Below are 72089 nucleotides of genomic sequence, written 5' to 3' on the forward strand. Positions count from 1 at the left end.
AGTAATCGACCCTACTCGCCGAGTACGTTTCGAATCAGCATTTTCTCAAAACACGAAAGTCATCCGAAATTGTGTCTACTTTTCAGAACATTTTGAATCTCGTGAATCGGAGTTATGGTTCATAAGATATGGCCAAAACACTGACGAGGGGTCAAGCTGTCCAGCAACGTCCTTCTTTCTTCAAAATCCAAGATCCAAGCGTCCAATCGCCAATTCCGATTCCTTTTCCACCCGAGCATGTCATTGTTGCTGAAAAATGAAATTATAAACTAATTAAGCACCTTTTGTTCATTAAATGAGATAAAATCAACATAAAGTATTAAGATAATGCATGAATTTTATAACTAAATATGCCCATGTCAGGTATGCAGGTTAGAGTACCAGTAGGTTGGTGATCGTATAGTGGAGTGCCTTAAGGGTTGTATGTAGTCACGTATGATATCATGAGAACTCTTGATCTAAGATTTCTTGCATGTTATTTGTTTGGTTGTGGTTCTAGAATGGGATCACCTATTCGAATGTCTTTCTCACCCCTGCTTACATATAGCTATGCATTCCTTAGAGACATGTTGATAATGACGTAATGTATTATATAAGTCCTGGTATGCATGTAACACCCTGTTTATTAAATAAATAAACTAATGAATGTATAGTAGCCCTAATATATATATATATATATATATATATATATATATATATATATATAGCAAGGTGTTGGTCTCGAGGAGCTAATTATTACAATTTTAGAAGTTGGGGGTTAAAGTGTAAGTTTCAGATTAGATTCGTAAATATTTATGAAGGCAGGGACTAATTGGCGAATTATTAAGACTCAAATTGAAGAGATTTTGGAAGCTTAGGGGTTGAATGGTAACATATGGACTTCAATTGAGAACAATTTATAGAAGTGGGGTTGTTTGGTAAAAGTCGGACTTAATTTGCAAAGGATTTCAGGGGGCAGGGTTTAAATGGTAAATTATAGACTTCTTTTGGAAATATTTTATAGAGGAGGGACTGGAAGCGTCATTATGGAAAAGATGTTTTAAGGGATGGGGTATTTAATCGATACCATCTTAAGTCCATAACCTAACCCTAAAACTATGAGCAGCCGTTACCTCCCCTTTATGTCTCCCTCTTCCATTCACCGCACCGCCCTTACACCACTCTTCACCATCGACGCTGCCACAACTGTTGGGATCGGAAAAATCACCGCCACCTTGCCATTCCGATCAACTAGCGGTCGCATCTTCTCTCTACGTTGCCACCCTCCTTCTCCTCTAAGCCGCTGCTTCCAGCTTTCTCGTCGCTGCCGTTCGTGGCTCCAGCTGCCGCCATCGATGCCAAGCCGGAAAAATCACTGGGATATGTTGTGTTGCCATTCCTACCGTGGCTGCTTTACTGGAAATCAAGAAGAAACACTGCCACCACCGTGAGATGGTGGTTGATAGTGCAACAACCGCCAACCACCACGTTAGGTGGTTGTGTTCATATATGTATGTGTGTTTTGGCATGGACTGTTTATGTAGGGTCTAGTGTATGAAATTCTTGGTAAAAATTGCCACCATCATCACCACCTGCCACCACCAACCACCACTAGGGTGGTTGTGTGTGTGTGTGCCTTATAGGGATTTTGCTTTGTATGTTGTAATTTGTAACAAAATAATCATGGAATACTCAAAACCACCACTGTGAGGTGGTGGCAACCGTCTCTTGCCGCCGCCAACAGGCGTGTTAGGTGGCGGTGTGCTTTTGCTTGCGTATAGTTGATTTTCGGATGCTAGGACAAAATGGACTAGAAACCCTAACCACCACCATGAGGTGGTGGCCGCTGCCGAGCCACCGTTGACCACCACTTCCCGAGGTGGTAATGGATGGTGCCCAACTAGCGAAACCCTAATGGGCCTATTAAAACCCTAATGGGCCTTATAAAACCCTAATGAGCCCAATGAATCCCAAAGTGATCTAAAAGCTTAACCATGTGACTAATTGGCTAGTATTTGGGTTGGAAACCCTAATTAAGGTTTGGAAAACCCTAATGTCATGAAACCCTAATTTTAGGGATTGATCGGGACCCGTACTGGAATTACTTGCTAAACTTAAAATAATTAATTAGTAACCATTTGCAATTAATCTAAGACAATATTGGACTTAATGGATTAAGTCCTTAATGGGTTAAGTGAGAAACACTTAACCCTAATTGTCATTTTATGTGAAAAACCTTATTTCAATTGGGCCTTGAGTTGGGCCTTTCTATTAGGCTTTGGTGATTAGGATATTGATGGGCCATCCAAGAACAATCATATGGATTAAAATAATTTAATGGGCTTTAGGGTAAGGCCCATGTGAGGTTTTGGGCCAAATTTGGAAAATTAGGCCATAGTTTGGGCCTTTATGATTATGAGATATTGGACCATTAGAAATGCCAAATGTTTGGACTGGACTAAATGATTGGGCCTTAGAATCAGACCATGTGAGGGGTTGGGCCCAATTTGGAAAATTAGGCCATATGTTAGGCTTTGATTCCTAGTTTGACTTTTGGGCCTTTGGATTTGGCCTTGGACTTGAATCAAGCCAAGGTGGGGTAATGTAGCATGTTACTCTAAGAACTTACGGTCATATGTTGGGACCCAATTATTAATTGGGTGATGTTTTCATATTGACAGTTCGGGAATCTATCATCCAACAGTTGGGGTTGTCTTTGTGGGACTTCAGTAGTGTGAGGTGAGTTACCTTCCACTAGAAGTGGGTCTAAGGCCACAATGTCAGCCCACTAGTAGGAGTTGTTTGTTAGATGATTGTTTTTGTGATAATTATCTAGTATGCCATTATATGTTATGTTTGTGTACTAGGATGCTCTGTGATACATGTTATTAGTAGTAGGGGTGAAATAGTCCCCGGATACCGGTTGAAAGATACCGAAGGGGTCTTCATAACCCATGCATGCCTAGTAGTATGTTATGTTACGTTATTATGTGGTAGTGGTAGGGGTGAATTAGTCCTCGGTTACTGGTTTAAAGATACCAAAGGGGAGGTCAACTCCCGGATACCGGTTGATAGATACCGAAGGGATAGGTCGGGCACCAAGATATGCCTGACAATATATTTATGTATGTTATACTATGTTATTATGAGGTAGTGGTAGGGGTGAAATAGTCCCCGTTATCCTGTTGAAAGAGACAGAAGGGGAGACCACCACCCAGATATGCTAGGCAGTTATCCGGTTGAAATAGACCGAAGGGGAGGCCGACACCCAAATATGCTTGGCTATGTATGTTAGTGTATGGTATGTGATATGATGGGGGAAATCACCAAGCTTTGTGCTTATGGTTTTCAGTTTTGGTTTTAGGTACTTCGTTTTCAAAGGAAAAGAGTCGACTCGATTGCAGCGCATCACACTATATTTCTGCACATGAGATCTTAGGGATTACACTTTGATATTGTTTTATGATAACATGTTTTGATTATTTCTAATTTGGTTTTCGACATGAGATGTTATTATGGATGTCTTATTACTTATGGTTTTATAATAATTTATTCAAAAATGAAATTTTCATCCTTGAATTTTGGGATGTTACAATGCACTAGTGAGTTGTTAGACAGGTAGACTAGTGTAAATAGTGACATGTGTTTATATGTTTAGTTGATTGCTTGTTTATTACATATATCTACATATTGAGTGGTAGGTTGAGACGATCCTACTTTGTGGTGTAGGTCATGATACTTGGGCGGGCCAATAATAGTGTAAATAGTGACATATGTTTTCAATTTAGGTCTAAAAGCTAATTAGATTGGCTAAGTTAAAAATCATATATTAACTTTTATGACTGAAAAGTCAAACTACCAATGTCAAAGATTTTGGATTATATTATCTCTTAAAAAATAACTAAAATTTTAATTTAATTATTCTATATTAACTAAATATGAGTTTTTAAATCTATTGTTTTTGTTTAAATTAATTTTAAAAGTTATTCATATTACAAAGAATTTAAGTTAAGAATTTAAAAAACTTATGTTAAATTACGGATGTAACAATATAAATGCCGGTTATTATTATTAAGCAGCAGATTTAATTGATCAAACTCATTAAATTTTGGCAATGTGCAAATGCCATAAAAATGCAAGAAGATATCGAAAGAAAAAACTATTTATAGAGTCATTAACAACATACTAGCCCTTTTCAAAAATTTGATGATATATTCAAAGTAATGATAAAATAGGAAATTAATGTAATTTATATAATCTTTTATCAAATATATTATTACGAATGATTAAAGATAAGATATTACATATAAACAACAAATATGCTTAAATATACAAACATGTTTTTTTTTTTTTTTTTTTTTTTTTTTTTTTTTTTTATATAAATAGTTTTTACCAAACACCTTAGAAAATAACTTAACTATCAATTAATAAACTAAGTCAAACATATTTTTCATTTTATCATATTTTTTGACAACTCAATCCGAAGACCCTAACTTTGAACAAGTACAACAGCAACTGAACTATTTTCGATCTTCATACGACGGAAAAGGGCAAGAGTAGTGTGGATACGCCGCGCAATTAAGTACGCCCGTGCTCCAAAATAGACAACATACTAATAACAGCTTAGAGCGTCTTGTCGGGGAAGAGTTAAGAGGAAATTGATTTGGTTTGAAAGCAAGGGCTAGGGCTTTTGATAGTAGTCGGATGTCGAACAACTACAACCATACTAAACCCTGCTTTTCTTGAATCTTGATGTCAGCGAGAATCACGAGGTGAGCGGCAAAAAGTTCGCATTTTTTTTCTTCCCCTTCTTCTCCAGTCTCTCCTTCACACATAACTGTAAATGTATGTATGCATGGTTGAAAAATTAAACATTTCTGTTGTTAATCGTTAGAGTTGATCGGTTTTACCAGAAATCGACACTGATTCTCAGTTGTTTTTGGTGAAATTGTGTCAAGTTTTTTACCCAATTCAAGAAATTTCGGTTACATTCTTGAAAATTTCTGTTCTTGCTACGTAACTTTGTGAATCGCAAGGTACCCTTTACGAGTACATGTCTGATCACGCTAACCCTCTTTATGGGATTTCTGGAAACTCAATTCTTGCTATTTTTAATCCAGGTTGGGTCAGAATTTGGGACTTGTCACGTGTTGATATCGGAAAGGAAAACTTATCATTCAACTGTAGTGTCTCAAATGGAACCTATAGCTATCAGTTCAACAGACAGCGAGTCTAGTGATTGGGATCTAGATCTGTATAAAGCAATTAATGCATCACAGTTAGAGGATTCAGCTTCTTCATTTCCTAATTCCAGGGGTGATCGTTTTCTTTCACTGCCATCTTCATCCGGGATAAATAATACAGGTAAAGAAAATACATCATCTTGATTAGTACTTAGGAGACCTATATATATATATATATATATATATATATATATATATATATATATATATATATATATATATATATAGTTATTTAACTTATTAAGTCTTTATCTATATATTCTAGGTCTGCAAGGAACAATTCAACCTGAAAGAAAACCTTCTCAGAATGGACACTCATCTCATTCTAATCATGATATGGAGGATGACCAGCTTCAGATTCTATCCAGTTTTGGGGGTAATAATTGATATATCTCCTTAACATCATCTTGATTTCTGAATCGACTTCCATTTTTAGCACAAGATTTGATAAACAGTTATTTGTAACAGATTCCAAAAGAATACTTCCACCATCCTTTCCACAATCTTCATCAAGTTCCAGGCAAATTGTTCCTCCAAGAGGTGTAGGCAGCAGTCAAACTCGTGAAACATATGGAAAGACTTATCCACATCAATGGCCAAATCATGTAAAGGCTCACATGGAAGAAACTTTCAATAGGGCTAGTAATGATGTGATGAAGGACAACCATGTGAGTAGGGTTCTACCTTCATACATGAATCCTATCTCTGTTCCAACTTCACAATATGGAGCTCAATCTGATCTTTATCGCCCTGGTGTGGTTGATGAACAAGCAGCTGTTGATGAAAGGCTTATTTATCAAGTAGCATTACAGGTATGAGCTTCTCATTTTATAAACAAGTCATCATCTTTCTAGTGATACACTATTTTACTGATATATTGCTTAAAACTGAAAAAGATATGTTTTCTTTTATTTTTTATTTCAGGATCTTAATCAAAAGTTGCCTGAAGCAGATTTACCCGAAGGTCTTATGTCTGTATCTCTTTTAAGGCACCAGGTTTTCTACTCACTCGATCACAAAAAAAAGTTCTTTACTTTATTATATTTAGTTATTTATGCCTCTATATATGTTTTAATTATGTGTTTCTAGAAAATTGCATTGGCATGGATGATTCAAAAGGAAAAGAGTGTGGCGTGTTCTGGTGGAATTTTAGCTGATGATCAGGTCTTACACTCTTACTATTTGCTTCCTGCTTTGTAGTTGTTGTTGTTGTTGATTGATTAAAAATTTAGAATCACACATTGACATACTTCTTTTTTTTAAAATCTTTTTCCATAGGGTCTTGGTAAGACCATTTCGATGATTGCACTCATACAGAATCAGAAATTTTTATCAAAACCAAAATCAGATGAATCTTTAAAAGCTGAAGCTTTGAATTTAGATGATGATGATGGAAAAGATACAGTAGTTGTAGATGAAGAGAATCATGAAGTAAAGTTAATAACCGAAGCCAGCACCTCAACACAAAATTTTCACAACCGAAAACCTGCAGCAGGATCACTGGTTGTGTGTCCTGCAAGTGTTCTAAGACAGTGGGCCCGTGAACTCGATGAAAAAGTTCCAGATGAAGCTAAGCTTGATGTTCTAATCTACCATGGTGGAAATAGAACCAAAGATCCTGTTGAATTAGCAAAGTATGATGTGGTTCTTACTACATATGCCATTGTAGCAAAGGAAGTCCCAACTAAAGTGTTTGATGAAGAAGATGATGATGATCAAAGAACTGGGGACAGATTTGGAATATCTTCATCTTTTGCTAATAGGAAAAGAAAAGGGGTTAATGGTGGTAAGAAAAAGAAGGGTAGAAAAGGAATTGATGGTTCTATTATTGATTGTAGTGGAACTCTTGCTAAAGTGAATTGGTTTAGAGTGATATTGGATGAAGCTCAAACCATAAAGAATGCTAGAACACAAATGTCTAAATCTTGTTGTGGACTTAGGGCTAAAAAACGATGGTGTTTATCAGGGACACCTATACAGAACTCCATTGATGAAGTTTTTAGTTATTTTAGGTTTCTGAAATGTGATCCGTATGCAAATTATAAATCTTTTTGCAATCAGATTAAGATCCCAATATCCAGAAGCTCTGAAACAGGTTATAGGAAACTTCGAGCTGTTTTCAAGGCTATAATGCTTCGTCGAACAAAAGGTAAAGTTTTTTTGAATTTTTTTATTACCATTATTCTTATTTATAAGTGTCTGAATACATTAAGTCCATTTTTTTTTGGCTTAACTCAGGCACTTTGATCGATGGTCAACCTATTATCAACTTACCTCCAAAAACCATAAACTTGAAAGCAGTTGACTTTTCAACTGAAGAACGAGCTTTCTATCAAAAACTTGAAACAGAATCACGTTCAAGATTCAAGGTACTTTTTGCTTTTTCTCTTAACTTCTAAAAAGTTTGACCTAAACAAATCCATTTCAAATATTTTTTTTTTTCAGGCATATGCAGCTGCAGGAACTGTAAGTCAAAATTACGCAAATATCCTTCTGATGCTTCTACGCCTTCGACAAGCATGTGATCACCCTTTACTTGTGAAAGGATTCAGCTCAGAATCTGTTAGCAGAGTCTCCACAAGAATGGCAAAAAATCTCCCAAAAGACATGCAATCCAATTTGTTAAACCTTCTAGAAACCCTAACCATATGTCACTTATGTAAAGTAAGTTAAAGTTAACTACCCTTATCATTATCATTCTTCCAAAAGCAGAATACCATTTTCCCATTGTTGACATTTTTACCCTACAGGATCCACCTGAGGATGCTGTGGTTACCCTATGTGGACACGTGTTTTGTTATCAATGTGTGTCAGAATACTTAACAGGAGATGACAACACGTGTCCAGCTCCCAAATGCAAAAGCCAAATTGGTGCAGATGTTGTTTTCAACAAAGCTACTTTAAGGAATTCAGTCTTTGGTGGTGATGATGATGATGATTATCATGGTGCGAGTTCTTCAAGAATCGATGCGAAATCGATTGTTTTACAACAAGATTATAGTTCTTCAAAAATCAGAGCTGTTTTGGAGATCATTCAGTCGTTTACAGGAGCATGTTCGAGTTCTAGTTCTAGTTCTAATGTTGGTGAAGGACCAGTTAAAGCTATTATTTTTTCCCAATGGACACGAATGTTGGACCTTGTTGAAATGTCACTTAATCAGTATTGTATAGTGCACAGAAGACTTGATGGATCAATGTCTTTGGCTTCTAGAGATAGGGCTGTTAAAGAATTCAACACTGATCCTGAGGTTCACTTTTTCACATCCTACTTCATACTTTTATAGTTTATACTTAAAGAGTAAATTACAGTTATGGTCCCTAAGTATAATAGCTGATTTTTGCAATTTCAGTCTTTATTTGAGGTTTTTGGTGCACATTCTAAGTAAACTGACTATTTTTAGTCCTTGAGTGTAGCTGATTTTGACAAATTTGGTCCCAAAAACGTTAAGTAAGAACCAAAATTGCAAAAATCACCTTTTCTCGGGGCCTAAAATGTTATAAAAACCTCAAATAAGGACCAAATCTGCCAAGAAAAAACTTTTTTGGACCAAAGTTGCAAAATTCAGCTATACTCAAGGACCAAAAACCTCAAATAAGGAACAAAATTGCAAGAGAACTTGTTTGGACCAAATTTAGAAAAATCATCAGGGACCAAAAATGTTACATAAACCTCACATAAGGAGTAAAGTTGGAAGAGAACTTTTTGGACCAAAATTGCAAAAATCATCTATACCGAGGGACCAAAAGTATAATCTAGTGTTATGTTTATGTAAATTGAGAAATGTTGCATGCAGGTGATTATTATGTTGATGTCACTGAAAGCAGGGAATCTTGGTTTAAACATGGTGGCAGCATCACATGTTATTCTTTTGGATCTTTGGTGGAATCCAACTACTGAAGATCAAGCCATTGACCGAGCTCATAGGATCGGTCAAACCCGTCCTGTGACAGTTTCAAGACTCACCATTAAAGATACGGTTGAGGACAGAATTCTTGCTCTCCAGGTTCGTTTCAACGGAATCAACCATTCCATTCCTTTTCCATGATTCCGTTCCATCGACTCTGTCTGTGTGTGTGTGTGAGAGTTGAATTGAATTGATGAAAATTTGGTGAATGTAGGAGGAGAAGAGGAAAATGGTGGCTTCGGCTTTTGGTGAGGATCAAAGTGGAAGGTCGGGCCCTCATTTGACTGCAGAAGATCTGAGATATTTGTTCATGGGGGCGAATCAACCTGTTTAGATTTAAGTTAAGTGGTGGAAAGCTATATGTAAATAGTAGTAGTAGTAATTGGTATTGATGTAGAGAAGGAAAAGGTTATATGTTTCTATACCTAACTTTGAATGTGCTTTTATTCGGTTAACTTTATGTTTCGGATTTATTGAGGAGTCACACTGGGCGGTTAATTCGGTCCGATTTTGGTTACAAAAATATAAAGTTATATAGTTGTAAAACGTAAATATATAATTGAAATACATAAACATATCATCCAGATTGTTTCTAACCTAATATAACTTTTGTAAAACCTAAATATATCATTGAAACAACATGGGGAAACTCCAATAAATGTAAATCTTGCATAATTTGTGTTTCCTTCTTGAATGTTGGTAATAAAGTTTTAGCCAGTTTCTTCGATATTGATATCAGTATATGACAACACTTTAGCTAATTTTTTTTTCCTTCTGTCATCCAAAATCTCGTGTTCCATCTCGGTTAACCCTTCTTCAAGGTCACCTTCTTTTAATATCGTGTCACTAAAACAAAGACAACTTATAGTAGCTAAGAATTTATACTGACTAACTTATGTTCTTTCACAAACAACCAACGATTAATATAGATGATTAAACGTTCATATGTCGTGAAAATAATAAATCCAATTGTATTATTATTGTTACCAAGTTTCGTCAAGGAGTAAAAGGCGTAAATAATAAATCCAGTTATATTATTATTGTTATCAAGTTTTGTCAAGAAATCAGATCGATCATTCGCGCGAGAGAGAGAGAGAGAGAGAGAGTGTGGGCTTTGTCCATCCCTTGATCCACTAAAGCCTTTGCAGGTCTATAAACTCACTAAATGTTTCTTCCTCAATCGATATTGGATAATGAAAACTAGCCAACTTGTTTATTCCATTAAATTTCCAACAATTAAAATATCAAAGCTTATGAATTATTTGAGAGTTATATTAAAATATCATTGTTGCTAAGACAAAAACAACATTCCAAAGTTCCTCCCAAAAAACGATTAAATTCTTGAAAGTTTTGATTGAGAAACTTTTGTAGCCATGACGTGCCGATACTCGTTAAATTCTCTTGAAAGTAGACAACATATAATAAAACTCTACATATCCAATACAATCTTTTAGTGAAACATTAATCAATCGTCCAGGAAAGATACATAGTAATTGAAAATGACATTACTGTAACTGTACATAACAACCTATATAAACATAACAACTTCCATTTGATAAAACACCAAGTAAACATTAACCATATCTATATGATTGATTCCATTTCGTATACGGCCCAAGTCCAATGAGAAAAAGAGTTAATGGGTCGTTTGATAGTTGCGGACTGAGAAAATGCTGATTGAGAAATGTCTGAGTAATAAATTCTAACCGAGTAACAAGCTATGTTGTTTGATTGTACATCTGATTGAATATGCGATGCAAAATGACCATTTTACCTTATGCTCTTTATAATAATAACAACAACAACAACAACAACAACAACAATAACAACAACAACAACAACAACAATAATAATAATAATAATAATGTATACAAAAGCTTCCAACACAATAGACATTAAATATACTATTTTAGAGATTAAAACACAAAAAACTCTCTAGCTTGCTAATATACACCATCGTTTGTATAGGGGAAACATGAGTTAGTTCTCGTAACCTCCCATTTCACTTTCTTGAGCTACAAATTTTTATCCAAGGGCAAGGGTATTAGTGGAAAGCCTTGCTTCCTTTCTCAATCAACCATTTTCCAACTCTTTTCTCGTCAAACATTTCTTACCAAAAACGTCTGACTTGACTCAGTCAGACCCATATCAAACGGTGCCTAAGCGTTGTTGTACTTTCGGTTCTAGTCAACCAACTCATTTTTTCTATGTTTACATGTTATCTAAAGTTGAACAAGTTAGCATTTTTTAATTTTACACTTTTGGGCTATATTTAAATTTTTTTACAAATTTATTTGAAAAATTAAATTTTATTAAAAATTCATCCCAAATTTAATTTAATTCACATAATTGGTTTTTCCAAAAATTTTTAATAAGTTTTACAACTTTTTTCTAAGTTATTTATTGGTTTTTTAAATACAACGTCTTAATTTGGGTTACAGTATTTTAAACTTTTTCTGCACTTTCATATGATTTCATACAACTTCTTCTAAATCAAGTATCTTATAAAGATTTTAAACTTTTTAAATCTTTTTATGTTTACATTAAACTTCTTTTTATTACTTTCATGTAACCCTTTCCTTTTTTTGCAACATTTTTTTAAAAAGATTTATAAAATTTTTATACTATTTAAAAAAAATTGTAAAAGCAAATTTAAAAATATAATACAAGCTTAAAATGTTGTATTAAAATGTAATTTCTTATAAACTTTTAATTAAAACGTAAAAAAAGTTGTATTTTTCAAAAATATTTAAAAATATTTTCGTTTAAATGCAGGTGTATTAAATTTGTACGAAAATGTAAAAAAAATTAAAAACTTATAACCCAAGTTTAAGATATTATATAAAAAAAATGAAATAAGTAGGAATATATGGATTAATTATAAATGTCTTAAAAAAGGAAAAAAAAAAAGAAAGTAAAAAGTAAAAACTAAGTGTACAATAATACAGAATTGTGATATGTGATTTTTTATTGTAATTGTATTTACTAATTATTTGTATTGATAATATGATTTAAATGGTACTTTTTAATTAATTAGCAAAGATTGGGCCTACCATTCACCTTGATGCAGTCAATTCTCACATCACTCCGTCTTTTGGGCCTACATAGTTGAATCCCTATTGTAAATCCATCTCCTAGGCTCCTAGCAACTTGCTAGGGGTGGCTTTTTCTCGTTCGCCGGTTCAAAAAAAAAAAAAAAAAAATTGAAAATCGTTGTTATTAATTTAATCTTTAATTAAATCAGACAAAAACTTATCAAATATTAAAAGCAACCCTTAACCATACGCTAGAAAAAGTTGAACCGCAACTATTCGAAGTTTACTGAATTATGAACAGCATTCAATTAATAAATTCCACCAAGCAGTCTATATTAGTCTACTTCCGTAGATGCCAAAACAATGGTCAACATTTTATTTAAATGGGCATTATTCAATTTGCATTGGCAAAAAAAAAAATCAAAAAATAAGCAATGAACTAGGGTTTGAACCGTCCCCACCAAATGCAGTTCGACACCATATCTATCATGGAGACGATTAAACCATATAAAATGAAGCACAAAAATATCAAAATAAAATTTGGATACAAAAATTATGTACGAATGAGGCAGAAGAAAATAAGACTTGAAAGTGTATATTAAAAAACCTAATAAAAAAATATTATTAAAAAATTATGTAATGGATCAAAATGTAACTTTAAAATATAGTAAGAGATCAAATCATAATGTATAAAATATAAATTATTTAACTTTAAAATTATGAGAGATAAAAACTATTAAATAAACATTAATTAAAGGGAAAAAAATTAAAATATTAAAATCTTCTATCACCAGAATCTAAATGGTTATTTTTAAAAAAAACTGTTGTTTTATATTTTACCACATGTTTGACAATATATAACATGATTTGTTTTTAATAAATTTTGATTTGGAAATAGAAAAAACAAATGAAGAGTGAAACCACCTCAAAAACCATATTTTGTATTTAATATACATAAGTATTCCATCACTCCTTGCATTGCACGTTTGCGGTGGAGAACTCATTTACAAAGTAAATCATAAAAACATAAATAAGGTTTTGAACCAAACAATTATGTATGGAGAAGTCACACGAAATATAGTTTGAAAGTGAATTTTGAATATATTAATTAATGTTTAAATATAGTAGTAATATTAATAAAAATAAAAACTATAAAAATAATTATGTATATGACCAAAAACATAACTTAAAAATATAAATAGGAGAAAATCAAATCTTAAAAATACCAATAACTTAAGTTTAAAATTATGAAGTTGATTTAATCAAAATTATTTTAGGGTAGAAAATGTAAATATGAGAATTTTTTATTATCATAATCAAATTTGTTATTTTTAAGGAAAATGTTTATTTAGAACTTATATTATATTCTATAAACTTGTATATTGATATGTGTTTTTTATCCGAGAAAATTACTAATCTAACCAAATTCATTAATGATTTTAGATAAAAAGTACGAATAGTAATTCTCTTTTTATCTGTCATTGGTTTAAAAACATATGAACAGCCTACGAAAAGTGAGAAGCATAGTAAAACTACCTCACAAACCACATTATATGCAAATTAAAATATATTAATTATGATGTGGTCTATTCTTAATTTTTTCTTATGCAATATTCATTTCAGCTTTTCATATTGTTGTTTTCTGTGTTGCTTTTTGTTATTAATAAAAGAGAGAATTACTAATCTAGTAATTTTCCTTAATTATCTATGTAAAAATAGTCAAAAATAAACAATTGTCCAAAAACAACCCATAAAACCGTAGATAATTAGAATGATCTACTATTTCGCCAAATGGTCTACAATTTTGGGTTAACTATAAAAAATAAAAATAAAAATGAAAATCTAAAACCGTATGTTATTTTATAACTTACGGTTTTCTCTTCACGATCTACGGTTTCCAAAACCGTAGTCTACGGTTTCAGTAATATTTTTTTTGTTTTTCGAAAAAAAATCAAAGAATCATAATATATATAATTTTATACAGGTTACAACCATTTAAAAAAACGAAAAAGTAAAATAAAATCCGTAGGTTTTATATGAAACCTACAGTGTAAAAATCCACAATGCACAAACTGTGCATTGTGGACTTGTATACCGTAAGTTTCTTATGAAGTCTACTGTTTACTACTTTTTTTTTCGGTTTTTTCTAAATGTTATCCCTATGTACAAAAACTATTCCTAATCAAGAGTACAGTAAAATTTCGGTAAAAAATAGACGTATCTCTTTTTCTTTGGGTGCTCCATCGAGAAAAAACAGTAAAGACCCAAAGGAAAAGTAGTAAAAATGACCTAATCTGAAAATCAATACATTATATATTATGAGCTAATAGGCCCCAAAAGAATAGACGAGTCGGAAAACAGTAGCTCATTGCTTTAGAACCGTAGACTTCACCCCATTGACCGTAGTCAACGCTAGCCAGGCTTTTTGGCTAAAGTCGTTTTTTGGCTATTTTTGGATAAGTAGTTAGTAAAAATGGCTAAATTAGTAATTCTCTCTTAATAAAATGAATTTGATTAAAAAGAAAAAAAAATAATAAAAAAAAAGTAGATAATAAAATTTGGTACGTATAAATGTATAATAAATATTTGATTAAGGGATTTCCCTAACGTTTTCGTTACAATGACGTTACAAAAACCACTATCAACACACGGCACTCCAATTTCACACCTACCATGTACCCTTCCTCACGCCGTCTAATACACCGTTACGCGTTTTCAACACACTACTAAATAAATCGTTAATTCCGTTAGTCAACACATTTACAACGTCGGAGAATTTCGCCGCAGCGTTTCCCATCTCTTTAACGTCATTCTCCAATCGACCACGGTGTTTCTCGTCGCCGTCGGAGACGACTTCGTCGAGGACATCGCATACAGCTACCACTTGCTTTGCCGTATCTTCAAGCTCCAACAACCACCCTTTTTTCTCTGCTCCAATGGAGAATTGCTTTGGCTTTATCAGTTCGTAGATTTGCGTCTGCACGCCGTTGACCAATTCCGCCCATAGGAACTCCGCCGGAACTCTGACTTCAACCGCATCGGACTCTCCGTACAGAACGGAAACCAAAACGCCGGCTACAAAGAGGGTTAAGACTCCAAGTCCGTGTAACGTTCGCCGGATCAGATCTTTTGCGCTACTTGTCTTCCCAAGCGGCAAGCTGTTAATGGCGAAAGTCAGTTCTTCTATCAAGGTCTTCGCGCGTTGGCCTTTCTCCTTTGAAATTTCTTGTGTGTGGCTAACGGATCTGAACAGAGCATCCTTCGCCTTTTTCAGTTTTTCAGGGGACGGTATCTGACCCGAGGAGTTTATCATCCTAAGACCGAGATTCATCAGAAGTCGTCGCTCAGTTAATTGCTGAATCGCTGACGAAATCAAATTACACAGATCCAGTACCTTTAGACTGTAATCCATATACAAAGCTTGATAATAATCCGATTCAGATCTCAAATTCGAAATCTGATCTTGCGCTTCGAAATGAACAATCGACAGAAATGAAACGGCCTTCGACATCCAAGATAAGCTGATAATGGATGAATCAGAGGCCGGGGTTAGTGTTTTCAGATGGAGAATTACCTTTTCATCGAAGGATCGAGCAGCTAGTTGGTAGTTTTTTTGGTTAGGCGAGGATTTCTTGGTGAATGATTTAAAATGGGAAGTTAAATGAGTTTTCTCGACGAGAAACATGGCTGACAGATAGGAAACGATCGGATAGAGTCGCCGGAGACGAGAAGTTTTATTCGCCGGGATTTAGCAGTCTGTTTTTGATTTTCGGGTTTATAATGTGAATTCAAGTTCGATTTCAATATATATAATTCAGAAGGGACGTGTGAATAAATATACGGCAAAGAATCTTCTAGGAAAACCCTGAATTGCCCTCCCACTGACCGTTTGATATATATATTAGAAATCGTAGGGACCACCGGGTATACGTACATTTGACGTTTTTTTTTTGAGTAAATTACACGAATGGTCCCTATGGTTTAGGGTAATTTGCACGTTTGGTTCCTAACTTATTTTTTTAACTCGGAAGGTTCCTACTGTTTGTTTTTATTACGTGTTTGGTCCCTGTCTTACATAAAAAGTCTATTTTTCCCTTTATTTTTTAATTTATTTAAATAAACATACCCCTAATCTCACCCTTCTCACCTTACCTTACGTACCGCATTATTTTTTCCTATTTAAATAATAGTCTTTTTAGGTATGATAGGGACCAAGCGCGTAACAAAAACAAACAATAGGGACCAGACACGTAATAAAAACAATCAGTAGGGACCTTCCGAGTTAAAAAAATAAGTTAGGGACCAAACGCGCAAATTACCCCAAACCATAGGGACCATTCATGTAATTTACTCTTTTTTTTTGGAAAGTGTCAAATTAAAAATAAAAATAAAAATAAAAGAAAAAAATTAATAATTAAGGATATTTAATTTTTCTTTCAAAACTATTTTAATTTTTATAACGAGAAACCCTAGCCTTCACCTTTAAGAAAAAATTAATTATATTTTAAGTTTGGATTCATTAAATACACTATATTTCTGTACTATTGTAACTATAAAGTTTCAATCTAGTTCTTTAGACCATGTCATTTGGGGTTTTCGATACTTTTGATCCATTTTATAGATGATCTTGGAGTTGAGAGAACTCTAATATCTTTTGATTAGTTTGGAATGTTTCTTGGACCTCATGGATTAGGAAAGTTGTGATCTTTTGCCTTTCTTTTTTGCCATGCAAGTTATCTTGGTCCATTAGACCATTTTGGTGTATTAACGTTTAGATCTTTGAAGCTTGAGACTTGGTGAATCTGATGGTTGGAGATTTGGACTTAGTGGATTAAATTAAGAAAGATGTATTTTTTGGATCCCTTTAAGATTTAAAGTCTACATCTTGATTGTTTGGACATTCCTAATGGATAAAGTTAGAAACTTTATCCCTTAAGACCTTGGAAATGATCAAATTTGGGCTTTGGAGCTCCTATAATCGGAAGAAAATGGATTAAGTTCGTTTAAGTTGTTCAGACGAGTCCTTACAGCCTGGCCTTAGGCTGCCACGACGTGGCGACTAGGGAATCATCGATTGCTTTGGCATTTGGTGCCCAAGACGTGGAGGGCTGCTGTTGGCAATTTTGACCTTAGCCTTGACCGTTGACTTTTTGACTAGTTTGACCTTTGGTCAAACTTGGGTAGAATTGAGTATGGACAAATGATTGATTGCGGTTTGGCTTTAGGAAGCTTGGGTTGTTTGTTCTGTTGCTGAGATAGTTGTTAAGCTTCTAATGAGTAGTTCAGGTGGGTTCTTCCTTACTGTACTCGGGGGTTGAAGACACCAATGTCGGCCCTCTCGACTTTGTATGTATCTTGGTATATAGAATGTGGTATGTTGTAGTGATTGGATATTTGGATAGTCGGTAGATATGTATAATTACCTGTTTTGCTGGTTATTATTGTTATTAGATTATGTGCATATGTCGACATATTGTAATGAATTGGGTTGAGGTGGTCCTACTTTGTACTGAAGGCCAAGATACTCGGGGCGGTCCGGATAAACTGTAGGCCTTGCGAGGAGGTCCAGTCAGGTCATAGGTTCGCAGAGCGGTCCAAATAGACTGTAGGCATTGCGAAGCAATCCAACTAGGTTGTAGGCTCGCAAAGCGGTCCATACATATTGTAGGCTTTGCGAGGTGGTCCAAGAAGGCTGAAGGCTCGTATATGTATGTTGTTATCTGTTTGGTTATATGTGGTATATTGGGGGGAACTCACTAAGCTTCGACTTATAGTTTGATTTCATGGTTTCAGGTACATCATATGATCAGGGCAAGGCAAAGACGTGATTGTGCACATCATCCTTGGATATTTTATTGATAGATGATTTTGTGATACTCTGATTTATGAATATGGTTTTTGGAAACAATGTAATGCATGACTTTTGGGTTATTAAATTGTTTTGAAAATGAAATTTTTTATCATGATTTTTGGGATGTTATAATAAGATAGTACCCAAATTTGTATTATGTTCCTCGGAGTACAAATGATGAATCTGGGACAGTACCATCATACACCTTGTTGAATATTAGTGAATTATAGAGAATATTAATGTCATAAAGAGAACCAAAACTACTGAAAAAGGCATGTAATAACCAGGGGTGGAGGGAATAGGGGGACTAGCATGTGTGTTGCCCCCCCCCCCCCCCCCCCCCCAAACATCTTATATTTGTTCAAGTAATATTAGTCATAAAACCTTTAAGCTCATAGTAAAAACTGGTCACCAAAGAGGCTAAAATCTACACATCCCACTAAAGCCCAATATCTTTACTCTTTTATTTGACGATTGTAATTTACACACACAATAACACAAAAAAATGTGAATAAATCAACACGGAAAGTTAGAAACGATAATTACAATCCTCAACATTCATGATTCTTTTTCAAGAAAAGGTAACTTTAAATTCTTATTAGTTATGGTTAATATATAATTTTTCTTTACTTTCTGGTTAATATCATAATTAGTTTCTTAATATCTTATAGTCATTATGGTAATCATTATCAAAAGATAAACCGGATCCAGATCCATCTTCTATTTATGTATTTTATTCACATGTTTATTATGTTTAATCTTTTAGATAATTATAGATTTAGTCTTCATTAATTGTTGTAACTGATCCATGTTAATCGGATCTCCTTGTATATATGTACCGATCTAATTCACTGTGAAATATAAGTTTTCTCTATTCAATTATATGGTATTAGAGCAGGTCTCTTCTTTTCCTCTAAACATATTTCCCAATGGCTGATCTCATGACTACTGAAACAAACTCCTCCTCATCTGTTGTCAACTCTCTTCCCCTCTCCATAAATTCTCTAACCCTAGTTCAATTTCCTTCCTCACTGAAATTGAACTTTACCAATTACATGAGCTGGAAGACATAGATTGAAGCCCTACTTTACGGATTGGATCTTTACAAGTTCATTGATGACACTCATCTTCCCCCACAACCTACAGTGACCCCTGAATGTGTCTCTACTCCTCATACTGATTATCCAGCATGGTTTCGACAAGATCGTCTCCTTTTTGGAGCCATTGTTGGCACTCTTGCCCCTACCATTGTTCCACTGATCACTAGTGCAAATACTTCTCTTGAAGCCTAGAAAATCTTATCAAACACCTATGCTAATTTATCGCCTCAAACAAACAACTAAAACATCTAATCAATCAATTACAGACTACATGCAAACCATTAAAACAATTGTTGATGATTTAAGCATCTTGGGCAAGCAAATGGATCAGGAAAACATCACAGACGCCATCCTCACAGGTCTTGACTCTACATCTTACAAAATTGTCATTGAATCCATCCATGCACGTGATACACCTATCTCCTTCTCTGAACTTCATGAAAAAGCTCATCAATCATGAACTTTCCCTAAGTCAAACACCTCCCATCCCTACCACTATTCACCACCCTACTACGTCATTTGCTGCTAACAAAAGACCTCCCAACAGGCCATGGAACAATCGTTCCACTTCCAATAATAATGCCATCTTACCCACCCCTACTTCAGCCCCAAACACGAACAATACATCCCCACGACAATTTCTTGGCAAATGTCAATATTGTTTTGTTAAAGGCCATTCCCTAACCTCATGCTATGCCTTAAAAAACAAATATCCTCATATTGCTTTGCCATTGTAACGCCCCGATTCTCAGGTATTGTCCGATTGTAGTTTCGTGGGTGGCCCTACTCGACGAGTTGGTTGCCCTACTCGTCGAGTAGCAGCGAGATTGAATTGCAACTTAAGTGACTGACTCGGCGAGTCCACGAGTGGGACTCGGCGAGTAAGAGATGGCAAAAGAAACCCTAAGTCCCAAGTTCTGCACTCTATTTAAGGAGGCTTAAGCCCCATTTGGCCTCCTTACAGTCAGATAGAACTCAAAGGAAAACCCTAACCGAGTATTTGTGCCATTAATGCCTTGAAAGCTTGAAAGGAGAACTTGTGGAAGGAAGAACTTGGGGAAGCAAAGGACTAGAAGCAAGGGAGGAGTGGAACCCGAAATCTACCTCAACTAGCACTCATAGAAGGTACCAAGTCGACACCTTTATCCGTTTTCCATTCTAGATCTCATATAGTTGAAATCTAGGGTTTTGAGGTGTAAGTAAGGTGATATTGCAAAACATAAGCTAGATCTGAAGTTGTAACTTCAGATCTGGACCATTCCCGAGTTCTAGATCCATAAAGTTCCTGTCTTGGACGTGAATGAGACTTTCCTTGTGCATGAAACCCATTAAGAGCTTAGTTTTGGACATTAAGGACCTTTTTAGCCATGCATACACATAAAGTTTGCAACTTTACGTGAAAGGCATGCCCTGGAAGCTTGGATCTGAGGTTTGGAGTCGTTACATGGCTTAAAATGGATCTGTATGGCTTAAGGACTAAAGGAACTTGGCGAGTCGCAAGAACGACTCGGCGAGTCGGATGAATATAGTCGTGAACTCGACGAGTTGGTAGAACAACTTGGCGAGTCCAATGAAGGTTGCCTTAGACTCGACGAGTTGCATGAGCAACTCGGCGAGTCGGATGAGTTTCCTCTAAGTTAGGAATGCGTGTGTATCAACGTATTACTAGAAGAGAAACACGGCGAGTGGTGCTAGGGCCTCAATCGAGAATCGTGGGAACTCGGCGAGTCACGTCGGTGACTCGACGAGTAGGTAAAAGTTTCGAGGAACTCGGCGAGCAGCCGGGGGTACTCGACGAGTTAAGGTCAACATGGAATGTTGACCTTGACTAAGTACTTTGACCTTGATCATGGTTAACTAGTTGGGTTATGGAGTACTCTATGAGGATAGAGACTTATGAGCATAATCAAATTATGGTAATAGGTGGTGGAGTCTTTGACAAGTGATCGGAGAGCTGTGATTACTTACCAAGCTGACATATACAAGGTGAGTTATCCTCACTATACTAAGGGGTCCAAGGCACCAAGGCCGGTCCATTGGATTTGATATCCTAGTAGTCATTGATATGTTGAGTTGAGTTAGTAATGTATGCCAGTTGATATGCTAGTCGGGTAGATCTATAGGACTGCCTGTGATACTGATTGATGGATTACCTGTAAGTGCATTTATATGTTACATGTTGACATGTTAAGTGGGGTGGGTTGAGGTTGTACTGCTCCGTGCGCTAGCCAACAAACCCGAGAGTATTCCAGATATGAGCTGAGGGCCCGGTAGGCATTCCAGACTCATACTGAGGACTCGAGAGCATTCCAGATACGAGCTGAGGGCCCGGTAGGCATTCCAGACTCGTACTGAGGGCTTGATGGCATTCCAGATACGATCTGAGGGCCCGATAGGCATCCCAGACTCGTACTGAGGGCCCAGGGTAGTCCAGCTTGTAAACCTGTGGACCCAGTGCATGCTATTCTTTTTTGATTGGTATGATATGCTAATGTTGATAATGCTATGGGAACTATATGTGTATTGATGTTTTGGGGTAACCCACTAAGCTTTCCGGCTTACAGTTTCAGTTTATTATTTCAGGTACATCAGGGGATTGCGGTAAGGACAAGGCATGATCATACAGCTCCTCCTATTATGTTATTTTTGGGGACAAGACTCTGATAAACAATGTTTTGAAAACATAGTTGTAATATTTGGTGAACTTGATATGTTTTTAAAAGTTTAAATTTGTTTGAAATTTTAGATGTTACAAGTTAGTATCAGAGCCTCGGTTTGAGTGAATTGGAGGAACATTCGTGTGAATCCAGTCTCAAATCAAGGAATGTTTTTTTTTTCTTTCAAAAATGGTTTAATAAATCGATTTTCAAAATAAATCAGGAGGATGCAGGATGTACGATCAGCCGGAGCCAGTAAGCAAACCCCAAAATACCATACAGTTATTTGATTATGTGACATATTATAACAACATGCTAGTACTAGGCTCTGGATCTTCAGGAATTGCATGAAAGAATTGCCTGATTGCGTGGTGCCTGCTAGCCTAGGGTTTCCTTTACATGAAATTGACATCATTACTGTAGTGATTTAGTGTATGCACCACAGTTGTACATAATTAAGACCTTATAGCCTGAGAATGTCTGATTTAGCCTTATGTTTATGTTCTTGTTTGATTGGGAGCTTAGGGTAGGATTTAATATTCAGAAGTCTATCGGGTCTAGCATTATGTATGGCTAGCATGCACTAGTGTTGCAGGGTTGGTGGAAGTTTCTTGAGTGGGTAGGTGTTGGGATAAGTCCACCGATTTCGAGTCGTCTAATATTCCTTAGGAATCGGACTTGAGTGCTTGATGTAGTTATATGTTTTGTTAGGGCGTTGTGGTAATACTTGGAACAAATATGGGTAGGTGTGGAAGGTAGTATGAGCTCGTACTACTGAAAGCACAGGACCCATACGCGTCACAAGGAAGTCACAACTCCCAGGGTTATGTTGGGGGTTGGTCCCTAGTTGTTGTAAACGTTATCTAATGCCTTGTGTTGTGTTTCAGAATAGTGATGACTAGGTGCTTTGTGACTGGATCCGGGTCAGGATCAGGATCGGGATCAGGAGAGGGCGGACCGAGGGAGCTGACAGCACCCGAGACGATCGGCCAGATGACGACGTAGGAGATGGACGACAGGATTCGAGCAATCCTGCATGATGAGGTTGTTGTGTTGTTCCGTGCCGAATTGTTGGAGATGTTCTGGTCAATTAAGACCGCCATGGTGGAGTATTTCGATGAGTGTTACGCAGCCCTCGTAGAGACAACTGCCGCAACATCTGCATCAGCTGTAACTACGGTAGGGGGAGGAGCAGGTAGGGGTTTTCAGTACCGGGACTTCGACAACACGAAGCCCCCTACTTTTGATGGGACACAGGATCCCATCAAGGCTATGAGATGGATTTCAGATGTAGAGCGGTGTTTCTTCACCTGCTCGTGTCCTACTGACCAAAAGGTCAGGTGTGCTCTTAACCTGATTAGGTCCAGAGCCAAGGATTGGTGGAGACTTGCGAATGGGGCTTATACTGATGATCAGAGAGCTGCTATTACTTGGGAGTAGTTCAAGGATATGTTCCGCGCTCGTTACATTCCGAGGGTTGAGCGGGAACGTTTGGCACAGGAGTTTCTGAGTCTGAGACAGGATGGAGAGTCGGTGACGGAGATCACCCGTATGTTCACCGAGAGGGCGATGTTCTGCCCAGAGTTTGCCTCCGAGCAGTCTCAGATGACCAGTTATCTGAGTATGCTCAAGACTGGTATCCGACAGTTCGTGTCCACCCAGCGATGTGATACTCTTCTAGAGTTATAGGAGGCCGCCAGGCGGTGGGAGTTGGAGATTGAGCTACAGCTGAGGGAGCAGCGGACGACCCCGATACTGTCGCAGCCGGCGCCGAAGCGGCCTAAGACCACAAATGCTAGGATCGGGGACCAACAGGGCCGCACCTGTAGGAAGTGTGGCAAGGGTCATTCTGGGGTATGTCGGGCTGGTAGTGGGTGCCACAAATGTGGCAAGGAGGGACATTACGCGAAGGACTGTCGCCAGGCTGCCGCAGTTCCTGGTATGAGGTTATGTTACCACTGCAACCAGGTCGGCCACATGAGGGCCAACTATCCACTACTTGCCGCCAAGCCGGTGCAGGCTGCAACACCAGCTACTTTGAGGATCACAGATGGGAGATCAGACAGGTCAGAGCCTCCGAAGGCTCAGGGTCGTGCTTTCCAGCTTACGGCGGAGGAGGCCAGAGCAGCACCAGATGTGGTTGCTGGTATGTTTCTATCCTCACCTTGTTTTATTTATCTGTTATATGCTTATCTGTTGTACCTGTAATTAGGTACGTTTTTGGTGAATTCGTTGCCTGCTTTGGTCTTATTTGACTTGGGGGCGAGTCGGTCTTTCGTATCTCAGTCTTTTAGTGGGGAGTTCAGTACGCCTATGGGCGAGTTAGAGTGTCCGTTGCGATTGTCCATTGCTAACGAACACGGGGTTTCTGCCTCTTCAGTTTATAGAGGATGTGACTTGGAGATCTTTGGGGTGTCTTTTCCGATAGACTTGATTCCGATTCCCATGGGGGAGGTGTGCGTGATTGTGGGCATGGATTGGCTCAGTAGGTTCGGTGCTATGATTGATTGTGAGGGTCAGCGAGTCGTGGTTCGAACCCCAAGTGGTGGAGAACTGATTATATACGGTGAAGTCACCGGAGTAGGCTCAGGTTTTTGCTCAGCTGCTAGGGCTCGACAGTACATTCAGCATGGGTGTATGAGTTATCTAGCGTACGTGGTAGATACGCGAGTTCGGGACCAGATTTCGGTCTCCGATGTACCAGTGGTCAGGGAGTTTGTAGATGTGTTTCCGGAGGAGTTGCCAGGGATACCTCCGAAGAGGCAGGTTGAGTTCAAAATTGACCTGGTGCCAGGTGCGACCCCTATCGCTAAGGCGTCGTATCGGCTGGCGCCGCCTGAGATGCAGGAACTGTCATCGCAACTATAGGAACTATTGGGCAAGCAGTTCATTCAACCTAGCAGTTCTCCGTGGGGAGCGCCGATTCTTTTCATCCGGAAGAAGGATGGATCACACCGGATGTGCATTGATTACCGGGAGTTAAACAAGCTAACGGTAAAAAACCGTTATTCACTCCCGAGGATAGACGACCTCTTTGATCAACTGCATGGTGTATCTTGGTTTTCCAAGATCGATTTGAGGTCTGGGTACCACCAGGTCAGGGTCAGGGAGGAGGACGTGGAGAAGACCGCATTCCGAACTCGTTATGGACATTACGAGTTCGTGGTGATTCCGTTTGGGCTCACCAACGCGCCAGCAATATTTATGGAGCTGATGAATCGGGTCTGCAGACCGATGCTCGACCGCTCGGTCATAGTGTTTATAGATGATATCTTGGTGTATTCCAAGACCCGAGAGCAGCATGAGGAACATCTACGAGAGCTATTGGGGGTCCTGAGGCGGGAACGGATGTACGCCAAGTTCTCGAAGTGTGAATTTTGGTTACGAGAGGTCCAGTTCCTTGGACATCTCGTTAACCAAGAAGGGATCTTGGTCGATCTGGCCAAGATCGAGGCGGTTATGTAGTGGGAGGTTCCGAAATCCCCCTCAAATATTAGGAGCTTTTTGGGATTGGCAGGATACTATTGGAGATTTATATGGGATTTCTCTAAGATTGCAGTACCCCTCACTCGTCTCACAAGAAAAGGGGTGGATTTTTGGTGGGGTCCCGAACAGCAAGGAGCGTTCGAGACCCTCCGTCAGCGTTTGTGTGAAGCGCCAGTCTTGACACTCTCGGAGGGGGTTGAGGATTTTGTGGTGTTCTGTGATGCCTACATCACAGGGTTAGGGGCGGTTCTCTTACAGAGAGGACGAATGGTAGCCTATGCATCGCGGCAGCTGAAACCGCATGAGACTCGATACCCTACGCACGATTTGGAGTTGGGGGCAGTGGTGTTCGCCCTCAAGATATGGAGACATTACCTTTACGGGGTCCGCTGTACCATTTACACAGATCACAAGAGCTTGAGACACATCATGGATTAGCGAAACCTAAATATGAGGCAGCGCAGGTAGCTCGATGTAGTCAAGGACTACGATTGCGAGATCCTTCACCACCTTGGTAAATCGAATGTGGCTGCGGATGCTTTAAGCCACAAGTCAGCGGGGTCTTCTACTCCCGCAATATGTATGAAAATAGCTGTGGACTCTCCGCTTGTGAGCTTAATCAGGGATGCCCACATGGAGGGCATAAGACTGGAGAATTTGAAGAGAGAAAGGATTAAGGGTGAAAACACCAGGTTTGTGCAGGATAGTCGGGGATTACTGACCAGATATAGTCGGATTTGGGTTCCGATGACTGGCGGGATCAGACAGATGGTTATGGAAGATGCTCATAAGTCTCACTTCTCCATCCACCCGGGAGCCAACAAGATGTACCAGGATTTGAGCTTGAGCTATTGGTGGTCGGGTATGAAATGCGAGATTGCTTGGTACATCGAGAGGTGCTTGACCTGCAGGATGGTCAAGGACGAACACTAGAGGTCGCATGGCAAGTTGTAGCCCCTGGAGGTTCCCATGTGGAAGTGGGAGTAGGTCACGATGGACTTTATCACCAAGCTACCAAGGACAACAAAGGGGTTCGACGCCATTTGGGTCATCGTGGACCGATTGACTAATAGTGCCCATTTCTTGGCCATATGGGAGAGTTCCTCGGCCGAAAAGTTGGCCGAGGTGTACGTTCGTGAGATTGTGTCTCGCCATGGGATTCCCGTTTCCATTGTCTCAGATCGGGATGTCAGGTTTACCTCCCGTTTCTGGCAGAAGTTTCACAAGGAGCTAGGCACGCGGTTGCACTTCTGCACAGCATTCCACCCTCAGACAGACGGCCAGAGCGAGCGGACTATTCAGACCCTCGAGGACATGCTGAGGGCGTGTGCCATCGACTTTGGTGGGAGTTGGGATTCTCACCTACCGCTTGCAGAGTTCGCCTACAATAACAGCTATCATTCTAGCCTTGGCGCCCCGCCACTCGAGCTGTTGTACGGGCGGAGATGTCGTACCCCGATTTGTTGGGGCGAGGTGGGCCACATGGTAATGGGTCGGACGGAGGTGGTTTTGCAGACGACCGAGAAGATTCAGCAGATCAGACAGAGGTTGCAGACAACTCAGAGTCGGCAGAAAAGTTACGCCGACGTGCGCCGATCTGAATTGGAATTTCAGATAGGCGACATGGTACTTCTGAAGGTCTCACCCTGGAAGGGTGTGATCCGCTTCAGGAAAAGGGGAAAATTGGGCCCTTGATACATTGGGCCATTTAGGATCATTGCAAGGTTTGGCAAGGTGACTTATAGACTAGAGCTTCCGGAAGAGCTCAGTCGGATCCACAATACTTTTCACGTATCGCAATTGCGAAAGTGCATTACGGACCAGTAGGCCGTGGTATCATTGGATGATGTTCAGATTGACAAGCGCCTGAACTATGTGGAAAGACCTGTGGCCATTTTGGAAAGAAAGACGAAGATTCTGCGGAACAAGGGGATACCTTTGGTAAAGGTACAATGGGAACATCATAAGGGATCCGAGTGGACATGGGAGCCGGAGGCGGAGATGCGCGAGCACTACCTGGCATTGTTCATCCCAGCGGACTTCGAGGACGAAGTCTAGTTCAAGTGGGGGAGAGTTGTGACGCCCCGATTCTCAGGTATTGTCCGATTGTAGTTTCTTGATTTGGACCTACTCGACGAGTTGGTTGCCCTACTTGTCGAGTAGTAGCGAGATTGAATTGCAACTTAAGTGGCTGACTCGGCGAGTCCACAAGTGGGACTCAGCGAGTAGGAGTTGGCAAAAGAAACCCTAAGTCCCAAGTTCTGCACTCTATTTAAGGAGGCTTAAGCCCCATTTGGCCTCCTTACAGTCAGATAGAACTCAAAGGAAAACCCTAACAGAGTATTTGTGCCATTAGTGCCTTGAAAGCTTGAAAGGAGAACTTGTGGAAGGAAGAACTTGGGGAAGCAAAGGACTAGAAGCAAGGGAGGAGTGGAACCCGAAATCTACCTCAGCTAGCACTCATAGAAGGTACCAAGTCGACACCTTTATCCGTTTTCCCTTCTAGATCTCATATAGTGGAAATCTAGGGTTTTGAGGTGTAAGTAAGGTAATATTGCAAAACGTAAGCTAGATCTGAAGTTGTAACTTTAGATCTGGACCATTCCCGAGTTCTAGATCCATAAAGTTCCTGTCTTGGATATGAATGATGCTTTCCTTGTGCATGAAACCCATTAAGAGCTTAGTTTTGGACATTAAGGACCTTTTTAGCCATGCATACACGTAAAGTTTGCAACTTTACGTGAAAGGCATGCCCTGGAAGCTTGGATCTGAGGTTTGGAGTCGTTGCATGGCTTAAAATGGATCTGGATGGCTTAAGGACTAAAGGAACTCGGCGAGTTGGATGAATATAGTCGTGAACTCGACGAGTTGGTAGAACAACTCAACGAGTCCGATGAAGGTTGCCTTAGACTCGACGAGTTGCATGAGCAACTCGGCGAGTCGGATGAGTTTCATCTAAGTTAGGAATGTGTGTGTATCAACGTATTATTAGAAGAGAAACACGGCGAGTGGCTCTAGGGCCTCAATCGAGAATCGTGGGAAATCGGCGAGTCACGTCGGTGACTCGACGAGTAGGTAAATGTTTCGAGGAACTCGGCAAGTAGCCGGGGGTACTCGACGAGTTAAGGTCAACATGGACTGTTGAGCCTGACTAAGGACTTTGACCTTGATCAGGGTTAACTAGTTGGGTTATGGAGTACACTATGAGGATAGAGACTTATGAGCATAATCGAATTATGGTAATAGGTGGTGGAGTCTTTGACAAGTGATCAGAGAGCTGTGATTACTTACCGAGCTGACATCTACAAGGTGAGTTATCCTCACTATACTAAGGGGTCCAAGGCACCAAGGCCGGCCCATTGGATTTGATATCCTAGTAGTCATTGATATGTTGAATTGAGTTAGTAATGTATGCCAATTGATATGCTAGTCGGGTAGATCTATAGGATTGCCTGTGATACTGATTGATTGATTACATGTAAGTGCATTTATCTGTTACATGTCGACATGTTAAGTGGGGTGGGTTGAGGTTGTACTGCTCTGTGCGGTAGCCAACAAACCCGAGATTATTCCAGATATGAGCTGAGGGCCCAATAGGCATTCCAGACTCATACCGAGAACTTGAGAGCATTCCATATACGAGCTGAGGGCCCGGTAGGCATTCCAGACTCGTACTGAGGGCTTGATGGCATTCCAGATACGATCTGAGGGCCCGATAGGCATTCCATACTCGTACTGAGGGCCCAGGGGTAGTCCAGCTTGTAAACCTGTGGACCCAGTGCATGCTATTCTTTTTTGATTGGTATGATATGCTAATGTTGATAATGCTATGGGAACTATATGTGTATCGATGTTTTGGGGTAACCCACTAAGCTTTCGGGCTTACAGTTTCAGTTTATTGTTTCTGGTACATCAGGGGATCGCGGCAAGGCCAATGCGTGATCGTACAACTCATCCTGTTATGTTATTTTTTGGGACAAGACTATGATAAACAATGTTTTGAAAACAAAGTTGTAATATTTGGTGAACTTGATATGTTTTTAAAAGTTTAAATTTGTTTGAAATTTTGGATGTTACAACCATCCATACCACGAAACACATATACTGTCAACCTTACTCAACCTTCTATTCCTCACACCTCCAACAACAATCCTACTTGGCTATTTGACAGTGGAGCATCTCATCATGTAACAAATGATCTCAATGCATTATCTCTCCACACACCTTATGATGGAACTGATGAGTTGGTTATTGGTGATGGTTCATCTCTTACTATCTCTCATATTGGCTCTCTTTTTCTAAAATTTTCTACTATTACCTTTACTCTCACTCATGTCCTCTGTGTTCCTTCTATTTCCAAAAACATCTTCTCTATTTCTCGTTTATGTATTGATAATCCTATACTAATCCAATTCTACAAATTCTATTTTTTTTATCAAGGATCTCAAAACCAAACAGACCCTACTCCAAGGAATGGCTAGTCAAGGCATCTATGAGTTGCGTTCTACACATCCACATCTGGCTTTTCTCTCCAATAAATCCATCCCATGACATGATGACATCATAGACTTGGGCGTCCGCATCTTAGAGTCTTACAACACTTAGCTTCTACTATTCCTGCAATTACTTCATTGCAACACGTCCTCTTGAATTAACTTTTTCAGATGTTTGGACTTCTCCAATTCACTCACTAGATGATTACAAATAATATATCATTTTTGTTGATCATTTTACCAAATACATATGGCTGTACCCATTAAAACATAAGTCTGACTTTCTCTGAACACCTTTATACATTTTCAAAAACTTGTTGAAAACTTTTTCCAACTCAAAATCAAACAATTATTCTCTGATAATGGAGGCGAAACCTTAAACTAGCCCCTTACCTTGCTTCATGTGGTATCTCCCACCTCACACCTCCTCCACATACCCCTGAACACAATGGGTATGCTGAAAGAAGACATTGCCATATCATTGAAACTTCATTGTCTCTTCTATCTCATGCACAAATGCCATTAAATTCTGGTCTTTTGCTGTCATAACAGCCACCTATCTAATTAATCGATTACCCACAAACACTCTTAATAACACCTCCCCATATTTCCAACTTTTTCAAAAACATCCAAACTATACAAAACTAAGGAGTTTTGGTTGTCTTGCTTACCCATGGTTACGACCTCATACCAATCACAAACTTCAAGCCCGCTCCAAACCATGCATCTTCATTAGCTACTCCTCTTCTCAAAGTGCATATCACCTCCTAGATCCTATTACCAACGTAATTTACACATCTAGACACGTATACTTCATTGAATCTGATTTTCCTTATACTAGAATTACAAATACCAACCCATCATCCTTCCCTGAACTAGATACTTTACTTCACCTACAATTACTTCCACTTTCACCTTCACCAAATATTCCGCCACTTGTCACACAACCCCCCTCTTATCCTCTCTCCTCAGAATCTGATTCACCTTCCACACCATAGTCTTCTCCTACCTCATCTACCTCTACCTCTCACCAATCTCCATCCACGTCTATTGACTCTAACGAGTCCATCCACTCACAACCTGGTCCTAATACACCCACATCAAATTCCACACCCACCTAGTCTCATGACATAACTAAAATCATCACTCGCAATAATCCTAAACCCAACTCAAAATATCACAATGATGATTTCATTCTTTATCATGCTACCCCCTCCTCCTTTCCAGAACCTCATAGAATCACTCAAGCTTTGAAACAACCTCCATGGCGCAAGGCTATGAAAACTGAGTATGATGCTCTTATCAATAATAATACTTGGACACTTTTCCCTCGTGATTCAGCTCTTAATCTAATTGGATGCAAATGGGTATATCATACCAAATACAAACTTGATGGTTCTCTTGATCGCCTTAAAGCTAGACTAGTAGCCAAAGGTTTTCATCAACGACCACGACTTGATTATGGTGAAATCTTTATTCTGGTCCTCAAACCTGCCTCCCTTAGACTCGTTCTTTCCTTAGCTACTTCTCAAAACTGGTGCTTGCACCAACTAGATGTAAACAATGCCTTTTTGCAAGGACATCTCACCGAATGTGTTTACATGTCTCATCCTCCAGGTTTCATTGACTCCACCTTCCCTGACCATGTTTGCAAACTAAATAAAGTTATCTATGGTCTTCACCAAGCCTCTCGTGCTTGGTATCATGAACTTAAGTCTTACTTTCTTTAAACTTCAAACCAATCATCTCTGATTCCTCCCTGTTTGTTTATCAATCAACATCTTCTCCCATCTATACTCTTGTTTATGTAGACGATATAATAATCACTGGTCCAAACTCGTCCCATGTTTCAGCCTTTATCACTTCCCTTCATAAACGCTTTTCTATCAAAGACTTAGGAACTCTTTCTTATTTTCTTGGAGTCGAAGTGGTTCATCATTCTCATGGTCTTTTTCTTTCTCAAACTAAATACATTCTTGATCTTCTTCACAAAGCCAATATGACTGATTGTAAAGCATCAACCACTCCGATGTCAAGCTCTATATCTCTTACTATTGATGATGGCAAACCTATCTCTAATGTTACAGATTACAGGTCACATGTTACAGCTCTTCAATACTTATCAATCACAAGAACAGATATTGCTTTTGCTGTTAACAAACTCTCATAGTTTATGCATCGCCCAACTGATATGCACTTGTCAGCACTAAAAAAATTACTATGATATCTACAGCTACATGCTTTCACTGAAGTTGATTGGGCAGGTGACAAACAAACTTACCACAACACTTCAGGCTATATTGTCTATCTTGGATCTAACCCAATCTCTTGGAGCTCTAAACGCCAGCCAACCTTAGCTCGCTCGTCCACTGAAGCTGAATTTAGGGTTGTTGCCTCTACAACTACTGAAATACAATGGTTAATATCCTTATTATCTGAACTTGGTTATCAGTCAATTACTACCCCAACCATTTTTTGTGACAATCTCAGTGCTACACATTATTCAGCCAACCCTGTTTTTCATTCTCGCATAAAACATCTAGCACTTGATTTTCATTTTGTAAGGGAAAAAGTACAAGCCGGATCCATTCGTGTCACTCACATCAATGGTGATGATCAGCTAACCGATGCTCTCACTAAACCTCTACCATGTCACCGATTTAACACTCTTATTTCCAAGATTGGTCTCCTCTCACGATCGTCCATCTTGCGGGAGCATATCAAAAGATAAACCGGATCCAGATCCATCTTCTATTTATGTATTTTATTCACATGTTTATTATGTTTAATCTTCTAGATAATTATAGATTTAGTCTTCCTTAATTGTTGTAACTGATCCATGTTAATCGGATCTCCTTGTGTATAAGTACTGATCTAATTCACTATGAAATATAAGTTTTCTCTATTCAATTATAATCATAACCAAAAAAGAACGATTATTTTTTTTTCAAACGAAAAAAAGATTTTTATGTCCGAAAACCGCATCTTGTTAGTATAATATTATTGAAACAAAATATAATATTGATTCTTGTAAAGTTCCATGTTACTCCTATTTGGAGGACTTTTTTTTTTAATCAATTTCTCTTTTAACTTTACAAACTATATATATTTTAATATAATTAAACCCTTTTATAGAAAAATCTTGGCTCGGTCCCTGGCTATTACCACAAATCCAGTGAGGCTACAACTTCAAGAACGACTGTAGGATAATAATAATTGTCCATTATGTATTGTCCATGATACGTGTTAGGACACAAATTCCATCTCCAATGCATGCAATTTAAACTTCCAAACATTCCAAGTAAACCATGCACATTCGCATGATGAGCATACAACTTTTGTATGACACAAATAGTGTGGACCATACAAAGACATGATCGATCTGCAAAATTCGTGAAGACTTTCTCGTGTAGTACGTGTAGACATCCTAAAACTCTCGTTTAGTGCATCAGGGGGTGCCATATGCTATAACATACGAAATACAACAATATATTTTTGAATTTGATCAAAGTCTACGTACCTCTTGCGTCTGAACGTTTCCACGTATATCAGAACTAAAGTCACACATTCGACAATACGCATAAACAAATCTTAATGCATCCTTAACCGTCGGTAGAAAATATATCCTTGAAGGAGAGAATGCTTGTCAAAATAATTATGCATGAGACATTGGTGGGCTTTTGCACGCTTTTTGCAGTGGTAGATCCAATGTATACTAAGTGGGGTGTATGGCCCCACTTAAATGTGTGTTCCACCATATATATATATATATATATATATATATATATATATATATATATATATATATATATATATATATATATATATATATTCTTGAAAACTGATTTCCTTTTCATCTAAAGTGACTGATGATGTACTTGGGGGAAATAGAATCACTGTTATATCCCACGTTTTTTATATTAAATGTTAAATTCTTATGCTATGTAATTTTATATCTTGTGTTTTTATTATGTACCCTGTTTTCTTTTACTTACGGTGGGTATGTAAGCCCACAAAAATCCAATGTGGAAACTAATTATAAAATTAATTGTGGCTAAGAATAAATGTTCTTAAATATATAAAATTGTATCTATGAAAATAATATTCCATTAGAAACTAATTATAAATCTAATTGAATTTTAATACACAATAATGGTCTATGGTCAACGGTCAATATGCATCTCCTTGACTTTCGGGCTGGATCCTGGCTGTCTGTGGATATATCTTATTCGTTTACATTGCACATTCCTCGATTCATGGTTGTTAAGATGTTCTAGCATGTTACGTATAGAGATGACTGACTGTATTACACTATCAAAAACATCGTCCGATGTAGATGACGAAGACGACATTTTTTTTTTATAAATGAAAGACTCAATTTGTAAGAGAAAGAATGATAGTCTCTGTGTGTGAAATATTGAGATGATAGTGTTAATTTATAGGAGTTGGATTGAAATTTGAAATTGAGTAAAAAAAGTTTATTTTAGATAAAACTGCAAAAATGATCCCTGTGGTATGTATTTTTTTGGGGTTTTAGTCTAAACCACGATTTTTTTGGATTGGTGGTCCTTTTGGCGATGTTTGTACGTAGATTTAGTCCCTCGTAAAATTGAAATGACTATAATGCCCTTCTGATATATTTTTTATTTTTTTCTATTTAATTTAAATGAAAAAGAAAATAAATAATCAATTTGGGCCCACCTCTCTCTCTCTCTCTCTCTCTCTCTCTCTCTCTCTCTCTCTCTCTCTCTCTCTCTCTCTCTCTCTCTCTCTCTCTCTCTCTCTTCTCTATTTTTCTTTCCTCCATTCACAGTACCTTCAACCAAAATCAAAAAGGAAAATACGATTGTTGTTGAACCACCGAAGGACCTCCGATTGCCGCCCAACCCTGTGTCGTCACCATCTTTTCCACTATCGCCATTGGCGTTATTGCAGTCCATGGCAAATTGGTAGGCATGACGATGGCTCCGTGTTCTTCTTTCTCTTGAGGTCTCTCTCTTTCTCCTTCGTTTATACCCTGTTTCTCCCTCTTAATTCTCTTCTAGCTCTCTCGGATTAAGCTTTCTTGTTGATTAAACTCACCTCTACAGATGTAATAATAACACAGAGATCAGTTTACAAGATATGAAACAAAGGAAACTAATAGATCGTGCATTAAAAACCCTGGATTCCATTACTCTGACGAATGAAGAATATAGTGGATTTGGGGGGTTGAGAACAATAATAGAGAAGAGAAAAGTGGGTTATCTAGTTCGATAGATCAACAAAAGTCATGTGATCCTTAACCTAAAATACCTTTTACCTTGGCCTTAAATCTCTATAGTAATGAAGAGCTGGAGAAGGGGATTCGAGGAGAAAGAAAGAACTGAAAAATAGAGGATTTGATAGGTAGATTTGAAAGAGAAAACTCAAAGATTTCCACTCACCATCTCCGGTGACCGAAGGTATCAAGCAAACACTCGAGAGATACAGATACCAACGTTATGGAGAAGACCGAGAAAAAAGGAGAAGAAATCGAAGGGAAAGAAGTTGACACCGTCATTTTGGGTCGTTGATAAGAGCTCTCATCGGAATCTATGGAAGAGAGAAAAAGGTAGGGAGACCAATTGGTAAGTTTTGTCCTTGTGATCCCAATTCAAGAGAGAGAGAGAGAGAGGTGGGGTGGATAAGTGGGCCCATTTTTATATTTAATAATAATATTATTATTAAAAGTGAAAGAAAAATGAAAAATAAAATCATTAAGGGTATAATAGTCTTTTTAGTTTAGACAGGGACCAAAACTGTAAACAAACTAGCTCAAAAGGACTACCAATAAAAAAAAATTAAGGTTTGGACTAAAACCCCAAAAAATTGCATACCACATGAATCATTTTTGTAATTTTGTCTTTATTTTATAACGAACCCCCTTTGCTAGGGGGACGGTGCTCCAAATGCTTCACGAACTTTAGCGAGGGTGGTTAGCGACGGCACTCATCATGATTTTTGTTTTGTAGTTGTAGAACCACTTGTTATACGGTCCGTATCTTTTGTTTGATTTGACACGTTTTATTGTATTTTTTGTATTTTTTGTTTTGACACTAGTTCTTTTTCTTTATGGGTCAACGTCAAACATAAAACATAAAACATTGCAAATTGCAATGCTTGCTTTCACGCCTCCATTTATCTTTTCAATATTCATGCACCACCCCCGTCATTTCTTATAACTTATAACTTTTACCTTCGTATTTTCAACACAAATAATAGAAAATATATTGCATACATACATGACAAAAATATTAAAACTGTTGAAAACATGGCCGGCCCGTGGGCATGGGCAAGCTGGGCGACCGCCCCGGGCCCCCAAATGCTACAGGGCCCCAATTTTTAAGTTGTTATTTTGGTTATATATTAACAACCCATTACTTTTTAGCCTATTGGACTACTTTAAACCCCAATATCCAGGAACTAATCCAAAAAATGAAGCGTGGGAGAGAATGAGACTTATCTAGCATGCGTCCTAATTCCAAGGCATCGTAACTCTTCAACAGTCAGATTTCTATAGAAAATCCAAACATTGTCATGGAAAATCCAAATGACGTCTTCTCCAAAAGTAAGAGTTAAAGATCATTATTTTATTTCTTATTCAAGATTTCAAGTTAATCGATTTCTTTCATTCTTTTCTAATTTTCTAAATTCATCCACAACAACCATTAGTGAATCGAATGTTATTTTAGAATTGAGAGACTGATTGTGTCTCGTTCTTTTCACGATTTCAGAAAACGGAAAACTCTATTGTTTCTCTTCTTGTTGTCGATTTCTTTTTTGTGATATAGCACCAATGGGAAGTTAATCAGGTTATTTGATTTATTTTAGGAATCTGATCTAGAGATTTGAGTCGAGAGTTCCAGTCACTGCCTCAATTGGATTTCTTTCTCAATTTCTAGAAATTTGAAGGTTTAGCTTTTAGAATCGATTGTTAGAGATGAAATTGATTTTTGATAATATGACTGTGAATCTCTGTATGTTCTATCGCTCTTGAAATTTCTTATTCTTTTTTGAAATTCGATTTTTATGAGGTTGTTCAAGTTAGAGACATAATCAAATGTTAAATTTTTTTAGTTAGAGACAGTTCTTGAACTTTATTGCTTAATTTCGATTTGTAATGTTAATATTCTTATTTTTGATTTGTGAATGGTACTCTTTTTTTATTTCTATTTCTATGTTTTTGATATATATATATATATATATATATATATATATATATATATATATATAATTTTCTGTTGTTATATAGTTTTTTCAACCACTTCCAAGTTATTAACAACAACAAATATTCTGGATTTAAGCAATTCACCTAACACCTTTGTGTCGATGATAAATCAACTTCAGTTGGAGGTCAACAACTTATGTACAAGTTAATGAAGAAACAAAGGGGATGAGACTTTAGTATTTTTGTACTACTAATAGCATTGTACTTTTATTTTTCCCCATTCTATGGTGTACGAATTTAAATGTATTGTTATGTATGTATAAAATAGTGTAATATACGAATACATAAAATTATCGAAAGGGCCCCATTTTTTATTTTGCCCCGGGCCTCCAATTGTCTTGGCCCGGCCCTGGTTGAAAACATACTTCTGAAAGAGTTCATGTTACTTTAGGCAATAAACCATGAGCAATTTGCTCTCTAGGTCATGTCATACAAGTAAACGTATCCTCAAACTATAATTTATTTTATCACTTAACTTAACGGTTATGTGTCCTATGTGGCATCCATATGGGCAATTAAACATATCACATCCACATGCTGACATGCCCCATCACAATTCACAACTGCAATTTAAGTGTCACTTATCCCATGCATGATCAAAGAAGCAAATTAATTATTAATGCATAAATTCTGAAAATTTCACATCATATCTAGTTATTAGCACAAAAACATCTCATAAGCTACTAACCTTTTTTTGTTTTACATGGCTTGTGAGCTCCTACAGTGCCAACTAACATGGCATGTAAGCCTAAAATTGCATGCTACAATTTTATGATAACACTAGCATAAAAGCAAAATCAATATTTGAAAAAGGTGTAAACTTTATAATCAACCAAAAACTAATTGCATACCTTTTAGTTTCCCATAATAGATTATGAAATCTGTATTGCTTCCTGAAAACAACATGAGTTTGTTTATATAGGAAGGGTAGCTTCAATCTTTCCCCATGATTGTAAAGCAGGCCCATTGAGCCGATTCTTGAACTTCATCACAATTTCCTTTGCCTCATCAGCTTTGGAATTCTTGACCAATCCATTGACCAAAAGCCCAGTGGCTTCAAATGGAGGAACCCATTTCTTCTGTATGATATCTTTGCATATTTCCAATCCCCCATCAAATTCTCCCTCATCAACCATATGCTTCATTAATGTGTAATAACCAAACGATGGTGCCTTTACATATCCATCACTAACCATTTTTTCAAGAAGCTTTTTAGCAGATTCCAAATCTCCTACCTTACAAAACCCAAAGATAATAGTATTATAGCTACAAGAATTAGGTTCAACTCCTTTTGATATCATTTCATCCAACAGCTTCTTAGCCCTAACACACTCTTTGTTCTTGCAATACCTCAAGATCCTGTGATTGTAGGTAGTCAAGTTATGTTCCAAACCTTTCTCGTTGATCTGTTTCACCACCATATCAAACGCACTCTTTTTCTTGCTATCCAAGTAACCTCCCAGCAATATGTTGTAGGAATCAATGTTTGGATGCACATTGTTTTCGGTTTCCATCTTCTCAATCAATGCCTGAGCCTCATCCACATGACCTCCTTTACAGTGGGCTTTTAAAATCAAATTGTAGGATTTTACACCAGGGGAAATACCTGTTTTGGTTACAAAAGCCTCGAACGTCTGATGCAATTTATCATCGTAAATTTTGTTATCTATCATCACAGAAAGAATCCCACAAAGTGATTTTTCAGTGAGGGTGCAGTTCTGTTGTTGAAGCATTTTGTCGAACAGTTGGAGTGCATTGTCAACCATTCCTACCTGGGAGTATAACATCGCGATCCGGAGCCAGTAGCCTTCGGAAGCAAGCTGAGGAGGAGGGGAACTGGTGATGGAGTTGGTGAGTATGCGGTCGATAAGGTCGAAGCGTTTGGATCGAGAGAGCTTGTGAACGGATAGGGTGAAGAGAGGCCGAAAGCGTCTAAATGTGGGTATGGAAATGGATAATTCGAAGAGTTTGGCGATCTTAAGTGGGTCTTCTTCCGTTTTGATAGCAGATTTCAAAGCGCGAAATGATGAAAAAGGGGTTATGGATGAGGAGAAGGTTCGTACTGGGTTTTGATGGGAGGCAGAGAGCCTAGCGATTCTAGAAAGGTATGCCGCCATTGCCATTTCCTGAGACCGAAGAGGAGGATACAGATGGAAGTTATCTGTTCTAGAGCTTTTCAATGTTCGGAACCCTAATGCCGGCGGTTTTGTACTTAGGGGTGACGATTTGATTTTGATTTTTTCCGAGTCAAAATAGAAAAGGATAAAATTAACACAATAATCTCAAAAAACACATTGTTTATTGTTAATTTTGATCTAACTAACTTTTCAAAAAATAACAAAATCAGCTCATTTTTTTTTTCAAAAATAACTAACAAGTATGTAGTAGTGGTGTTATGCGGACTTAAAAATAATCAACAAGTTCCTAAGATACTTATGTAGACTCGACATTAACTCAAACATGAAGATATTTTGGTAATTTTTAGGTTAAAAGGAATGGAGGTGTTAAGAAACGTGCTAAAGGTGCTACACCACTCCCTACCTTATGCCAAGGAGGGTGCTAAGAAGAGATGTCATGGGTGTAGCGAGAAGAGAGGAGAGATAAAGTATGAAAGTGTATTGTGATTGGTTGATTTGTATTTCTTTATATATTTTAATTTTTTTTCTCCACAATTAAACCTATTAAATTTTCACACTTCCACTCCCTATATTTTTTGTGCTAGACATGCTAAGCCTAGATGTTATGAAAAAAATTTAAAAATCCTATGCAACAACATGCTAAGTCCCTTTAGCCTTATAAGTTTGTAGTACCAACTTTAGTGATTAAGGTACCCTCTATGAAGCCATGCAATTAAAAATGATATGAAGGAACATCTAACAATAAGATCAAGATGGTCTAGTGTATAGGTGAGTAAGACTATCGAAAATTTTGACTCAAACTAGTACAGACACCACAATGTTAATGTTAATATATACCCGTAATTAGTACCCTAAAATCATGAAACTTGGGATTTGGTGTCGTAGTATCGGTGCTAGTATTGAAAATCGATACCATACCGATACCAATAATGTTAGTTTGGTTCGATGCTCGGTAAGTTGGTATCGTTTTTTTTTATCCATTTTGGTATTTGATATTCTCGAGTTGGTACCATACTCCTCCTTAATGTAGTGCTAAGAATCATCTCCTTATGAAGGTCGTGAGTTCGAGCCTGCTAGAGTTTTTTTTTTCCTCCTCAAACTTAATTTCATTACAAAACCATTATATGAAAAAGGATAGGTAATGAAGGACGAAGAAAGAAGAAAGGGTTTCGAACCCACAACATATAGTGTAACACCTGGGTCTTGGAGGTACTTATTTATTGATTTTCTAGCTTTTGGGATGAGGGCCACAATGTGAGACATGGTTGTCACGTCGTGAGTGGCATCGACTTTTTGACCCGAGTTTTTTTAGTCTCACGACGTGAGCCTTTGGGTGCTCATGACACGAGAATGGTCTGATGGCCAAAACCCTAATAATTCGGGTATTTAATGGAATGAGAGGGCTAGGGTTGCCCATCCTTAGCCTCCCTCACTCTCTTACCTCCCGAAAACTCTAATCTCGACCTACTTGAAGCCCTTAGCCATTTTTGTGACATTAAAGCATTCTTTGGTGGTTTTTAGACTCATTGAAGTGGAAGAAGACCTTGGTGGAGTAACTAGGATTGGTATTGACTGTGTTCAATGTGAGGAGTCGTTGGGCAACAGACTTGGGTGTGCGATTTGCTATCTTCTAATTGAAGTGAGTTTACTCACTGTTCTTGCTATCAGGGTTTTGGGGTTTATTATTTATTGATTTATTAATTAATTAATTTTATTTTATTTAAACAGGATGTTACAATTATAACAAATAATCCTTTTTACTACGGTAATACACTTTTATACGAATAAAAAATAAATGATTGGGTCGTTTTAGTGGAAAGATAATAAATTGATCTGATTTGAAAATATTATATCAAAAATTAATATATATATATATATATATATATATATATATATATATATAATCATTTAATTTTAGAATAAGATATTACAATTGGTAGAATTATCAAAGCCATATCAAAATTATAATAATAAACTAAAAAATTCATATGCAAATGATGCTGAGGTGTCATATTATGATGTTGTGGTGAATTGCAGTGACTTGTGGTGGTTGCACTTAAGGTGTTTTTTGGTGAGGTTGTGGACTAGAGATGACTCGAGTTGGGGGTTTTGAAGATATATGCATAACATATTTGAATTATTGACTTGCCATTGCATTTTGTGTTAATATTATATTAAGTTACTTCTTCTTACGCTTGGTAATTTTTATGAACATATTGAAATCTTGATTTCCTTTGGAAATGATTCTACCCTAAAATGGGAAATTTTAGTTTTGAAATGTTTTTTTGAACTTGGATTCTTGACCAATATCCTTTTTCCTCCAAGAGTTGACTCTAGGGTTAACTTACCAAACTTTCCAAACCTAACTTATTGTTTTTACATGTATCTATATTTAAGTAAGATATGAAGATTAAAGTCTTAGAACTTACACTTTAAAGATACTTTTCATTGTATGTATTTCTTAACCCTCACATATTTTAAAATCTCATGATTTATAACTTTGGAGCATTTTCCCACAACTAAAAATATTTTGAATGTTTTGAACTTAAAATTTAGATTTTATAAGTTATTTTCAAATACTAGTGCGAACGGTGTTTCTGAATGTAGCTTCACAATAATTTCCAGACTAATGTTAAGTATGAAGAAACACACATTTGTGCTAAAATATTGGATTAGTAAACCAAGTTAATATTAGTTCATCATGTTCCGGAGTAACGCTTAGCGTTTTGGATAAATTCATCATGTTCCATACTAACATTTAGGAGCCGTTTGATAGTTGCTGATTGAGAAAGTGCTGACTGGGAAAGATCTGTATGGGTTAGAAATCTTGACTAAGTAAGAAACCATATTGTTTGATTGTACATCTGACTGAATGTGTTGATTGATAAAAAATGACAATTTTACCTTGTTGACAGTGATGGATAAAATTGCTGAAAAATAAATCCAAACATTATAAAAAAATAATAATTACTAGCATACAAGATGTATATGAAACTTAAATAAAAAAACTATAAAACATTTTCTAGTTTATTTATTCATTCACAAACACCCTTTTTCTTTTTGGTGTTTTTAATAATGAACAATTTTTATTTGATATAAATTAGTATTATGGTATGTTATGTCAACATGAAGAGCTTCAGGGACCAACTTTGCCATTTTCAGAAACATGGATATGTTTCTTCTTTTCAGCGACACAACAATAATGGATGATGCATTGTTTTCTGTTGTTGAACCTGCAATTAAAAATTTCAGGGAAAGTTATTTTATCCTTAACCTAAAATACTCTCATCGATCGTTTTAAAGGAGACATCATTCAAAATGGTTGAAACCAAGAGTGAAAGAAAGGGAGAGAAGGAACGGTAAGACAAGGGCAAATTAGGAAAAGATTCACAGTCAGCGATCGATTCTCAGCTTTCTCGCCCAGACTTCTCTTATCGAGTCAGCCAACCTAATTTGGTTTAACAAAAAACCTCAGTTGACCGAGTCAGCAAAATACGTCTGACCCGACTCGTTCAGACGAATATCAAACAACCCCTTAGCATTTTGGACACACTATCATACCAAACTAATACTTAATAACACATTATAATGCATATATACCTAACTAATGAGGCACACTACATAAATAAAACAAAAATGTTTTATTTACTATCGTATGTAAATAAAACAAAAACAATAATTGTTTTGAATTAGTTCATCATATTTCGGACAAGGGCTTCATTTTTTCTGGAAGATTTTCATTTTATTATTTTCTATATTATAATAAATAACGAGAAAATGTAAATAAAATATTAAAACAAAGCAGAAGACGAAATCTGAATCTCTCTCCCCCAATCAAATTTATGTTTGTATTTGGAAAACATTTTAAAAGTTATATCATGATGTAATGGGTATCATATTTCATATTTCTTTTAGATAGAGTGACCCTTACACAAATAAATAAGACATAAAATATGAAATCGGTTTTAGAATTATTGGCATGTAAAATGCACAAATATAACACCCCGTTTCCGAGTTGTAGCAGAGAAAATAAAAGAAAGTAAGGAGAGAAAAGAAGAGAAGAGAAAGGAAAAGAAATTTGTGTTTTGTGTTCCCGAGTTGGAAAGAAATGGAAGAAAAGTTAAACATTTTGTTCTTTCTCTCAAAATCCTTCCAAATCGGAAGAAAAATTAAGAGGGAAAGTGATCCCTCCATTTCTTTCCACTTCCTTCCTTTAATGAAACTCGGGAACACCAATTCCTCTTACTTTCCTCCCACTTCTACCCATTTCCTTTATTTTCTCTCTTTAAATTGAATTCGGAACCGGGTGAAAGTTATTTTCTTTAATTCTCAATAAAAAATAATCATTTTTGTAAATATCCAACGTAGAGCTATCGGTAAATCACATATAGGGTTTAAGAAAATAAATGGTAGTTTTAGTTTTGACTCGGTGCCGACGCGACCAAAACATCCCCATCGTCATCGAAGTCTCTCTTCCCTCTCCCTCCCATGTCAGCGCCCCTCTCTTCGTAACATCCCGCAGAACAGAGACTATGCCAGTTAACCCTTACTCAAGTTCCATGGTGGATTGAGACGCAGTGGAGGTTTGTACTGAAATAGTCTATGGAGGTTTAGAGTATATAAGATCCTAGAGTAATTCATTCTGTTTTCTTCCCACAAAAGGACGCTGCCATTGAAGTAGAATCCAGAAAAAAGAACATAATAGCAAGTTTGCTATTAGGAAGCCGAAGGAAGGCGTATGGTTGTTCTGCAAACGCTTAAAGAACGTCCATTTCCATGTTCTTCTCAGATACTTAACCTTAAATCTTATGTTGCCTCCTCTTATCAGGTTAGCTTCTTGCCGTAATCTGGTAAGAAATTCCATGACTCTCCGCTTTAAATTCGTTTCATCCCTTGCCCAATTAAGTAGTTCCGACGTGTCAGACTCATCTTCTGACGAAAACAATACCAGTTTGGTCTGTCGACCGCTTGATAAACTCGATAAGTTTGAAGTTATTGAAACCTTGCACAAGTTAAACAGAGAACCCAATATTGGGTTGTCATTTATAACTCAACTGAAAGAATCTGGTTTTAAGCATGATGTAGTAAGTTATATGGCAATTGTTCGATTTTTGTGTCATTGGGGTATGGATATTAGGTTATATTCTTTGTTTATGGATGTTATTGATAATAACAACGGGGAACTTCTTAGTTTTGAAATTTCGGATCTGTGTGATGCATTGATAGAAGAGATTGAGATAGAGGGGATAGAAAAACTGATAAAAGCCATTGATGTGTTGGTTAAGGTGTATGCACGTGTTGGAAGATTTGAGGACGCCATAGATACCTTGTACAAGATAAAAAGGGGTCGACTTGTGCTTTCAACAAGAACATGTAATTATCTAATGAACCAGTTGATTGAGTGGGACAAACTGGACATGGTAGAATCAGTTTACAGACAATTGAAGATGAAAGGGTTAGTTCCAAATGTGTATACTTATGGGATTCTGATTAAAGGACTTTGCAGAAAGGGTTGTTTGGAAGAAGCCAATGATGTGTTCAGACAAATGGGAGAGGCTGGAGTGGAGCCTAATGCTTTCACTTTTGGTACCTACATTGATGGACTTTGCTCAAAAGGAAAAACGGATCACGCCTTTCAAAAACTAAAAAGTTTTAGGGACTCAAATCTGCCAGTTAATCTTTTTGCTTATACTTCTATCATTCGAGGTTTTATAAAAGAGTCAAAGCTAGAAGATGTAGAAAATGCCTTGCTTGACATGTTACATACAGAAATTTTCCCTGATGCAGATTGTTATTGTGTGTTAATTCAAGGGTATTGTCAGAAAGGCGACATTCTTAGGGCATTGGATCTTTATGAAGAAATGGAATCAAGAGGTATTAAAACCAATTGTGTGATTGTGAGCTCGATAATGCAATGCTTGTGTGGTTTGGGCAAACTGGTTGAATCTGTATCATGGTTCTTTGATATCATGAACTCAGGAGTTTTCCTTGATGAAATCTCGTTTAATATCGCGATTGATGCTTTATGTAAACTTAAGAAAATGGATGAAGCCATGAAGTTGTTTAATGACATGAAAGGTAAGAACATGAAACCAGATGTTGTGCATTACACCACTTTGATCAAAGGGTACTACCTCAATGAAGAACCTTGGAATGCATATGAAATCTTTGAAGAGATGAAATCGAATGGATTGAAACCAGATTTTATCACTTTCGATGTTCTTGCTAGTGGGTTATCAAGATTCGGTAGTTTTGAAGACACAATTGATCTTTTACATGATATGCAAACACAAGGTTTAGAACCTTCCAGTATTACACATAATGTGATCATTGAGGGGTTATGTAAAGGAGAAAAGACAAAAGAAGCTGAAGTTTATTTCAATAGTTTACACCCTAAAAACCTGGATAACTATGCTGCAATGATGAACGGATACTGTGAAGCAAACAATACTACAGATGCCTTTGAGATTTTATTCTCTGAGAAACGACTTTTTGCAAAAAGGGCTTCTTGTTTGAAACTTCTAAGTTGTCTTTGTGCAGAAGGTGAAACTAAAAAAGCTATGAAACTATATAAAGAATTTGAAGCTTCAGATAATGGTCCATGTAAGACAATGTATAGTGAAATTATATATTTGTTATGTCGTGTTGAAGATATGCGAACAGCTAGGGTCATTTTTGACAAAATGATTCAGAAAGGATTTACACCAGATGTTGTTACATACACCATGATGTTATATGGTTACTGCAGGGTGAATAGGTTAAATGAAGCCCATAATCTTTTTCTTGACATGAAAAACAGGGGAATCAAACCTGATATATACACGTATACAGTTTTGCTTCATGGAGCTAGAACAAAAGAGGATGTGAAGGATCTTACAGATGAGTTGAAGGAGAATGGTTTATCTTTTGATGTTAATTGCTACACTGTTGTGATCAACAAGCATTGTCAGTTGAACAACTTACAAGAAGCTGTTTTGCTGTTTAAAGAAATGAAAGATAAAGGTGTTGAACCAAATACTGTGACATACACTGTGTTTGCACGTGGTTTATGTCATCAGGGGTATAGGAATCATGCTGTAGCACTTGTTGATGAGATGATATCAAAGGGTATCCAGTTGAATAAAAGTACAATAAGAGCACTTGAAGTGGTGATCAAGAAAGTGTAATTTTGATCATTAGAGTACATCTTTACAGGTTTGAAACTTTTGTATAAAGTTTTCATGCAAAGAGTGTTATTGTATATTATTTTCAGTTTCTTAATTCATTTAAATCGTAACTTACAATGTATAAACATTTAACCTCATTGAAACTTGTAATTACTCGTGACATTAACTTTTACCAAAATTGTCTAATGACCAAATAACATGAAGAACACCAAGTTCCTTGAGATGCAAATGTAGGTTATTTGTATCTAATTGTAAACCAAACCAAATAAATCAAACTAGTTAAACCAAAAACCGATTAAACAAAACTTTATTTTACCAAACGACTTACAATAAAGGTGAAAGGGTTGATTCCAAATGTGTATGCATTTGGGATTAGGATTAAAAGGCTTTGCAGAAAGGGTTGTTTTGATGAAGTTATGGATGTGTTTAGACAAATGGAAGAGGGTAGAGTGGAGCCTAATGCTTTCAGTATTGGCATCTATATTGATGGGCTTTGCTCCAATGGAAAAGCTGTTTCCGCCTTTCAAAGACTAAAAGGTTTAAGGGAGTCAAATCAGCCAGTTAATCTTTTTGCTTATACTTCTATCATTCGAGGTTTTGTAAAAGAGTCAACGCTACAAGATGCATATATTTCACAAGTTTGGAGCTTTAGATAATGGTCCATGTAAGATGATGTATAATGAAATTATATATTTATTATGTCGTATTGAAGACATGCAAATGGCTACATGGGTTTTTGATAAAATGATTCAGAAAGGATTTATACCTGATGTTGTTACATACACGATGATGTTAAATGGTTATTGTAGGGTAAATGAAAATCTTTTTGATGACATGAACAATAAGGGTTTTAAACCTGATATATACACATATACAGTTTTGCTTCATGGGGCGAGAAGAAGGGAGGATGTGATGAGTATCACACAAGAAATGAAGAAAAGTGGTTTATCTTTTAATGTTAATTTAAACTCTTTAAAGGGTTCATTTCCCATCATTCCCATCCCTAGCATCATCTCTCTTCCACATCAGCAAGTTGTACAAGTAATATAAAGCAGAGAGCTGAAGGAAGGAAATGATGATGGGATTCAAACATTTGATAGACCCCTGATGCTCACCAGGGTCAAACATTGTTGTTACTTTTTGGGTAGCCATATTATGTATTATTTCACCACACATAAAGAAAAGCCTTTCACACATTGCAGGTTCTTAACCTGTTTGGAGCCAAGAACTCGGTTCCCTCTGTTTAAACTGAAAGTTGAAAATGATAGTGATCTCAAGTAGCTGAAAGATTCACATGTTGAGTTATTACATTTCAAAGTATGGTTCAAAGTATAACAAAAAGAGAAAAAATATGTAACGTTTTTATATCTGCAAATCAATGTTAAAGATTAACATTTCAAAGTATGAACCCTGTAGAAATTAATAATCTGGACCATTGAATGGGATGGAGGAATATCCTTTACTTTATTATATAGATGATTACAAGCAAAAATAAAGGAGAAAATATCCACTGCTGCCAAGGAAAGAGATAAATAAGAATCTTGTGAAATACTTATTATCTTCTAATATTCTAATATTTTCCATTAATAAACCCGAATAATATTTTCGGTATTTTAAAATCTAAAATGTTACTCAACTAAAATCTTGTAAGATTTAAAGAACCTTAAGGGCACAAAAAATGCAACTTAGTTGAAAAACCAATGATTCTAAATATTTTGGAGGTAGAGATCGAAAGAATTTTTTTCCCCAATGTTGGACACAAATGAAAAAATATTATTTCGGATCTATACTGAAAATTTCGATTTATAATTTTATTTATTTATTTCCAATAATCATCCTGATTACTTTTGTCTAATACTAAAAAATTCGATTATTTCTGTACAAATATTCCCCAAAATCCACGATTTGAAACGCAAATATTGGCCAACATTAACAGCAAACTCAACAAGAATATGGGGCGGAAGAATCACCATGGAATCGGGTCAAACTTCGGTACCAATGTAGCCCGCGTCGTTTCGCACCACGTGTATATTGTGCACCTCCTTCCCACTTCCCCCATCTTCTTATTTTGCCACGATTTTCTTGAGTGGTTCATGATTTGTGAAACTATTAAGTAAATCACACAATTTGTCAACTTCTTGAATATCTGTGGACCGACTTCGCGTTTTCTCTTTCTTTCCTCCAGTTTTCTTGGCAACAAAATCAGATCAATTTACAATGGAAATTGCTACTGCTCACAAGTTCAATCCCATTCGTTTGCTCCCACAACTATCCACTCCAGGTTATGTGTTCTTCAACTTTCTGCAATACCCACACCGGAATTCGAAACTTGATTGACCAAATCAACTCTTGTTCTTTACTTAGGGTTCCTAAATCCGTTTTCCCCATTTGGTTTTATTGATTCTATTTCGATTTTGATTTCTATGTGTGTCAAGTTTCTATCACATTCAAATGATTTCTCAATCATCATCTGCAAGCTTTGATTTTTCCAAGATTTTATGGATGTCATCATCACCCATCTGCCCATGTCAGAATACAATCCAATTGAGCTCGAGTACGAGAACAAGAACAAAAATCAAGACCTCCATTTGTAGAACAAAAGTTTCAAGGAGAAGAAAAACGGGACTGGTTTGGGCTTGTATGGTTCCCATCGATGGAAAGAATCAAAATTTGAAAAGTTTCGCAGAGAATCAAATTTCAAATGAATTAGATAAAGCTGGTGAATCTTCGTCTCACGATTCCGTTCAATCGAGTTATTCCAACGACTTCACTGGATTTACAGAAGACCCCATTGTAGGTAAACTAAGATCTCAACTTGGGCTCATACACCCTCTCCCTTTTCCTCCTCTCAATCGAAACATCGGTGGATTATTTCTCTTCTTTTTTGTTTTTGGGATTCTCTTCGATAAGCTTTGGACATCAAGAAAACGTAAGAACAACGATGAGGTCGGGAATCCGGCAACATGGCCACAAGTTCCCACAAGTTTTTCACTGTTTCTCGAGAAGGATTTACAGAGGAAGGAATCAGTCGAGTGGGTAAACATGGTGTTAAGCAAGCTATGGAAGGTTTACAGAGGTGGACTCGAAAATTGGGTCATCGGTTTACTTCAACCCGTTATTGACGACCTTAAAAAACCCGATTATGTCAAAAGAGTTGAAATCAAGCAGTTTTCCCTTGGAAACGAGCCTTTTGTAGTTAGAAACGTTGAACGCAGAACTTCACGCAGCAACAATGATTTACAGTAAGTTATTCTATTCCCACTTCCATGGTTGTCCCTAATAATGCTGAAGTTTTTATGTTCAAAATCTTGTTTTACTTTTTGAAGGTATCAAATAGGTCTTCGTTACACTGGTGGTGCTCGAATGCTTCTAATGTTGACACTAAAATTTGGGATTATTCCAATTAAAGTTCCTGTTGGCATTAGAGATTTTGATATTGATGGTGAACTTTGGGTTAAATTACGATTAATTCCAACTGAGCCTTGGGTTGGAGCTGTTTCATGGGCTTTTGTGTCACTTCCCAAAATAAAGTTCGAATTGTCACCATTTCGGTTGTTTAATCTTATGGGTATGCCATTTTTATTACTTCTTAATCACACCTACGTTTGTTTTAAGATATATTACTAACATATTTTTGTACCTTTTTCTATTCTTGCATATATTGATGTAACACCAGCTATCCCTATACTTTCAATGTAAGTGGCTTCTCCTTACAATCATATGATTTTGTATAACATTTTATAATAGGGTTAAATGCACATTTTATAATAGGGCTATGTCGATATTTAATTTGGATGTATCTTGGAATTTTTTTTAGGTTTTTGAAAAAGCTATTAACAGAAGATTTGCCTCTACTATTTGTGCGTCCTAAGAAGATTGTGTTAGACTTTCAAAAGGGGAAAGCAGTGGGCCCATTACAAAACGATTTCAAGTCGGGTGAAATGCAAGAAGGAAACAAGGATTTTTCTGGTGAACTTTCAGTCACTCTTGTTGATGCCCGGAAGCTCTCTTACGTCTTTTATGGTGAGTCTTCTATGTTATGCGAATTTCCAACTTTACCCTTTATTATAATTTTACATTCTGACCCATACTTTCTTATTTAGGAAAAACGGATCCGTATGTTGAATTAAGACTAGGAGATCAAGTGATACACAGTAAAAAGAATAGTAGGACAACTGTGATTGGGCCCCCTGGCCAGCCTATATGGAACCAGGTGAGCTTGACATGATATGACATGACAGAACAGGTTGTACTGTACTGACAAAGACAGATGTCAATGAGACAAAAGTTAATTCTTTCTTTTTTTATGACAGGATTTCAGTATGCTAGTTACAAATCCAAGAAAAGAGAAACTAACAATTCAAGTGAAGGATTCTTTTGGATTTATACATTTGACAGTTGGGTCAGGCGAGGTAAATCTTTAAATCTATTACTCAATCAATCACATGTTTCTTTTAGTGTCACCTAAAAATGGAATCATTTTTTCAGGTTGACTTGGGATTGTTAAAAGATACAGTTCCAACTGACAGAATTGTGACTCTCCAAGGAGGCTGGGGGATGTTGAACAAGGGATCTGCTGGTGAGATCCTACTGAGACTCACATATAAAGCCTATGTTGAAGATGAAGAAGATGAAAAGATCGATGCATCAGATGATGAGTTCCAGGAATTAGAGTCAACTGGCACTACATACAATCCTTCCCCACGTGGGACAGAAAGAGAATCACTCATTGATGTTTTAGCAGCCTTGATTGTGAGTGAAGAGTTTCAAGGAATTGTGGCGTCCGAAACAGCAATGAGTAAATCTTCCATTGATACGTCGGATTCGGTGATTCCTGACTTAGTTTCTTCACCTGATTCCGAGACTGACTCCGGAGGTATTGGTCACATAATGTTACATTTCACTTGCTCTAATTGTTTACATGTGTTTGGTTTTGACTAACTATAGAATTGCTTGCAGGATCAGCTTTATTATGGCTTGGTGTGATCACGATCATGACAATAGTAACAGCTATTAACATGGGTGGCTCAAATATCTTCAATCCTTGATGTAATCAAGTAATCCTTGGGGGGAATGGAATCTCATTGAGCAAAGAAATGTTAATTCAGGGAATGGAATGTGTTTGGACATGATGATGAGTTTTTTTTTTATAAGGAACAACCATAGAAGATTGTTTTGTAGAAAGTAGAGAGGGAAGGAGGAGTAGATAAACTGGTGGATGGTGCTTATGTCTGATGTCGTCTTCAACCAAACACCAAAACTCAATTTTTATACCTTTTTGGTGTTGGATCATTTTCGATAAAACACTAAATTTGGTGTTTTACTATTCATTTACGATGTTATTATTTTCTTTATAATTTGGTTTTGTAAGCTTAAATGTTTATTTAATTGTATATGATATTCAAAGTAACCCTCCTTTAATTTTTCAAGACACTAAGGTCAAGATCCGAATGCTAGTTTGTAAATGTAATTGACCTCAAAGTTTGATGGAAAAGGGCCATTATTTCCTAGACCGTCTCGAAACATCCGATGTTTTTAGAACCGGCCTCACAACGGTTTTTTTTTTTTTTTTTTTTTTTTTTTTTTTTTTTTTTTTTTTTTTTTTTTAAGATCAGTTTCGGACGGTCTTTTTGGGATCGGTCTCAGTCTTTTTTGGTTTGGTCCTTTTGTTTTGAGTGTGTATTTTTTGGTTCGGATTTGGGCTTTTTCGGTTTTTTTTTAATCAATCACTTCAAAATTTTTTATTACAAGATCTATTTTGTAGATAACATCTTTCATTGATTATTACAAAAGATTTTTTTAGGCATTTGATATTCAAATCATTAATTGTAATATTACAAACAAAATAAAAACAAATAAATTAAAAATGGAAACAAAAGACACAAAAATTTAGTAAAAAATGAAGGGAGGTGTGTTTGTATTGCTTCCTCATCCCACATCGGTGTCTTGAAGGAACCAAAAGGCACAAAAGGCCTTATATAAACAACTATTTCATGTGCTAGGCAAAGCAACTTTAAAAGGCATAATTTGGTTTTTGAGATTGTTGCGGATGAGTTTTACGTGAACCCAAAAAAAGTATTTTTGTTAGTAAATACTGGTTCATGCATCGTTCAAAATGGTTCAACCGACTTGGGACCTAGGAGGCTGGGACCGACTTTTAGTTGTTGAGATTGATGTGGAACTAAGAGGGTGTTTGGTTTTGGTTTAGATTTTGAATGGTCAAAAGTTTTTGTAGAAAAAAATTATAGGCAAAAGATATTTGGTAAAAGATTTCTAAAAACTACTTTTGGAGTTTGTAAAGAAGGAAAATCAATTTTTTGGAAAAGTTACGAAAACTAGAGGTGTTCGTTTGGATGGATCGGTTTGATCCGATCCAATCAAGTGAAATCAAATTGATTTCGGTTTTCAAAATATGGATCCAAATAATCCAAAGTAAATTCAAATCCGATCCGATCCAATTACAATTCGGTTAGATCGGTTTTTATAATTCGGTTTTCAAAAACTAAAACATTTTAAAACAACATATAGTTATAATATTACTCAATTTTACACAAGAAACGAAAAAAATTATTTATTTGTGATTTGAAATTTATAAACAACTACTAAGCAGATATATTATAGTTAAATATTTTATAGATAGAAAATTTTTGAGAGATAATACATATTGATGTTTTTTTATCGGGTGAAATGTTTTGAACATATTTGAAAAAAACAAATTACAAAATTAATAGATAACTATATATATATATATATATATATATATATATATATATATATATATATATATATATATATATATATATATATATATATATATATATATATATATATATATATATATATAAAAATAAATAATAAATGTTTATTCGGTTTTTTTGGACTATTCGGTTCTTATTTTATAAACCAAAACCAATCCGAAATCCAAAATAATAACTCAATTTTGTTGAAAACCAATCCAAAAATCCGAATATCCGAACCAAATAGTCCAATCAAAATTGTCCAATTGTCCAATTTGGTTTTATCCAAATAGTGAACAGCCCTAAAAAAAACCTGACTTGTAACTTTTCCAAAAAGATCTTTTGGCCTCTAAAAAACTAAGCCAAACAACCTTATCTAACTGGAGATCGATTTGTGACTAATGTAACGTTTGTGGGTTATGGCTCGACATTTAAGAAATAGTAATAAACATATTGAACTAGTAAAATCCATGATTTGGATAATTTTTATTCGTGTTACGAATTATATAAATGTTTATTTATTATTTATTATATACACGTTATGTGGGTAAATATTATGAATATATAATATTTGTATAAATCTTTTTATAAAATTATTGAAGAGTGATAAAACAATGTTTATAAACAAAAATATTATTTTAGGATAAATAGTCTTGACGGAAGCTGTAGTGGTTGTGATTACGAACTCGTAAGTATAAAGAATGTCAAAATCTGACTTCGTATAAACAAGTTATGATTTTTCAAAGTTTCACATTTAACCCGATACAACAATGTGTATTATAAAAAGATGAAACAAAGATCGCTCACTTGTTAGCAAACAATCTAAACTAAAGGTGATGTTTTCGTAAATACGAATCCGTGGATATAAAGAACTTTGAGAACCGAGTTTGTATAAAGGAGATATGAACTTCATAAAGTCTTTTATAATATATTCCTTATAGACTTTAAAGTTTAAAATAAAAATAGAATGCAAATTAGCCGACGAAATCTAAAGGAAAGTTGTAGTACTCTTTGATATGAAACCAATATCGAAAATGGAGTTCGTATGCTAAATATATGATTTTTCGAAGATTTGAGAATTTACCCGACATGAGTGACACAACCCCACTCACTTAGCCCTATGTGTCACAATAGGAAGTGACCGTTGCCGCCTATACAAATAGAACTCAAATTTTGCTCATTTTCTCACAACTTTTCCTCAAATTCTTTATGGAGACTTCCCCCAGCCCAAATCCAATATTTCTAAGTTTATGAGCACTTTAGAGAAGCAATGAGGCATGAGATCTTGGAGGTATGAAGTCTTGTCTAACATGGATCACTTAGAATCAATTTGGAGTAACTTGGAGCACTTGTGAGTGGAATGGAGCAACTATATGCATAGTTGTGCCATTTGGAGCAGCGTGGACCAACTTATGCCACTCATGATACATGTTACGCCATTCATGGAATATCTTGCACCAAAATGATTGATGTTGAACCAAAATGATAGATGTTTCACAAAAGTAGAAGATATTGTGCCATACTTGAAGGATGTTGCGCCATCCTTGCATAAAGATTATTTAGGATTTCTCAGAAGTTGGTGATGCTCAAGGAATACACCATGTTGTGCTACCATGATGGATGTTGGGCCACTAGTGATCATGATGCTCCATTATGCCTCATGGTGCTCCATCATGTGTTTGGTTGATGCTCATGAGGTTGAAGGTTCTAGAAGCATCTTCATACACTCTGTGATTGGTTGGAAATTAGGATATCCCCTTAAATGGGCTGATTATGGACATGCCTGACCCATCAGAATTAAGGTTTCCCATGCTTGCCTATATATAGGCTCATATCCTTACCATTGTAAATTACTAGATTTTTTTTGAGAACTCAAAGTGAGATACAATTTTGAGTGTTTATAATAGTTCTAGAAAGTTAATAACTCTCTCTCTCTCTCTCTCTCTCTCTCTCTCTCTTTCGCCCGTAGACATCGGTCACATTGACCGAACCACGTTAAATATTATGTTCTTTTGATTTACGTTTTTCAAAAGTTTTTTGCGAGTTCACCGAAGTTTGTTTGATATTTGTCTAAAGTGTTTAACTTATTTTGTTGTCACCCAACAATAGAAAGCCTGACGGAAAGAAGTATTTAAAGTAGAAGTTCTGCCCACGACTTTCCAAACTTTTGCCAGAAACTCTCGTAAGTTAAGCTGTACTTACTAAGTTTTAAGTGTAAATTATATTTATATTTGTAACGTCCCATTTTCACGACCAAAATTTTTCATTTTTATTAAGGTAAAACTTCCCAATTTATTAATCCATTATTAAAGGGAAACCATTTATTTCAAATTACATTTATTAAAATCAGAGTATTGTAGAAAACGCGAAATCTTCAATGTTGTCGATGAGTGTGTACAGTCCCGCCTTCGCCTTCCCGCAATCACCGATGATACCTGAAACCATAAACAACTGGGTAAAAATAAAGTTTAATGAGTTTCCACCAAAATACCACTACATACACGTAACATATGACATCACGTATACGAAGCCTTCAACCTGACTGGAACGCCGCACTGACCTACAAACTATCTGGACCACTCACATAACCTTCATCATGACTGGAATGCCTCACCGTGACTTCAGCCTATCTGATCTGTTCTATGATATATCAGGGTTTGTTGGCCTACCAACTCAACCCAACCGTTCTTACCAAAGCCTTCGTGCCTTCAGCTCACAACCGACCCACACTAGGTATCTTGGCCTACAACACAAAGCAGGATCTCCTAAACCCATCACCACAATATGTCGACAGGTAACAAACAAAGATCAAGCAGGCAAACAAAAATCATACAACTCACTCTTGCCTGCTAATCTCTCACAATACACAGTCCCACTTCTAGCTAACCTCCGTGAAATGCGTAACCACAAGTAGCTAGAGGTGAGATAGCCACCCGAACATATGATCCTACTCCAGATCCACAACCAAAAAAGGAACATGCAAGAGAGCCTAGACCAAGAGTTCTTAGGCAATCCTACAGAGCCACAAGCAGTCCCTAGGGTACTCCACCAGATGATAACCAGTAAATACATATAATATACAAGTCCAACAGTGCATTATAACATAGCAACATCTTACATACTAGGATACCAATCTAACATATCACTACAACATATCAACATACTCAATTCTAGAATACAGATCTAACAGATCACCATAGCCTATCAACATACTCTATATCAAAATACAGATCTAACAGATCACTACAACATAGCAGCATACTTGACACGGGAATACAGATCTATCAGATCACCACAACCTATCAACATACTCAATCATTAATCTAAACCCTCAAGTTTGACCTACGTCAAACTTGGTCAAAAGTCAATGATGTCATCAAGAATCCGAGTCCAAGGTCAAACTGGTCAAAATCCATAAGTCAACTAAGTCAACCCAACCCGGGTCAACCCAGTGAGCATAGACAAGATTTGGAGCCTTTGAACCCACTTGGTTTTGGGGTATTGGTGAAGATGTAAAGATCAAAGAATATGATATTGTCTATAAGTATCCACGATCAAGAATAAGGCCCCAATAAATGCTAGTTTCCTCTTGTAATACTTTATTGTTTAAGCCTTTAAGTTCTTATCAAAATAAGACATAAAGGAAGACACAAAGTAAACTCCAAAACAAAAGCTTCAATCATGAGAATTGAGAGGAGGCAAGGACATAATATGCTATGAATCTCTTCTTCTTTTGGAGAGAACTTTAAAATGAAAATACTAGCTTTTTTCATCCACAAGAGTATCTTAAGTATCCCATGCAAGATAAGGTCCATACCATTAAAATAATACAAATTATCATAAAGCAACTTTATGGGGGACAAGACAAAGTGAATCTAGGAAAGTAATCTGTCATGTACATGGGATATTCGTTCATGCCTTCAAAAGAAGAGAAAAAATGTCTTCTAGTTTCTCCATGTAAATAAGACTAACTAAATAGTTATGTCATGGTTATACAAAGTGTCTAAACTTTGTACATGACTTATTAAATCATACCATATGATATAATAACTACTTATACGCTCTTTAATTATTATTTTCACAAAAACAATAATTATTCCCTTACTAAATACTAGAGTTAATATTATTTATTAATAATCATACTAATAATAAATATACAAAGTGTGACAACTTGATAAATGTGTGACCGTATATGATCATATGTTATTAGCAATATCACTTAATAATGATTCTTGAGCATATAGATCCAACACATTTCACACCGAAAGAAATGATGTTGAGACGATTTAACACCTTTTCCACACAATTGACACAAAATCAAATTTAACTTCGTACCGTTGTTAGAAAAGTTGAATCTAGTAGGTAATCTATCTAAATACAATTGCTAGCCAAATATATTTATATTTTTAGGTAACACTTTACACCAACTTGTGGCTTAGTCACATCCTGTCAAAGAAACCACATCAACGTGACATATAGTAACATTCACCAAAAACTTCTTCCATTATTAATGGTAATTGTTCCTCTTTACAACCTCTACATATATGTCTCTTCTAACTCCAAAACCAAGAGCTGTTGGCCTATCTATAACTAACCAAGCATTCACGATCAGAATCTAGCTGAAAAAGCCTAGGAAACTGGAACTAAAATGCCTATTGCCCCCACCAAATATATTTCCAAAATCTAATGGAATCTCCTATACCCAATCGATTCTACAATGTAGACACTAGAACAGTTAAAGGCCCATCCATATTACTAATAGCTCCCATAATTTTTGACGACACACCCTGATTACCACCACCACCCCAGACCACCTTATCAAAACCACCATAAACCCTATGTATAACTTTGATAAGATGGATCCAATATGATTCTCCTTCTGACATGAACCTCCACCTCCATTTCTGCAACAGAGCCTTGTTAAAGGCTGCTAAAGTACCCACCCCAATACCTCCATTCTCAAAGCTAGCTATCGTCTAACCCCAGTTAACCTAAGATAACTTACTATATCCAATCTCACCACCCCAAAAATTTCTTCGCAAGGAATTAGTTGCTTTAGAATCTTAGTAGGAACCTTGAAAATAGACATAATGTATATGCCATTGCAAACACTACATTATATGTGTAAAGGAGATATGACAAAAAAAAACTCTTGTCTCCCTACTATAACCCCACGAAAAAAACCATTCTCTATAGATTCTTCATCGATCACATGAAGTCTTCCCATTTCTAGAATAAAAAATGAGATGTAGGATCTGTCTGGTATACAAAGTATACTATTTGGAAAATCCACTTTAAACATCTTACTAGATCTAGCCTAGACATCACTCCCGTAAGCAGATCAGTCAATGTTATGACTAGAATTACTGATAAATCTTATTTATAAGTTCATAATAATAACTATGAAAAAAATATAAGTTACACTCAAAGTATAGTAAGTGTAGCTGAACTTACAGAGTTTTCTGAAAAGCTTACATAGGACCGTTTGAGATCCTTGCTAGGATCGGTCCCATAGCATACAAACTCCGCGTACCTCAAGAGCTTATTAACATCCATCCCGTCTTCCACGTATCAAATCTTAAGAAGTGTTTATCCGATGAGACTCTTATGATTCCTCTCGATGAGATTGAAATCAACAAGAACCTCAACTTCGTGGAAGAACTAATCGAAATCATGGATCGGGAGGTCAAACAAACAAAACAAAGTCGCATCCCGATAGTGAAGGTTCGTTGGAATGCCAAGCGGGGACCTGAATTCACTTGGGAGCATGAGGATTCAATGAAACAAAAGTACCCCCATATTTTTCCAAATCCATGATTTGTATCTCTATTCTTGAATTTCGGGACGAAATTCCCTATAACGGGGGATGATGTGACAACCTGAAACTTCTATCTTGTACAATTGGTCAGTTCTATCAATGTTAAACTCGATTCTGCCACCTTTTAACACCGTTTGAGGATTTGTTAAAGTATTCTAAGCCTTGTACAATCAAAATTTGGGTTCTAGGTCGAGTTGTTCCAAGTCATAGCAAAACATTCAGGCCATACACCCTCTTGGGAGGAGTGTATGTCCGTACACATGAGTGTGCAGCCGCACACTGTTGGGTTTTGAGCAATCTAACACTTCCTAAGTGTGCATGCAACCCTAATAAACCTTGGATCTATGTTTGTCTAAATACATGCAAAATAATAATTTTTCCAAGGTTCATAACCTATCTAACATGGCATGGGGTACTTTTAAACTTAAAAGAATTAGATGAGGTTACATACCTTTTGATGATGAGTTTGATTCCTAAGGAGTTTTAGGGCCAAGCACCAATAGTGTGAATGCCTCAAATGGAATCACAAATCACCACAAACTCTTGGAAAACTTTGAGAGAGTGTATACACACTTAAGAAATCGGTCACACACAAACACACATACACTAGTCACACTAGTTACTCTAGTTTCACTCTAGTGGCTATTTCATGCAACATAAGCATGCTTATATAGTGTGCATGGTTAGGGTGAAACCCTAATAACCCATGACCTTTCATTTTCCAAGGATCCATGGATCATCCATGGACTTCCATACAAGCTTAGCCCATTAACAAATGAGTGTTAGCCCACACCATATAAAACCAATAGCCCACAATCTAATTAGTCTTCCTTTTAATCTCTAAATTAATTCATAATTAATTTAAGACTAAGACTAATTAAATAACTTCATATTAATATATTATAACTTACAATATATTAATAGACATATGTGTATAACTCTCATAAAATTATCCATAACCCACCCCACAACCGCACACTCGGAGTGGTGGGTCACCCACCCCTATAAATATGAGGATAACCCCTCTCACTCACCTTTTTCTCCTTTTCGCTGCACTCTACCACTTTCTCTCTCTAGAATCTTCATCAAAGAACCCTCCAAAGGCTTCAAAAATGTAAGTGACTCATCGCCTAACTAGTTAGATCTCATGATTCTTCATATTTCAGCCTTGTTCTTCATTATTTGAAGGTGTATGGCTGCACACCTTCATAAGGTGGCCATACACACCTTAAAGGCTCTCCAAAGTGAGAGTTTGGCCCCTATCCTCTAGTTGGACTTGGTATTGGCCTTGATACACCTCAAAATCGACATCATGGGCATGAACATGGAGAGTGTACAGCCGTACACCCCTTTGTACGGCCGCACACCCCTTTGTACGACCGCACACACACACCCTTATGGTCGTACACCCACTTTGATGATCATATTTGGCCTCAAACTTGCAATACCACTCATTATGGGACCTATAACTACTCCTTGGACGCTTATAGGACCTTGCAAACACCTAAAAAACACTCCCCATCATGTGTGTATGACCATACACCCATGGCTGTACACACCCAAAGGGTGGCCGTACACCTTCCTCATTCGATCATATATGGTTCCGACACTTAGTTCAAGCATTTCCAGTTCCTTAGAGTGGTTTCCTATCATGTTTAGTCATGAAATACCCTAATTTAATACATATATGTGTTACTATATGTTCATAGGATCCATTTGAGTTCGAAACTTCAGTTGACACTCGGCATCTACACCGATCTTCCGCTCGAATCCTACGTAAAACAGTAAGTTCATACCCCTACGCTTTTAAGGTTTTTAAACACTTTCAGGGCCCGAAGGGGGGGGGGGATTAAAAGCCAAACACAAAAGGATTTTTGTGAACTAAAACAGAAATGTTTTCAACAAGTTAAAACTAATGCAATTGATACGATCTAACATGCTTTTATAAAACATATATACATTTATTCCCTTTGTATTATGCGGAGCATAAGGGACGCTTTTAAAACCTAATTGCATAGTTTTCAGAACAGTACATGAACATAACATCTTAGTCAAACTATAATAGGTATAGTTTGGGAAATTCATTACCAGTTTTACAGAGTCAAACTACATACATGGTCAAACATATAAACTATGGTAGATTTGGTTTATCCACTTCTACATACATATAACAAGAGTATCATACTAAGGTAGTGTTTGTTTTTTGTCTGCAGATCTGCGAGATGTCTTCTGTCTGCGCCGCGCAGACCACGCGCAGACATTAGTCTTCGCAGACTGTTTGTTTTTTTGAAGACTGCAGACCTAAAAATGTCTGCGCGTCCTCTTCTTGGCGCAGATGTGGACCAGAGTCTTCTAACATCTTCAGACATCTTCTAGCTTAAAAAAACATATATATATCTTTATTTTTTTTAAGTTTTTTTTTAATTTATATTTTTTCCAACTTTATTAATGATAAACAATATGAAAAAAAATTACAAAACTTAAAAAAAAAACATTTGACGATACAAACATGATATTTTTAACAAATTTATAAATAAAAATTTATTATAATAATAGTCGTTGAAGTTGTTTATATAAATATGAAAAAAAATCATAATATATTCTTATATTTTTTTGCCAAAATTTTGTAAAACTTTATTTAATAGAGTATCATCAATTTATCGAGAAAATATTTATCGTACGTTTTTAATAGATTTATTTGAAAAAATCGAAGTTTATTTCCATCTATTTATGTATCAAATTCTTTGATCACTAATTATAATGTTTAGTTATAACTTTACAATCAAAGTTGTTGGTTTTTATCAAATATGTATATGAATTAATACCATTTTTATTTTTATTTTTTATATAATAATACATAAAAGTTGATCTAGATTCGTTATATATTTATAAGAAAGTCGTAAAAATATATAAAAAATTCGCTTTGAAGTTTTAAAAAATCAGTTTATTTAGATTTCAGTTTATTTTAATAGCCCGCAGATGTTAAAAAAACAAACAGTCTTCTTTTTTCAGACTGCAGACGTTTGGTCCACCTCTTTTACTGCAGAGGTCTACAGATGTGGTCCGCAGACTGCAGACATTTTGCCTCAGAAAAAACAAACAGCACCTAAATAATTATTTTGTGTATAATTATTTATAGTCTACTCAGTACACAAACGATTTCTAACACGAGAACAACGATACAGAACAACACGTAAACTAGTTAATACAAGATTGTGAGACCTCTCTTTATAGTACCCTTTGGGGTACTTGTAAATCCTCTACATTTAGTATAGCCAGAATCTCCTAGAGGGAGAGCGTGAGATTTGTGAATAGATCTATTCGGGACTGACAATCCCACACCTGAACTGTTAGCTACAGTTAGGCAGACATTTTTGGAGTGACAAATTTCGTAACATACGATGCCTAAAGAAACGTCGCAGAGGTCATCAATCATTTTAGCATGGTGATGCGAACTCACAATAGTATAAACTAACCTTTGTTTACGGGATTATCATTATTCAGTAGTTTTATTTTAATTAATAAGACTACCTACATATTATACTGGAGGGTATTCCAGGGATACAACATTTGGTTTTATTTTAAGTGATAAAACTACTTTACATACTAGTGGTAGCCAGGGTTTTTCAAACAGATCATACTTTACATACATTTACAAATAAACATGATAGAAAATATTGGATTTTCTGGAAAAGAAATCAAACATTTATACAAATTCAGTGACTAGTTTCAAAGCGAAAAATGCTTTACATATAAGTGTAATCAAACATTTATACAAATTCAGTGGCTAGTTTTCAAAACAAAAACGTGCTTATGAACTCACCGGCTTTATGCTGATATGTTTTCAAAACCGCTTGTATTCTCAGGACAACAATAGTCAGGTATACTAGCCGGCCTTTGGTGAAGACGGAGCGTTTTGGAGTCTCATCTTTATCTTTTGCTACTTTTGATGTATACAAACTTGTACCAAAAAAAATGTAAATATTCGTATCCAATGTAATGGTTGTGTTTACTTTGGTTACTATGATGCAATTGTTGTGATACTACATATGACGTCATCCACCTCCGAATGTTTCCGCCGTTCGTTTGACGGTTCGGGGTGTGATAGAATATATGTGTATCCTAGTTGTTGGGTTTGTTTTTAGGTAGTTTGTAATGATCCATTGAGACAAATACAAATAGGTATGAAAGGTATTATGGGTCCGTACTACTGAAAGAACATGACTCGTACATGTAGGAAGGAACTCACATACCCCGAGGGTTTAGTCTCTCTGTGATGGTAGAAGTGGTATGAAATTATAGCCTTTCTAATATATTTTGGTTCATTTTTAGTATGGTGTTCACGAGAGGATCTGGAGCTGGTGGCCAGGATCAGCCGAGTGTTGAGAGAAAAACTTGAACAAACGTTAGTCACAAGATAATATAATTCGGAATAATAAGTTAATATGTTAGTTTAAAAATAATAAGTTAGAAGAGTTAGTATGCAGAAATATAAAGGCAATAAAAAGAAACAAGTTATATCAAGTAGACACCAAGTTGATTCATAACGAGGTTTGCATTCAAACACAAGTTAGTAAGTGCAATCAACTTAAAGTAAATAGGGACTCGGTTTATCAGAAGATAATAGAGATAGAGATGAACGATATTTTTGTATTTCAATAGGAGTTCTGGAAGTGGTAAGAATACATGAAGAAGGATGCTCCATTTATAGAGTCCTGAAAGTTAAATTGAAGAGTAAAATAATATTAAACGTACTTACTACGGTGACCATGAATGGTTCACTGCATAATACAAAGTAAAAAAGAAATGTTATGTAACAACCAGTTTCCCAGGTATAGATGTTGTATTTCTTTTTTTATGTAAGGTGACTCGATGAATTGGTGCTTAGACTCGTCGAATCTGGTCGCGACTGGATGACGTGGTTAATGAGGGGACTCGACGAGTCAGGGAAGTGACTAGCCGAGTCAGAGCTGACGAAAGAAACCCTAATTTCTTGGGTTTGGGACCTATTTAAAGGACCTTATGGCCTTCATTTGCAGCTACGAGTCCATAGAGAGAAACCCTAGAGTGCTTGAGCGTTTTCAGAGAGAAAGGAAGCCATTCTTGACCTTTGTAGTGTTGTTTGGAAAGAAGAAGGAGGTCCTAGCCAAGAGGAAGCAAATGAGGTTGCTATTATGTGGATTTGAAGCTAAGATCATCGCATTTGAGGTAGTAATTCAACTCTTCTCCTGTTTTATGAAGAATATATGGATTTAGGGTTTCTTGAGCCCTTTGTTAGGTTGATTTGATGTCCAAATAGTCCCTTCTGGTGATGAGGCTTTGGATCTGGATCCATAGAGGTCCAGAGAGCCTTACTCATCAAGCTTTATGAAGAACAATGGAGGCTATGACCTTGAGTTATGGTATTTGGGGCTAAATCATCATATATGGTCATATAGATGTTGCATGTGCATCAAGATAGAGACTTTACGTGATTATTAAGCTTGGGAAGGTTAGATCTAAGGATTAGAGGAAGAAGTTTCATGAGGAGTTGGGTACGAGATTGCATTTCAGCACTACCTATCACCCTCAGACCGATGGTCAGAGTGAGCAAACTATTCAAACTCTTGAGGACATACTTCGTGCATGTGTATTGGATTTTGGAGGGAGTTGGGACACGTATCTACCTTTGGCTGAGTTTTCCTATAACAACAATCATCATTCAAGCATCAGTATTCCTCCTTTTGAGTTGTTATATAGGAGGAGGTGTCGGACTCCCATTTGTTGGGGAGAAGTAGGGCAACGGGTGATTGGTAGCACATAGATAGTACTACAGACCAACGAGCAGATTCAACAGGTCAGACAGAGGTTGTTGATAGCCCATGGCCATTAGAAGAGTTATGCGGATACACGATGGTCAGAGCTCGAGTTCCAGGTGGGTGATTTCGTTCTCCTGAAGGTCTCACCTTGGAAAGGTGTGATTCGATTCAGGAAAAGAGGCAAGTTGGGGCCTCGATATATTGGTCCTTTCAGGGTGACCGCTAGGGTGGGCAGGGTAGCGTATCGTTTGGAGCTACCTGCGGAGTTAGGTCAGATCCATGATACCTTCCACGTGTCTCAGTTGAGGAAGTGTATTGCCGATGAGTCGGCAGTGGTTCCATTAGAGGACATTCAAGTGGATGCGAGTCTGAACTATGTCGAGAGGCCAATCACGATTTGGGATAGGAGGATCAAGGTTTTGAGAAACAAGGAGGTGTCATTGGTTCAGGTCCAGTGGAAACATTAGAAGGGGTCCGAGCTGACTTGGGAGCCGGAGTTAGAGATGCGTGAGCAGTATCCAGAGTTATTTGCTGAGCGAGACTTCGAGGGCGGAGTCTGATTGTAGTGGGGGAGAATCGTGACAACCAGTTTCCCAGGTATATTGATTTATGTTGTATTTCTTTAATTATGTAAGGTGAATCGACGAGTTGGTGCTTAGACTCTTCGAGTCTGGTCGCGACTGGATGACGTGGTTAATGAGGGGACTCGACGAGTCAGGGGAGTGACTCGCTGAGTTAGAGATGACGAAAGAAACCCTAATTTCTCGGGTTTGGGACCTATTTAAAGGCCCTTATGGTCTTCATTTGCGGCTACCAGTCCATAGAGAAAAACCCTAGAGTGCTTGAGCGTTTTGAGAGAGAAAAGAAGCCATTCTTGACCTTTGTAGTGTTGTATAGCAAGAAGAAGGAGGTCTTAGCTAAGAGGAAGCAAAGGAGGTTGCTATTCCATGGATTTGAAGCTAAGATCATAGCATTTGAGGTAGTAATTTGGCTCTTCTCCTGTTTTATGAAGAATATATGGATTTAGGGTTTCTTGAGCCCTTTGTTAGGTTGATTTGATGTCCAAATAGTCCCTTCTGGTGATGAGGCTTTGGATCTGGATCCATAGAGGTCCAGAGAGCCTTACTCATCAAGCTTTATGAAGAACAATGGAGGTTATGACCTTGAGTTATGGTATTTGGGGCTAAATCATCATATATGGTCATATAGATGTTACATGTGCATCAAAATAGAGACTTTACATGATTATTGAGCTTGGGAATGTTAGATCTAAGGATTAGAGGAATAGATCTGACCTTAGAAGGTTGTTTGAGGTTGTGCATGAAATGAACTCGCCGTGTCCATGAGCAGACTTGACGAGTCGGAGCGAGTTGTCCCGTGACTTAGATCAGTGGATGACTCGCCGAGTTGGGTGAGTGACTCGGTGAGTCGGAAAGGATTCAAAGGACTCGAGTTCACGTATGGACTCAACGTGTCTATGCAAGAGAGAACCCAACCCAACTCTAGATGCATCTCTATAGACTGTAAAGTCTTCAACTCCATCAGGTAAAGAAAGAACAGGTGCTTCACAAAACTTCTTCTTTAGCTTATCGAATGCTTCTTCATGTTTTCTCACTCCAAGTATATGTAGCTCCTTTATGGTTCAAAGCTGTTAATGGAGCAGCTATTGAAGAAAAGCCTTGGATAAAACTTCGGTAATATCTAGCTAATCCTAGAAAGCTTCGAATCTTTGTGGGACTTTTTGGTCGTTCCCACTTCATCACAACTTCGATCTTTGCTGGGTCAACCATTATTCCTTCCTAGTTAACTACATGACCCAAGAATTGCACTTTTGTAATCCAAAAATCACATTTGGAGAAATTTACATACAACTTCTCTTTCTTCAAAACTTCTAACACTTCTCGTAGATGCTTGCCATGCTCCTGTTAGCTCTTTGAGTAAATCAGAATGTCATCTATGAACACTATCGTGGATTTATTGAGGAATGGTTTACAAACCCTCTTCATCAAATCCATGAATGTTGCTGGAGCATTGGTTAGTCCAACCGACATAACCAATAACTCATAGTGTCCGTATCTCGTTTTGAACGCAGTTTTCTCAATATCCTGCTCTCTCTCCTTTAGCTGATGATATTCTGACCTAAGATCAATCTTTGAGAAATAGCTCGAACCTTGTAGCTGATCGAATAGGTCATCAATCCTTGGTAATGGGTACTTGTTCTTTACCATTGCCTTGTTCAGCTCTCTGTAGTCTATGCACATCCTCATGCTTCCATCCTTATTTTTCATGAATAACACCGGAGCTCCCCAGGGTGATGAACTAGGTCTAATGAAACCGTTTTCCGATAACTCCTGAAGTTGCATCATAACCTCCTTCATCTCCGTTGGTGCTAATCGGTATGGTGCTCTCGCTATTGGTGCCAATCTTGGCAACAAGTCTATTCGAAACTCTACTTGTCTATCAGGGCGCAATCTAGGAAGATCTTCGAGAAAGACTTTCGGATAGTCACACACCACTGGTATTCTTTGTATCCCCTTCTTCTCCTTCTTAGCATTGATCACAAATGCCAAGTATGATGCGCATCCTTTGGACAAACATTTTCTGGCTTTCAATAGGGAAATGATTACATAATTTATTCTATATTTGTCTCCATACACCATAAATGACTCTTTTCCAGGTGGTTTACTGTTACTATCTTCTTCTTGCCTAGTATCTTGGCATTGTTGGAGCTAAGCCAATCCATTCCTAGTACAATGTCGAAACCATTCAATTCAATGGGTAACAGCTCCTCATGGAATTCATTTCCGTTTAAGTCGATGAAGATGTTCTTAATGCAATCGCTAACAGGTATGAATTTGCCACTAGCAACTTCTATAACTAGAGCATTATCAAGTTTATCTACAGGCAATGCTAGTCTTCAACCAAATTTGTGCGATATAAAGGTGCAATTTGCTTCGTAATCTAATAATATATTGCCAGATAATCCATTTATGGGAAAGGTACCTAAAGCGACATCCGTTGCATCCTTTGCGGCTTCCAGGGTCATCTGGAAAGCTCTCGCCTTCGGTTTTGGTGGAACATTGGGCCATACTGCCTCCTTCTTCTTCAGGTAGTCCTTCGAGATATGCCCTTCCTCCTTACACCCATAAAAAACTTTTTTGTTGAGGGTGCATTCATTGGCATAGTGCCCAGGCTTTCCCCATTTAAAACAAGTGACCTCTCCGTCACATTTCCCATGGTGGTTCTTCTTGCACTTTTTGCACCACTTCGCTTCACATCCTCCCCGTCTGAGTTTCTTCGAACCAAACTTCGAGAATTTACTTTTCTTTTTGGACCTCGAAGATCCATCAGACTTCCTTTTCTCAGCAACCTCGGCTCTCTCAAGTCCCTTTTCCCTTATCTGGGTCTCAACATTCTTAGCAGCCCAGATGGCGGCTTTCAGAGTGGTTGCTTGATTGAACATCGAATCAAAGTCCATTGGAAATCTATTAGCAAACTTCTCTATCTTGGAGAGTAGAAAGCACCAAGTAGAGTGGGTCAGGCTTGGGAGCCTGGTGAGTACATAGGGTTTTCAACCCACAATAAATAGTCTATTAGTTTCATCCAATCAATCAACCCGATTACCCGTTCTCGTAATCGTCACCTTACGTCCCTAAAACATCTATTATAGGGGACCTATCCTAAGGATTTTTATCAGGATGGACACTACTGCTAAGGGGGTTCCTCAACAATAATTGTCCGTAAGGCAACCATGAGGGGGATGCTATACACCGGTGAACACGTCGTTTACAAACACCTACAGGTTGCGAGCATGCTAGAGTTCCACTTGATTGTCTAGAATTGTCCGTGGTCGTCATCTATACTCCGCTAGATGACTAGATCATCATCAACATCGAGGCCTCTCATCATTTTATCACACATCATCTATTTCATCTACCAATGTTTTATCCAACAATGTTGTAGATATAAAATACATATACAATTTAAATCATTTAAAACATGTATAAAATGTTCATCCCGCATAGATATCAAGAACACAAACAATTTTCACACATAGCACATAATTTATATTAAATACTTCATATCTATGGGCAAGATGAAAGTAACTATGCACTTAGTTGTTAAAGTGACGACTCGAAATTCGAGCAACGTTTCGCTTCTAGCACTTGTCTTTTCCTTTGATGTAATCTAGCATTATTATCGCTAAGTCTTAGTCTAATATTTATTGCGACTAATTATTAGTTTAGATTCATCATTAAATCAAAGTTTACTTTCATGATCTATCAAGTAAGGAACAACCAGGTAGGATCATATCGGAGGTTGGGTCCGTTTGTTACATGAAGTATACTGTTTAGAAATCCCACTTTAAACACCTCACTAAATCATAGCCTAGAAATCATCCCCGTAAGTAGATCAATCAGTATAAGGACTTGGAATCACTGATAAATCTTGTTTATAGGTTCATGATAACGATAATGAACTTAAACATAAGTTATACTTAAAATACGGTAAGCATAACTCCACTTACAAGGAGTTTAGTGAGGAATCGAGCTCTACGGGGCAGAACATCCGAGCTAAAAAGCTCTTTTTCTCGGAGCCTTCGGGTGCTCCAGGGCTTTCCTCTAGGATCTTGAGGTTACTAGGGCTTTAGTTTTAGGAGGTTTAGAGAGAAGTTAGAGAGAGAAAGAATGGGTTTTTGGTGTGATGAATAAAGCAACCCTCACACCTTCATTTATAACTGAATTTTGGCTCAACTCAATGAGTTTTGACCCTCCAACTCGTCGAGTAGGTTCCAAGTGTCACCATTCTGGTGGAGGACAAGTAGTGGCCTATATTGTGCCACGTCACCCCTTTTGCAATAACACCCTTCCGACTTCTAAACCCTGTAACTTTCGCATACGAGCTCTGTTTTTGACGTTCTTTATATGCATGTGTAGGTATTGACAAGATCTAAGACTCTTCTTCTGACTCCATCGGCAAATTCTCGACCGATTTTAAATTTAACAATATGAGAAGATTACACTGTTAAACGACCGTGTAAAATTCATAACTTCTACATACGAACTCCGTTTTCGTCTGTCTTTTTATCGATGAACTCTTATTAATGAGATATTCAATTCTCAATTAGGTTGAGTCGGCCAAAAATCCATCGATCTAGAATTCGAATTCATGGCTTTGGACTACTATGCTAAATCTTAGAAAAATCATAACTTCCTCATACGAAGTCAAATTTGGACGTTCTTTTTATGCACGTTCTTGGTTTAACGTATACTACGAGTTTCGTTTAGATTGCTAAGGCTAAAAATGAATTGATCAAAAATTCACTTTTTACATTACGCGGTGCTGTGCCAGTTTCACCGTAAAACTTCGACGGATCATAACTTCTTCGTTATAACTCGAATTTCGGCGTTCTTTATATCCTCGGAGTCGTTGTCACGACTACTACAACTTTCTTCATAGATATTGGGTCTATCTATTATTTTATTTTTGATGGTTATTTTTATTTTTAACTTATTATATTTTATAAATAAGTAGAATGCACATAAAATCACATAATTCATATAATATTCAAGTAATTCTTCTTTATTACTTCAAAGTAAGTTATAATTGTTGGCCCTAACTATTACATCATCATATTAATGCTTAGCCTAGAAACGCGAACGTTACACTTCATACAACAAAAAAGTCGTAACATCCTTTATTCATCAAAACAACAACCGAATGAAAGCTGAAAGGAAGCGACACAACCGATTTTGAAAAGAGAATTCGTGGGTCCCTATTCATAGTCCAAGTTAGTGGAAAACAATAAGGATAATAAGGAACGTTCTGATAAGTCTATATATCCTCAAAGTCGACATCGGATATGTTTGTGTATCCTCAAAGTCGAAAAAATGGTTCACCTAGGTGTACTGATCTATTTAGACCACCAAACAATGGAAGTGTCGTAAATAAATGAAAAATGAAAACTGAACATATCATTTATAATAAAAGCAACAATTCATTTTTAAAGTTTTGGAGTTTACTCTCCTATCATTTTTGTCCGCTTTGTACGTATGCCTTTATGTAGATATTGTGCAATACTTTGTTGATGCTAAGTTGGAAATTTGATGCCTTCTTACATTTATGAAGATGTACATTGTGCAATTCAGTATGTTCATCGAAGTGGCTTGGTTCATAGAAGAGTTCTTGCTGATCCCCCAAGATACTTGGTTAAAAATGTGTGTTTTGTGTAGAAATAAACCCACTTCTGGTTTTTGGATCCTACGGTCTTTATGCAACAATTTTTGATTTTTCATTCCATATCTCAAAACCTTCTTACAAATCACCAATTGAAATGGCCCTAAGATATTTTTCTTTAAGTTATGTTATTTTTCAATTTTCAGATATTTGCTTGATTTAGATACCAATTATTGATTCAATTACCATTAGTCCATTCTTATGTGTTGATATATTTCTTTTAAGTTATGTAACATTTCAATTTTCAGATATTGACTTGATTTAGATATCAATTCTTGATTCAATTACAATTAGTCCATTCTTATATATATATATATATATATATATATATATATATATATATATATATATATATATATATATATATATATATATATATATATATATAAAAGTTATGTTACTTTTCAATTTTTAGATATTTACTTGATTTAGATACCAATTTTTGATTCAATTACCCATAGTCCATTCTTATGTGTTATGTAGTGTTTAATACAATGGAACTTGAGTTGTAATGGAATGAAATCGAAATTTTCCCATTCTGTTAATTTCATTCCTCACGAAAGTGTTTTTTTGTTCATACCATCATGGAATGAAATGAAAAATCGTAATATAATCCATTTTTATTTATGAACTATTTAATAAAAAAACTTTTTTTTTTAAATTTTATGATTTTTTAATTTTTTTTTTATCATATATAACTTTTTTTTCTAACAAAAACTAGAAAATATATTTTCTATAATAATGTTATTTGGGTTTTAATTTGTTTTTATAGGTACTTGTCATTTTGATTCTTCAACTATATATAATGAGTAAATTACATGAATGATCCCTATGGTTTAGGATAATTGACGCGTTTGGTCCATAATTTTTTTTCTTTTAACTCGGAAGGTTTCTATTATTTGTTTTTGTTACGCACTTGGTCTATATCTTATATAAAAATATTATTTTGCCATCGATTTTTCAATTTATTTAAATAAACAAACCCCTCATCTTACTTTACCTACCCCAACATTTTTCCCTATTTAAATAATAATCTTTTAGCTAATATAGAGACCAAGTGCGTAATAAAAAACAAACAGTAAGAACCAAACGTATAGCAAAAAAACAAACATTTGGAACCTTCAGAATTAAAAAATAAGTTAAGGACCAAGCATACAAATTACCCCAAATCATAGGGAACATTCGTGTGATTTACTC

At 36.7% G+C, this 72089-nt stretch overlaps 5 protein-coding genes across 5 annotated transcripts; 3 read left to right on the plus strand and 2 right to left on the minus strand.

Moving 5' to 3' along the window:
* Positions 1–4456: 4456 nt before the first annotated feature.
* On the plus strand, positions 4457–9600 carry LOC145008894 (helicase-like transcription factor CHR28). The gene is made up of 12 exons (XM_078967521.1): positions 4457–4751; positions 5100–5343; positions 5488–5598; positions 5691–6034; positions 6147–6218; positions 6312–6386; positions 6501–7371; positions 7461–7591; positions 7668–7886; positions 7973–8470; positions 9017–9226; positions 9342–9600. Exons 2-12 carry the CDS (start codon positions 5175–5177, stop codon positions 9459–9461), a joined length of 2820 nt encoding a protein of 939 aa, XP_078823647.1. The 5' UTR covers positions 4457–4751; positions 5100–5174; the 3' UTR covers positions 9462–9600.
* A 5134-nt stretch (positions 9601–14734) lies between these two features.
* On the minus strand, positions 14735–15972 carry LOC145011238 (UPF0496 protein 4-like). Its single transcript, XM_078969904.1, has one exon. The coding sequence runs from the start codon at positions 15845–15847 to the stop codon at positions 14831–14833; it is 1017 nt and encodes a 338-aa protein (XP_078826030.1). The 5' UTR covers positions 15848–15972; the 3' UTR covers positions 14735–14830.
* A 21619-nt stretch (positions 15973–37591) lies between these two features.
* Positions 37592–39220, minus strand: LOC145012319 (pentatricopeptide repeat-containing protein At1g11630, mitochondrial-like). The gene has a single exon (XM_078971112.1). It carries the CDS (start codon positions 39119–39121, stop codon positions 37913–37915), a length of 1209 nt encoding a protein of 402 aa, XP_078827238.1. The 5' UTR covers positions 39122–39220; the 3' UTR covers positions 37592–37912.
* A 4355-nt stretch (positions 39221–43575) lies between these two features.
* LOC145012931 (uncharacterized) lies at positions 43576–46462 on the plus strand. Its single transcript, XM_078971727.1, has one exon. The coding sequence runs from the start codon at positions 43945–43947 to the stop codon at positions 46300–46302; it is 2358 nt and encodes a 785-aa protein (XP_078827853.1). The 5' UTR covers positions 43576–43944; the 3' UTR covers positions 46303–46462.
* A 1892-nt stretch (positions 46463–48354) lies between these two features.
* On the plus strand, positions 48355–51731 carry LOC145010828 (calcium-dependent lipid-binding protein-like). Its single transcript, XM_078969378.1, has 8 exons — positions 48355–49544; positions 49629–49870; positions 49979–49997; positions 50120–50325; positions 50406–50515; positions 50616–50714; positions 50791–51178; positions 51262–51731. Exons 1-8 carry the CDS (start codon positions 48754–48756, stop codon positions 51348–51350), a joined length of 1944 nt encoding a protein of 647 aa, XP_078825504.1. The 5' UTR covers positions 48355–48753; the 3' UTR covers positions 51351–51731.
* Positions 51732–72089: the final 20358 nt, after the last annotated feature.

Source organism: Lactuca saligna, chromosome 8 (genome assembly GCF_052625555.1).
Source record: "Lactuca saligna cultivar CGN05327 chromosome 8, ASM5262555v1, whole genome shotgun sequence".
In the NCBI taxonomy this organism is placed as follows: domain Eukaryota; kingdom Viridiplantae; phylum Streptophyta; class Magnoliopsida; order Asterales; family Asteraceae; genus Lactuca; species Lactuca saligna.

What these genes read in the sequence shown, in the direction of transcription:
- LOC145008894 (XM_078967521.1), top strand. Translation starts at nt 5,175, where the DNA reads ATGGAACCTATAGCTATCAGTTCAACAGACAGCGAGTCTAGTGATTGG. An exon ending in TATCTCTTTTAAGGCACCAG is followed by an intron (nt 6,219 to 6,311) that starts GTTTTCTACTCA and finishes ATGTGTTTCTAG; the next exon opens with AAAATTGCATTGGCATGGAT. An exon ending in AATCACGTTCAAGATTCAAG is followed by an intron (nt 7,592 to 7,667) that starts GTACTTTTTGCT and finishes TTTTTTTTTCAG; the next exon opens with GCATATGCAGCTGCAGGAAC.
- LOC145011238 (XM_078969904.1), bottom strand. Translation starts at nt 15,847, where the DNA reads ATGTTTCTCGTCGAGAAAACTCATTTAACTTCCCATTTTAAATCATTC.
- LOC145012319 (XM_078971112.1), bottom strand. Translation starts at nt 39,121, where the DNA reads ATGGCAATGGCGGCATACCTTTCTAGAATCGCTAGGCTCTCTGCCTCC.
- LOC145012931 (XM_078971727.1), top strand. Translation starts at nt 43,945, where the DNA reads ATGTTGCCTCCTCTTATCAGGTTAGCTTCTTGCCGTAATCTGGTAAGA.
- LOC145010828 (XM_078969378.1), top strand. Translation starts at nt 48,754, where the DNA reads ATGATTTCTCAATCATCATCTGCAAGCTTTGATTTTTCCAAGATTTTA. An exon ending in GCCAGCCTATATGGAACCAG is followed by an intron (nt 50,516 to 50,615) that starts GTGAGCTTGACA and finishes TTTTTATGACAG; the next exon opens with GATTTCAGTATGCTAGTTAC. An exon ending in TTCCGAGACTGACTCCGGAG is followed by an intron (nt 51,179 to 51,261) that starts GTATTGGTCACA and finishes AATTGCTTGCAG; the next exon opens with GATCAGCTTTATTATGGCTT.